Source organism: Myotis nattereri (genome assembly GCF_964212035.1).
Source record: "Myotis nattereri genome assembly, chromosome: 13".
NCBI classification, from domain to species: domain Eukaryota; kingdom Metazoa; phylum Chordata; class Mammalia; order Chiroptera; family Vespertilionidae; genus Myotis; species Myotis nattereri.
In genome coordinates, this window is record NC_138088.1 from 42,517,163 (window position 1) to 42,589,251 (window position 72,089).

A 72,089-nucleotide genomic window follows, 5' to 3' on the forward strand; every position below is an offset into this window, starting at 1 on the left:
TCTGTCTGCTCCAGCTGCTATAACAAATCACCGTAAGGTAGTTTAAACAGTGAACGCGTAATCTAAGACCAGGATGCCAGCATGGGCGGATTCTGGTGAGGACCTGCTTCCTGGCTTTTGCATGGCCTTCTTGTTGTAGCCTCACGTGGCAGAGGGAAAGGGGCAGCTGTCTTCTTCTTCTTCTAAGGACATAAATGCCATCACGGGGGCTCCTCCACTGCCATTACCTAATTGCCTCCCAAAGTCTCCACCTCCAAATATCATCACAGTAGGGCTTCAACTTATAAACTTTGGGGGCACAAAAACATTCAGTCCGTGGCATCCTCTATTAAAATTTTGTTATCAGTCTGAAATGCATTTTCTATAAAGTACAGTGTGTGAAATATACTTTATTTGGATATACAAACAAAAGTGGTAAAATTGCGATCTTTTTATTTCTTAGTTTATTTATACCTCATCTGATTCCAGAAGGGATTTAAAGAAACTCACTCGACTCCTTTGATCTAACGCCCAGGAAGCGCTCTTCATTCCAGAGGCCTCACATGGAACGATCTAAAGGGAAGTCAAGGGGGCCTTTCCTCCCTCCTCCTGGGGAGCAGACATGGATCCAAGTGATCATTTTACTTGCCTCCTCCCTGGGACTGTGCAATAGGAAGCAGTGTGGCCCCGAGGGGTTCTCCTCCACGGCTGGCATCTACCCAGGAAGGAACCACGGTCCCTGCTTCTAGGTGATGCTTCATCCCACAAGTGACAGGGCCTTCACGGGGGGCGGGTAAGGAGCACGGCGAGCATGTGGGAACTGGAGAGAGAGAAAGCAGGAGAGGGAAAGATCCTGAGGGGAAGGAGTGCAGGGAGGAACATTAAATGGTGAGGGAAGGAATTGGGAAAATAAGAGGAGGAAAAAGGCCTTTATAAATAGTGGAAACTAACTTTTTGGAGGAGGAAGAGGACTGATATTTATTTAGGCACTTGTTCAGGGGGAATGTTTACTCGTGGTTGATAAGCCAGAATGGAGTTAGGGTTAACGTGGAAATATTTCAGGCAGGAGGTGGGCATGACGACTGTCAGTGCAGGATGCGTTGGGGGCGTGTACATTGTGCAAATCATAGTACAACGTATGCGAAGATGATACTCCAGACACCTGAACTCTGAACTCTCCCATTCTGATGGCAGAGTCCAGGCTGTCCCACTTTCTCAATACTTGTATGTGAAATGGCCAGGAAGATTAGGGGCATTTTCTACGGACATGGAAAAAGTGAATCTCTTTGGCTCACTTATAACTAGACTTAATGAGGTTTGGATGTTGTCCTGTTTCTTAGACCTATCAGGAAGCTAAACACACACACACACACACACACACACACACACACACACACACACGCACACTTAAACCCAAGAGATGCTGTGGCTAGAACCAGCTGGGCTCATTCCTGCCACAGGGTACTTGAGCTTCCTACTCCTTCTGCCAGGAACTTTTTTTTTTTTTAATGAACAGATGGGTAGAGATACTTTTATAAAACCAAAACAGTCATATTTCGGATACAATTTTAAATTTAATTTTACGGAGGCCATTCTCCCAATTCTCCCAAACACACGGAGCTCCTTATGAAGTCAAGTGCCCGTCTGCATCCTGGGGTGACTGCCTTGCATCCAAATGAGCCACAGAAACAGGCCTGTGGGTATAGAGAGGACGGAGCAGGGGGCACCTGAAGAAGGAGGAGGAGGCAGGTGAGGATGGAGGAGAGGCCACGTGAAGATGAGGGGAGGTGGAAGGGATGGGGCCAGGAGCAAAGGAGCCCCAGGAGCCCCTAGAACAGCGGTTCTCAACCTATGGGTTGTGACCCCTTTGGGGGTTGAACGACCCTTTCACAGGGGTCGCCTAAGACCATCGGAAAACACATATATAATTGCATACTGTTTTTGTGATTAATCACTATACTTTAATTATGTTCAATTTGTAGCAATGAAATTGGGGGTCACCACACATGAGGAACTGTATGAAAGGGTCACGGCATTAGGAAGGTTGAGAACCACTGCTCTAGAAGCTGAGGAAGCAGGAAGGACCCTGCCCTGGAGCCCTCGGAGGGAGCACAGCCCCAGACGCCCTGATTTCAGATCCTGGTCCCAGAATGGGAAGAGCGCATGTTCCTGTTGCTTCAGGCCAGTCTGTAGTCATAGGAGCAGCAGCCTCAGGAAATAGGCCCATCCTTTTGGGGCTTTGACGGGGTTCCGGGAACAGCTGAGCCCTGTGCCCCGACAGGGGAGACCCCCCACCCCCGCCCCCTAGACCTCTCACTGCAGGGCTCACAGGGAGATCCATCCCTGTGTCTGAGCCTCGCCCTGTCTCCTCCTGCCCCCGGGGCCTCCTCCGCAGTGACAGTGCGGTGGGCACACCAGGGGGGCTGCTTGGCGGGAAGCACAGCCACTGGCTCAGGGACTCCCCACCGCCTGGCCCAGGCCCAGCTGCAGGATGAGGCAGGGCTCTTCCCAGCCTCGCCCTCATCTCCCTCCCGGGCCTCCCCTAAGGCAGCAGTTCTCAACCTTCCTAATGCCGCGACCCTTTCATACAGTTCCTCATGCTGTGGTGACCCCCAATTTCATTGTTACAAATTGAACATAATGAAAGCATGGTGATTAATCACAAAGACAATATGTAATTATATATGTGTTTTCCGATGGTCTTAGGCGACCCCTGTGAAAGGGTCGTTCGACCCCCAAAGGGGCCGCTACCCACAGGTTGAGAACCGCTGCCCTAAGGAGTCCTGGCTGGGCCGGGGCTTCCTGGAGCACCTGGGTTGACAGGAGCCCAACAGCCGGCTGCCGTGCCCACATTCTAGATGCCAAGACTGAGGCTCAGAGAGGGGAGCAGAGATCCCCACCCCCAGCCGACCTCCCCTTCATCTCAGCCCAGCTGACAGGTGGCTTCCCCAGCTGCCTCCCGGTTGCCATGGTGTCAGCGGAGGAGGTGGAGGGGCAGATTTGTGTATTCATATCCCGGGTCTTTAACAGATAAAAACCTGACAGCGTTGTGCTGGGGTCTTATGGTGGTTCAAACGGTGGGAGACTGTGTTTGGCTATAAACGCGGGTTCCTGCTCCCGGTTTTCCTTCCCCGTGTCCTGACGGCGGACAGAAGAGGGTGGGCGTTACTGTTTATTGATTTTGATCCTTTGGAAAAGAGGGAAGAGCCCTAGTCTCTGGACAAGCTTTACATGTTCTCTTGTTTTAGTATTTGTGCCCGTCGTGCTTGTCCACAGGGAAGGAAAAACAATGTAGAGAGAGGGTGAATGACCTGAGGAGAGAAAACCCTTTCCAAATGGGGAAAGATACCTTTTCCTCCGCTTTCCTTTTGACCAGAGATGGAGAGATTGGTTGAGAAACAGAAAAATAAGTCATGTGTGAATCCTCATCTTGAATGGCGTCCGGCAGGGGGTGGCGGTCTCAGCCAGAGCACCTCTGTTCTCTGATGGGCAGGGCTACTTGTTGAGAGGAGCTAACTTGCTCAATGTTAAGAAAGGGCTGGTTAGATAGAGGCTGGGGGTGGGGAGTGGGGAGGCTAAGAGGTGGGGGTGGTGAAGCAAGTGGGGGAAACGAACCAGCCCTATCTAACTGAGGCTGAGCCCTGAAATGGGGTACATGCCCAAAAAAATCCTACCAAGCTCTGGGGCCAGGGCATTGGAACTCGTCATGCCCAGTGGGGGGTTGTGAACTGGTGTGCTGTATGTTGTGTGATGGAAGACTGCACATCCCTTCACAATCTTTAGTAACATCTACTGTGCTCAGCGGCACTTTTAGAACAAATGAGTTCGTTCTGGGAAATGAGCAAGAGTGCTCTGTATCGCTGAGGCGGGGCAGGGCAGAGCTATTCCAGGAACATCTGCGTTCCAGTTGCATACCCAGAAAATGTGTAAAGGATGCACAGTTTTTCTCAGAGCATAGGCCCGGGGATTGAAGGGTGGAGGGCTCGATTCCCAGTCAAGGGCACCTACCTCAGCTGCAGGTTCCCCAGCCTCGGTAGGGATGCATGTGGGAGGCAACCAATCATTGTGTGTGTGTCTCTCTCTCATCGATGTTTTTCTCTCTCTCTCCCCCACCTCCTCCTCCTTCCCTTCTACTCTCTCAATAAATCAATGGAAAAAAAATATCCTCTGGTGAGGATTAAAAAAATATATATGCACATTGTTTAACATGTCCATGTACAAAAATGGGTAGCAGTGGGACGAGGTGTTTGTACGTGAAATCCTTTTCTTATCAAGAAACTACTGGCTATTGCTGAAAGGATACTCTGGGATTTCAGATTTGCTCACCGGGTCTTGCTATCGGAACAACATCAATGGTGGTTCATTCATCTCAGCATGTCAGCTGTTCATTCAGAAATCTTTCTTGAGTACCTATGACGTTGCAGCCTCTGTGTGAGACTATGTGACAGAGTGGCCGGCCAGCCAGAACCAGTCTCTGGATGCATATGGACTGGCACGGAGCCTCCGGGACCTACACCATCCCTCACCATCGGAAAATCTTACTGAACACCGCTGAGTTTATGTACGACTGCATCAGAGGGCTTACACCTGGAATAGACGGAGACCATCCTGAATTGTCCTGAATATGTTTATATTTAAATATGTCCCAGATGATAAAACAGAAAGAATGCTTCATGTGATCAGAGAGCAGGACCAAAGCCCTTCTGAAGTGTTCCCTGGGCCGCAGTGAATCGCTGAGATTTCCGGCAGGGACTCGGCCGCTGCCATCTCTGTGTCTTTTCGCTTGGCTACCCGGGGCTGTAGTTGCTTTGGTAAGAGTCCGCCTCCAGGTGCTGCGCCGGGGACTCAGTTACTTGAGGGATGCTTCTCTTGAGCTGGAAGTCAACCTGGAAGAAAAGAAGAGGACGCTAGGAGAGCAGAAGAGGCAGTTTTCGATTTCCTGACATTGAAATTGGGGGAAGACCTGTCTTGGGCCCTGTTTCATCACAGTCGCAGGTTCGGAATGCAGGGGACTCAGGAGAATTATCACAGCAACGTCCCAAGCAGCACTCGTGCTGTCATATAGGCTTGGCTAATATTCCCCCCAAAGTGCTACCTAAGGCGACACATAAGGTATACCTACCTGCATGAACTTAAAGTGCTACCTAAGGTGACACATAAGGTATACCTGCATGAACTTAATATTCATTCACTTTATATGTATTTGAAAAAAACTATACCTACAACTCAAACCACGATTTTGCCAATACTGTTGCCTCGGACAAGAACTAAGGTTGATGGTGTCATAATAACCCCTTTCCGCTGACGGTGAATCACGGGTGGCGTGCTCCGGCACGCACTCGCTTCAGATCCTCAGAACTAAACTTTCTGCCATCATCGCTGAGAAACACAGACTGGAGAGATGAGACAGACTGTTAACATGGATTCTTCAATTCCAAATTGCCGTGCGCATGAATGCATCCTTTCCAGTAATACCTGGGAACTTCGCTTCCGGCTGTGGCACTCAGATATCAGGCTGGTTTTGACCAACAGGCTGGGACATACCGGCTGTGCAGGAGCTGCAGAACCATCCCAGGAAGTACAGGGAGGGGGAGTGGCTCAATGTTCTAACCGCCCTTCCCCGAGGCACCCTCAGCTTCCAAGCCCCTGGGACAGTGGGGGCTGCTGAAGCCGCCGGGCGTTGAAAAGCTTGTGACGAAGAGGGCTGGCTCTCCAGGGGATGATTTCTTGCCCCTTCCACAAAAATCTACAGTCAGCTTTTCTGCTAGTTCCCCAAAGTCAGGGAAGTCAGCGCCAACGGCACTAGAGTAATAGAGGAATTCAGAAAAGAAACAAGAAGCAACGAAGTGAGAAAAGGAAGAGGGCCATGAGAGAAACATGACATCTAGAAGGCGGTGGGGAAGCAGAGGGGAACCCTGACGCTGGGAGGTGTCTGAGAGGGTCTTAATTGTAACATGAAAAGCACCCAGTCAGGGCCCACCCCCCCCCACCCCCCGAGCCAAGTGGATCTCTGCTTTAGAATGGGAAGACTCTACTGTGATCACTACGTGGACCCTTAGTTATGGTATCTGGGAATTGTATCCAAGAGACAACATATTAATGGGTTATGTTCATTTATTTAAAGGCCACATCACACAGGAGCTGAAATATTTTGAAGCAGCGCATGTCACTCAAGATTTGCAGTTGGCCGAAACCGGTTTGGCTCAGTGGATAGAGCGTCGGCCTGCGGACTGAAAGGTCCCAGGTTCGATTCCGGTCAAGGGCATGTACCTGGGTGGCAGGCACATCCCCAGTGGGAGGTGTGCAGGAGGCAGCTGATCAATGTTTCTCTCTCATCGATGTTTCTAACTCTCTATCTCTCTCCCTTCCTCTCTGTAAAAAATCAATAAAATATATTTAAAAAAAAAAAAAGATTTGCAGTTGGTTGCATTTCGCCCTGAATAGACTTGCTTTATTTTTTTATTTATTATTTTTTTAAATTTAATTTTATTGTTTAACGTATTACAAATAGTAGTACATATGTCTCCTATTTTTCCCCATTGACTCCCCCCCACCCCCCGGCCCCCGCCTCCCCTACCCTCTGGCACATGCAGCGTCTTGTGCCCATTGGTTAGCGGAGGGTGGGGGGTAAGAGATCAACCGAAGGACTTGTGTGCATGCGTATCAGCAGAGCCAATGGACTTGCTTTAATGCGAGACACGTGCATACAGCTGCCTAACTGTCATTTGATTTTAGGGTAGGTGAGGAGCAGAGGGTTTCATAAGAAAAAAAGGGAAATTGGGACCTGGAACAGGCTACAGGGGAAGAGTTCCTCGGTTTCTGCCTCTGCATGGAAGTCATTGACAATGTGCAGGGGAAGGGAGTGATCACTGAGCCTCTTTGTCTTTAAGATCCTAATCTAATATGACTAGAGCTCAGAAGGTGTAGGCTTATAGACGAACACTCTTTGCTTCTCGTGTAAAACATGCCATGGACAGTTGAATGTCAGCTGGTTCTTGCTGAGGCGAGTGGGAAGGAAGGGGCCTGGGCACATGGGGCACCAGAAGGGGGCAGAGTGCCACCTGGTGGTAGTCCTTGCTGATGGCACAGAAGAGTGCAACCCCTGGGAACCCGTGCATCTGCCAAGGTCTCCGGGACCTTGCGAACTGACATTTGCCGGGCACTTTCTAGGTGTCAGTCACTGTACCGCATGCGCTCCGTGCAGGTTCTTATTTCAGTCTCCTGTGAAGGCGCTGCCACTGCCACCAGTTAACAGGCCGAAGAAGGTGAGGATGAGAGCGACTGGCCAATGTGTCTGCAGTCTGTGGGCAAGGGAGCTGGACTGAGAAGCAGACAGTGCTTTTAACCAGTGTGCTGTTAAACCAGGGGTGGGCAAACTTTCTGACTAGAGGGCCACAATGGGTTCTTAAACTGGACCGGAGGGCCGGGACAAAAGCATGGATGGAGTGTTTGTGTGAACTAATATAAATTCAAAGTAAACATCATTACATAAAAGGGTACGGTCTTTTTTTTTTTTTTTAGTTTTATTCATTTCAAATGGGCCGGATCCGGCCCGCGGGCCGTAGTTTGCCCACGGCTGTGTTAAAGAGAGGAAAAGGAAAAGTCAAAAGGAAGTGGGGAAGGATATAACAGGAAAGTGATGGAAGAAAAATTAGCGTGTGAGAGCAATGAGACTTTTTTACGGCGAAAGAAAAAAGACTGGCAAAGAGTAGAGCTGTGCGACTGGTTGTTTGTGACGCTGTATGAGTGATCTTTCCACGCTCAGTAACAGCCAGCCTAACTCACCCGTTTGGGTTCCCCGGGACCCACGGTCACAGCCACAGTCTTTGGGTCGAACCCAGGCACCGTGGCAGTGACAGTGTAGGTGCCTGGAAGCAGCAGCCGGAAGTAGTCACCGTGATCACCTAAAGGTTACAAGGATATAACTCAGGCTGCTGATTAGAAACTGCCCCAGATATATAGTCTTTATATGAAAAAACGATCTGAGCGTTTCAGCCGACCATAAGCTTGATTTTTCTTAATAGCGTAATGAAGCCGGTTAAGATCTACAGTCACAGGCTACTTTACCTAAGAGGAGTAAGGGCCTCAGCTTCTGAGAAACAGGAGTTGCCCTGTGAATATGGCGCTTGACTCTAGACCCTGTGTTTTTAAAAACGCATGTCCAGGAAAGGGTCACTGGGAGGAAGGTTGAATACCTGTGAATGCCTTTGCTTGGTAAAGAGAATGCATGCGACCTCGGGTTCAACACCTGGAAAGCCACCGTGAAGAAATAAGCAGGGGGACTTTGGGGTTAAGTTGCTGGGAGGAACATTTTGCTAGACAGAAGCAAAGACTACTGGGACACACGGAGCTTCCACAAAGGAAATGAACTGCTTCAGGGAATTGTGAGGACGTAGGCAGAGACCGCTGAGGGCGCTGGGGAAGCAACGGGCGTGGTGGCCTGGGTTGGACAACCAGCTGTCTCCGGGTGTCGTTCGAATACAGTCTTACATTGAGTGGGAGGGCTGGACTGAACGACCACTGAAGGTCTGATTTTGAGAATCCTATTTTCAATATATCTTCCATCACCTCTAAAAGAGAAAAAATGAAATTCGAAAAGAGGCCTGTCGCTCTATGGCAGGGCTGTAGCAATTTGGTTAATGACCTCACATCTCTTTTGAACCAATTGTGACCATGCCTTTACATTTCTTTTTAAGGGTACAGCAATGGATAATTGAAATAAATGCAATTAAGAGTGAGACAGTCCATAAACAGTGAGAAAGTCTCTTTTCTGCCCCCTGTTAAATGTCTGTAATTTACTTCAAAATATTTTAGTAAAAGCAGTGTCTTATTATGCTTATGTTGGACAGTTTAAGTTATACCCCAGGGCTATCATTTTCTTAACCAAGGACTCACATCCAGGTGAGGTGGCTAGGACTATATCAGAAAGGCCCAATTCTGATAAAAACTAAACAGTATTTGCACATAAACAGTCATACACTCAAACCCAACATGGTTATTTAAAAGATAGAATAATGAATTAAAGACCCACAGATAAAGGTATCCTTCACCACAGATAATTTGATAGACTTCATCATAAGTAAGTCCATGGGCCCTACTGCTGGGAGCACCAAAATCAACCTCGTTTTCTTTCTTTCCAGTTGACCCAGAGATCCTGTTCTTTCCCTGCTTCGTACTACCATGACATCGGTCAAGAAACCCTCATTGTAACACCATCGTGCGTGAGATGTTCTGAACCATGTCGGAGGTTCTGTCAATCTTGCCCTGCACCAGGTTTATAGGATGCATCTTGCCAGCTTTGTCCTGAATGGAGGTGTCGTGACACACACACCTGGGTCAGGGACAAGACTAAGCATCCGGTTTACACTCCTTTCTCTTTCTACCCCTTTCCCACCAGTATGAGAGCTATTACTATTACTAGCTGCAAACCCAGAAAACACCCCTAACAAAGTGACATGAGGCAGTGGCTCCTGATGCTGAGAGAGATGTGACATTTGCATTTTCCTGGTTCTAGCCTCTTAACTCACTGTTCCCATTTCTGTTACCTTTCCCTCCTCCAGCCCCCCACCCCCAATGGCCTTGATGTCCCTGTGAGTCTCCCTGGCTTACAATTTGGCCTCCTGGTTATGCTGAAGAAGAGGGAGTGCTACCTACCTGAGGTGACATCATGGTTAATCCCACTGACAGAAATGACAGCCTTCGGGAGATAATTATTATTCTCATCAAGCACCATTCCCTTGATGCCTTGGTGTACCTGTTGGAAAAAACTTACGGTATAACTGTGATCATAAAACATGGTTCAGTGTTTTAGAGTCCCCACAGCCCTGTCTCATATGCTTTTGCATTTAACCTCACAAACATTAGCCTAATAACCCCTTAACTGGTCTCTCTGTCCCCTCTCCTTATACCAAATAATCCCTTTTAACTAGAGCAATCAGGATAACCCCATTAAAATTTAAGTCAAATCGTGTCATACTCAAACCCAACTCAGAGCAACAGTAAAGTTCTTGTGATGGTCTCTAAAGCCACAGCCTCAGTTAGCTAATTTCATCTCCTGCTACCTTCTTCCCTGCTCTTGTAATTATTATAACCACAATAGTGTTCTGGCTTCGTATTTTTTTTTAATTAAAAAAATTTAAATTGTGATAAAATACATGTAACATACAATTTCTTATTTTAACTATTTTTAGGTGTAGAGTTCGGTAGTGTTAAATATATTCACATTGTTGTGCAAGCAATCTCCAGAACTTTTTCATTCTTTAAAGCTGAAACTCTATACCCACTAAACAAGTCCCATCGCCTTCTCTCTCCAGACCCAGACAACTACCATTCTTCTTTCTGTCTCTGAATTTGACCACTCTTTTTAAAAAACATATATTTTTATTAATTTCAGAGCAGAAGGGAGAGGGAGAGAGAAACATCAATGATGAGAGAGAATCATTGATCGGCTGCCTCCTGCACACCCCCTACTGGGGATCGGCAGCAACCCAGACATGTGCCCTTGAGCAGAATCAAACCCAGGACCCTTCAGCCCTCAGGCCAACGCTCTATCCACTGAGCCATACCAGCAAGGGCTTGACTACTCATGATATGCCATATAAGTGAAATTATAAGGTATTTGTCTTTTTTTAAAAATATATATTTTATTGATTTTTTACAGAGAGGAAGAGAGAGGGATAGAGAGTTAGAAACATCGATGAGAGAGAAACATCAATCAGCTGCCTCTTACACACCTCCTACTGGGGATGTGCCTGTAACTGAGGTACATGCCCTTGGCCGGAATTGAACCTGGGACCTTTCAGTCCACAGGCTGATGCTCTATCCACTGAGCCAAACCAGCTAGGGCAGGTATTTGTCTTTTTGTGATTGGCTTATTTCACTTGGCATAATGTCCACAGGGTTTATTTATGTTGTAGCATGTGGCAGAATTCCCTTCTTTTTCTTTTTCTTTTTTTTTTTTCCGGTTAATCCTCACCTGACAATATTTTTCCATTGATTTTTAGAAAGAGTCAAAGGAAGGGGGAGAGACAGAGAGAAACATCAATGTGAGAGAGACACATCGATTGGTTGCCTCCTGCATGCAGCCCGACCAAGGCCAGGATGGAGCCTGCAACCAAGGTATGTGCCCTTGACCGGAATTGAACTCAGGACCCTTCACTGAGCCAAACTTGGCTAAAGCCAGAATTTCCTTCTTTCTAAGGCAGGATAATATTCCATTTAATGTGTATATCATACTTTGTTTACCCATTTATCTCTCATTGAACACTTGGATTGTTTCCACCTCTTGGCTCTCACGGATACTGCTGCTATGAACAAATATCTCTTTAAGATCTTGCTTCCAGTTTTTTTTTGTTTGTTTTTTTTTTGTTTTGTTTTTTGGGGGGTTTTTTTTGTTTTGTTTTTTTTTGGTATCTACCCCGAAGCAGATTGTTGGCTCATATGGTGGTTCTATTTTTAATTTTTTTGAGGAACCGTAGTACTGTTTTTCATAACGGCTGCACCATTTTACATCCCCACCAATAACGTACAAGGGTTCCAACTCCTCCACATCCTTGCCGCCAGTTGCCGTTTTCTGTCACTGTTTTCGAAAGCAGCCGTCCTAACGGGTGCGCGGCGGTGGCTCTCTGTGGGCTTGATGTGTATTTCCCCGGTGACTGGTGCGCTGCACCTTGTCCGGTGCTTATTGTTGGCCTTGCAGTTGCTTTTGTGTCCTCACTGAGGGACCCCCTTTTCTCCAGACATCTGCATGGTTCTCTCCCTTCCCTCCTTTAAGTCTGCTTAAATGTCACCTTGGTAAGGCCTCTTCATAGCATTTAGCATGTTATGAGATTTATTTGATTACTTTGTTTACTGTCTGTCTATCTCTTCTCACTAGAATATAAACTCCATATGGACAGGGGTATTTGTTTCTTTATATGCACAATCCCCAGCAAGAGTACAGTTTCTGATGGATAGTTTTGCTCAGTAATGTTGAATGGATACATTTCATTGGTAGAAGAAGCCCAGATATATTGATGAGTCAGAGCAAAAGTGAGACTTGAGCCACACAGAAAACCTTGCCTGCCATTGGAAAAACCTTCTCTTCCCGGAACCATAAAAGTTAAAAAGTTCAATTTTACCTGCTCCAAGAATTGGATTAGGGCTTCCCGATTACCCAGCCACTCGCGCTGTAATTCCTCTTGGCGGGGAAATTTGTCACAACTCAGTTCCAGCGTGATCTCAAAGCAGTTGGTATGGAGATAGTTAAAGTCTTGCATTCCTAGGGGAAAGAGCAGGGGCAGATTTGAACAACCAGGTTGCCACCCGACGGCAATTTTAACTCTCTTTAGTCACAATCTCTCCACACACTGGTTACCTTCTATCCTACCTCTTGACATTCACTTCCTCCCCTTACCCTTGCTGAGCGAATACCAGGAAGCCCCATTGGTGATGCCATCCGGGAAGTAATCCCCACAGTTCCAGCCATGGTGCATCCATCCATGTGCGTAGGAGTAGACCTTGGCCAGCTGTAGGGAAAGGGGGCAGAAATGACCTTGAGCGTTCCCAACTCACACTGCGATGTTCATACTCAGAAGTTGTGTAAAGCCAAGAAACCCCACTAGGTATAAACTACTGACTATTTGCTTTAGTGAAAGGAAATACCAGCCAAGATAGGGATGGCATGTGTGAGTGTGTGTGTGCAGCGGATTATAGTTAAGCAACCTGAAATCTGATTTCCCACTATCTTGGGACTACATTTCTCCAAGTGCAAAGTGAGGGGTGGCACTAGATGTATAAGTTCCCTTCCAGGTGGACACTTTCTTTTTTTTTTTTTTTTTTTTTTTTTTTTTAATATATTTTTTTTATTGATTTTTTACAGAGAGGAAGGGAGAGAGATAGAGAGTCAGAAACATCGATGAGAGAGAAACATCAATCAGCCGCCTCCTGCACATCCCCCACCGGGGATGTGCCTGCAATCCAGGTATATGCCCTTGACCGGAATCGAACCTGGGACCTTTCAGTCCGCAGGCCGACGCTCTATCCACTGAGCCAAACCGGTTTTGGCGACACTTTCTTTTTTTATAATTATTTATTTTCATATTTTAAAATTTATTTTTCAATTACAGTTGACATACAATATTATATTTCAGATGGACAACATAATGTTAGACATTAGACATTTCTATACCTTATGAAGTGATCACCCTGGGAAGTCTAGGACCCACCTGACACATCCATAGTCATTACAATATTACTGACTGTATTCCCTACGCTGTGCTTTAGATCCCTGTGACTGTTTTTATAACTGACAGTTTGTTCTCCTTAATCCATTTTTGGTGTTCCATTTTCTAGCTGAGTTTTATAAAAGAAAGAAGCAAGTAAGATAGGACTTTGTCAGGAAAAAACTATTTTGAGGGTGAATTGTGTGTTAAGAAAGGAATATATTTAGAATCTCTATTAATTCTCTTTCATTACTATTTTATATCAGTGAAAAAAATGAGATATACTTGCTTTGCAAAGCAAAAACGTATTATTCTCTATGTAATTCATTAATTGATAATTAATCATTAATGTATTAATTGTAATAATTGCAATGTAATAATTGTAATAATTAATAAATATTATTAAGTTATATAAATTGTTATTAATAATACATTAACAATAAAATAATGTTAATTTTATTCTATTGCCATTTTGAACTATGTGCATAGTCTATTTTTCATTAATATAGCCTTACTATCATAAAATTGCAAATTAGAGCCCCCAAAATTCACATTTAATGCCACTCGCTTACCACCACCTCTATTAGTCTTTGGGCATATTTCTTGCTTGTCATTAGCTTAAGTACTTTTTTTACACTGTGGTAATTGTACTATAAAGCTTTCCTAGATGCTTATTTTTTTCATGACACTTTGGCTTATCACTCAAAACAAAATGCAGTTTTCTAGACTGTGAGCGCCTAATGAGCAAGCAGGGCTGTCCGTTACTTTCTGCGGTCTGTACCTACCAGGGTCCTGTGTTACTGACTTGGCCTGAGTTACTCTCCTGAGTCCCATGTTCCCAGCTGGACAAGCCACCGCTCTGCATACCTTCTGGAAAAGCTTGTCGTCAGGCGTGGGGGTGTTGGCAGTGCGGCGGAAACCCCGGAACCGATGCTCCAGGGACTTGTCATACGGGTAATTGGCCACCACCGCCCCTCCATGGAGATTGGCTGAGAGGACAAAGTTGAGGGAGCGTATCCACTGGATGACGGCCCGAGTCTCAGGTTCCACCTGAGGAGAGATGAGAGACATCTGAATAAGTTTGTCAGTAAGTGGCCTGAGGAGACAGCATGTCCGAATAAGACAGGTCCTACCAGGTATGGAAGTGTAGGTGGGGAAATTTTGACCTTTTACATGATGGTTTTAAAAAATTAAGTGGATGGCCCTAGTCAGGTAGCTCAGCTGGTTAGAGCATTGTCTCATACACCAAGGTTGCAGGTTCAGTCTCTGATCAGGGCACACTTAAGAAGCAACCAATAAATGCAGAAGTAAGTGGACAACAAATCAATGTTTCTCTCTACCGGCCCCCCCCCCCCCCAGTAACAATAATTTTAAAAATATTATCTTTAAAAAGTAATTGATGGAGCCCTTTTTCAAAATGAAACCTTATATGGAATCCTAATATATAGAACAGATAAGAAGAGAGCATTTAGTGAAATCATTGTGTATGATACATGGCAGGATACATGTGCCCAAACCCATAGAACGTACACATGAAGAGTGAACGCTAATGTAAATGATGGACTTTGTATAATAACGATGAGTCAAGGTAGGTTCATCACTTGTAACAAATGCACCACTCTAATGCAGGATGTTCATGATGGGAAGCGGGGGGTGGGGGGGTGGGGGGGGTGGAGAAGGTATATGGGAACTCTCTGTAGTTCCTACTCAATTTTGCTGTGAACCTAAACCTGCTCTAAAAATAAAGTCTATGAGAGAGAGTGGTGGGGAGGAGAGTGAGAGCGAGAGGGGAGAGAGAGAATGAAAGAGAGAGAGAGAGAAGAGACCAAGCTTGACCCCTCTCTGGCCCCCAGGGAAGAGCCCTCCAATTCACCCACTGCTTCAGTGGCTTCGGAGGCACCTTTGCAGAAATTCGGGTTTTGGTGAATAAATGTGGAAAACGCTGGTTTGCAGTAATGGTTGCCAACCTCCTCCTTTCCCTAATACATCTGCTGTGATGGTGACATGGTCTTAACCCCAATTCCATGGATGACAACAGTGTAACATGGGCCAGGCTTGGCTAAGAAGTAAAATCCCACCCTACTGATTGCTTATTACAGGGCTAGTGAGGGATGGTATTCCAAGGAAAGCCACGAACCCCCTGGACTTGCAGTAATTTACATCCTCCCTGTCTTTCCTCCTCTCGGGGTGGATGTGCCTAGAGGTTATGTGGTGTTAATGTGTCTCAGGAGCAGGCCCACCAGCAGGATGAAAGCATTCACATTACCAGGGGTGACACGACAGGCCTCCTGGGGAGAAAGGCTTGGGACCATCGAACGGGATCCTCTGACTGGAGAGGAAGGGAAATGAGAGTACGGTAAAGTAGTCAGTGCTCATATGGAAAGGAAGGAGGAAAAACTGCATAAGAGTAAGACTCTCTCGCCCTGGCCGGTGTGGCTCAGTGGCTAGAGCTTCGGCTTGCAGACTGAAGGGTCCCGGGTTCGATTCTGGCCAAGGGCACATGCCTGGGTTGCAGGCTTGATCCCCAGTAGGGGGCATGCAGGAGGCAGCCGATCAATGATTCTCTCTCATCATTGATGTTTCTCTCTCTAATTTCTCTCTACAGCTCATTGCTGATGAGCACACAGTCCACATGCAGGAGAGCTTTCTCTATAGACAGAGTTCTGTGTCAAGTACAGGGCAGTAGAAAGAATGTTGGATGTAATTGATTCCATCAATTACAGCTGTGAGAATTGAAATTATTCTTTTCTACAAGCGTAAAATCTCTAAAACAGAGATGGTAACACTGAGGGTGATCAACTGAGATAATTTTATAAAATACTGTGCAATGTATGACACCGTTTTCACGTCCCTCACTACCATGGCCACTAACATCAAACACTTTGTGAGCAGGTGCCCCTGGGAGGTCCCTATGCTGGGCGAGGGGATCCGTACGAAGAGGCAGTTCTTGCTGCTCTGGGCACACTAACACGGAGCTGAGCTGATGCCTCGTTCTCGCCTCTGTAGTTGATGTGCAGATTTCCAGAGGAAATTCCAGGTGTGGGTGCGCCTGCTTCTGTATGTGAGTTTCTCCCGTACCTGGCTTTGCCAGTTGTCTGGAAGGGGCAAGTGGTGGTTGGGGCCTCCGTACTTCTCGTTGTAGTAGAAGTAGGTGTTGAGGTCCGGGAAGTTGCGGTTCAGGTCCACGCCGTTTGCATTGTTCCTGCCAACCAGATATCCAGAAGCGTCTGGGCCCTCGTGGGGAAATGGAGAGAGGGAAAATGAAGGTTTCAGACTGAATCCTATATTTGAAGAACCCCTACTTCAAAACAAAACAAAAAAAAAAGCTTTACTGAGATAAAACTTATGTACCGTAAAAGTCACCCATTTGAAGTAAACAATTCAATTAATTTTAGGATGTTGACAGTTTTACAACCATCACCACATCTAACCTGAGAATATTTTTATTACCCTAAAAATGACCCTCATGCCCTTTTACAGTCACTCTAACTCTTGTAGATTTGCCTTTTCTGGACATTTCACATATGTGAGATCATACATTAGGTGTTTGGCTTTTTTCACTAGACAGTGTTTTCCAGGTTCCTTCATGTTGTAGCATGTATTAGTACTTCATTCCTTCTTATTGGTGAACTAGAAGCCCAGTGCACGAAATTCTGCACTGGTAGGATCCCTAGTGGCTGCCAGCTATTGGCCAGGGCCTCCCTCCCTTCCCCCAGCCAGCCCCACCCCCTGGTCCAACTCCTGGACAAACTCCCAGTCGAGGGGACAATTTGCATACTATGCTTTTACTATATAGAATAACTCCATTATATTTAACACATTTTGTTTACCCATTCACCAACTAATAGACTGTATTAGTTGTCTGGGGCTGCCATAAGAAATTACCACAAACTAGATGACTTATAACAACAGAAATTTGTTCTCCCACAATTCTGGAGGCTAGAAGTTTGAAATCTAGCCATGCTTGCTAAAGGTTCAGGGGACGATCTTTCTTTGTCTCTTCTAGCTTCTGGTGGCTGCTAGCAACCCTTGCCGTTCCCTAGCTTGCAGATGAATCACTCCAATTCCTGCTTCCATCTTCGTATAGCCTTCTCCCCCTCTGTTTGTGTCTCTGTATAAATTTCTCCTTTTTTATTTATTTTTTTAAAAATATATTTTATTGATTTTTTACAGAGAGGAAGGGAGAGAGATAGAGAGTCAGAAACATCGATGAGAGAGAAACATCGACCAGCCGCCTCCTGCACATCCTCCACCGGGGATGTGCCTGCAACCCAGGTACATGCCCTTGACCGGAATCGAACCCGGGACCCTCCAGTCCGCAGGCCGACGCTCTATCCACTGAGCCAAACCGGTTTCGGCAAATTTCTCCTTTTTTAAAAAAAAAAAGTTTTTATTGATTTTTTTTTTTAGAGAGGGAAAGAGAGAGGAGGGGAGAGAGACAAGGAAGAGAGAGATAGAAACATTGGTGAGAGAGTGAAACATGGATTGGCCGCCTCCTGTATGCCCCCTACTGGGGATTGAGCCCAAAACAGGGCATGCACTCTGACCCGGAATCCAGGTGACCTCTTGGTGCATGGGGTGCATGGGTCGATGCTCAACCACTGAGCAATACCAGCCGGGCAAATTTCTTTCTTCTTCTAAGAACAACAGGCATATTTGATATAGGGTCCACCCTAATCCAGTATGACTTTATCTTGATTACATATGCAAGATCCTTATTTTTAAATAAGGTCACATTTACAGGTTCCAGATAGACGTGAATTTGGGGGGGGGGGTACTTTTTCAACCAGTACATGGACATTTGGGTTGTTTCCACTTTGGGGCTATCATGAATAATGCTGCTATGAACACGCATGTACAATTCTTTGCGTGAATCCATGTTTTCATTTCTCTTGGGCAGATGCCTAGTGGAACTGCTGGGTCATAAGGTAAGTCTATATTTAACTTTTGCAGAAATAGCTAAACTGTTTTTTTAAACTGCCTGTGCCATGGACACCCCACCATCACTTGCTTATCTTCTGAATAATATCAACCTCATGCTTACATTTCAGACTTTATCACTTATTTGGTCATGAATTCATTCATTCATTCATCCATCCTTCCATCTAGTTAACCAACACTTATTTAAGTCCATCTCTGATAGAGACAGGAGAAAGATAATGAGACATTATTTTAACATTCTAAGAATTCACAGTATATGTGGGGAGACAGATGTTTACATAAATAATTAAAATAAATTCCATGTAATGTTCTGGTGGCCTTGGAGAAGGGGAACAGTGTCCACTGAGCCCTGCTGCCTGAGAGAGTAGAGCCCCGTGTGGTGGCTAGTCCTAGAAGGAAGGAGAATGGTTCAGTGCTGGGCAGCTAAGAACTCACAAAGGTACTACCAGTCTCCTATCTTTCCAAGAAATCTATTTTTCACAGATTTCTTCATTTTCATGGCATCCTGCTTATATTTTATCCTTAGATCTCATTGAGAACATAATGTTTTTGAAGTTCTCTTACATTTCCTATATCAATGTTGTCCAGTGGAAAACACTTAACTGATTTTTCAGTTTGGAGTTTGATTTTTCACTTCATGAGATAATGATTTTTTCTTATGCCTCTGGGGGTTTTTCTCTACTTCGCTATTAGTACCAGCTAGCTCTTATCTGTTCATATGAACAGCTATGTTAATTACCTATCAGTATTACTGCTCACACGAGGCTGTTAGCTAAACAGGCAGGTTCCAGGGATTAGGACTTGGGCGTCTTTGAGGAAGTGGAGGGGGCATTATTCTGCCTTACCCATAGCTGGCTTTTTAAAAAATATATATATATATTTTTTTATTGATTTCAGAGAGGAAGAGAGAGATGGAAACATCAATGACAAGAATCATTGATTGGCTGCCTCCTGCACACCCCCTACTGGGGATCAAGCCCGCAACCCGGGCATGTGCCCTTGACTGGAATCGAACCCAGGACCCTTCAGTCGGCAGGCCGATGCTCTATCCACTGAGTCAAATAGGCTAGGGCCAAAGCTGCTTTAAAGTTTGGTGGCCAGGCTGGTCTTCCACGCAGACAGGTTTCCTCTGGGCATGGCAGGTAACTCTGAGAGTTTGACAACCTGAGGGGTCCTCTTTGGGTTCAGGCTCAAGCTCTGCTCCTTCTGAACAAGTGCACAGCAGGCAAGGAAAAGGGACTGGCTCCCCAAAGATACCCATAGGATTTAGAGAGCTGGCGGGGTTTCCCCACTTCCTCCCACCCCCCTTCATCCCACAAAAGATGTGGGCAGGGAAGGGTCAAGAGAAGGAGAGCAGGCAGGCTGGGGTGCCACCCCGTCCCCAACTCTTTCAAATTTTTCTGCTCTTTTGGAAACTCAGGTCTCAAGGCACCTCTCTGATTTCCAGTGAAGGGAAAAGGTTTTGCTGTTTCATTTGTTACATCACACCAGCAGGAAGTTGGGAGATTGCAAAGGTCAAATTTGTGTTGAGTTCGATATGTTGGCTCCATTCCCCATCCTGTCTCTGCTCACCCTCCAGCCCTAACCTGCTTACAATACTCTTGGTCGTGAAAGGACAGGTACTTTGTGGTTCTACCTGTGCGGGACAGCGTGGCCAGACTCATGGAATCAGAGTGGCGGGTGGCTGCCAGGGGCTGGGGGAGGGGGAGTGGGCACTACTCAACGATGGGCGTTAGGTTTTGGTTGAGCCAGAGGGATCAGTGCGGGGGTCTGCTGTACGACATTGTGCCTGTGGTTAACAATACTGTACTATACACCTAAAATGTTGTTAAGAGGGTCGATCTCATCTTGAGTGTTTTTACCACACTAAAATAAAATTAAACAAATTAAGTAAAGCAGTGAATTCTAGTTTTTAAAATGAAAAAAAAATTCAAGCCTGTCCCAAATAAACATATTTTTAAATTTAAAAAAACTTTACACCCTAACCGCCCCCCCCCTCTTTCCCCCAAAACAAATCAGGTTCAAACATCGCTTTCAAAGGAACGTGTTCATTGCGTAAGGCAGGTGTTTGGCTTTGCCCTTGAATATTCTAGTTCAGTTGCGGGAAGGGGGTGGACTCTGTATTTCAAAATATTCATTTATGACTTTAATGCACAGCCACAAAAGAATTGCCACTTTGAATTGAGGCACACTGACATTTTGAATTTATGTGCATAAAGTAAAAATCCATAGACTTTTTTTTCTTCTTTCTCCCCTGCAAATGAAACTCTAAAATAAAGAATTAAAAAGTTGAATACTATACTAGTAGAGGGGAAAAAAACCTACAGAAATAAAGTACGAAGAATCTAAAATTAACTCCTCACTTCACAGTTCTGGGAAAAGCTTGATTTCTCTGATCTGCCCCCCCCCCCAAGCCCCGCCCCGCCCCGCCCCCAAACCCCAATGCAAAAGCAGAGCAGTTAGGGCTGGAAGCTAAAAGTTCCGGGAAGGAGGACTATTTTGCAATGTCCCTTCATGCCTGCATAGTAGTCTCCAGTTTACAAAGTGTCCTCACAAATATTGCCTCATTGACCTTTCCAATAAAACCAGCAGGGCAGCTCGGTCTGCGTCTCAGCGGCTGAGCGTGGATCTATGAACCAAGAGGTCACGGTCAGGGCGCATGGCCGGTTGCAGGCTGAGTCCCCAGCGTGGGGTGTGCATGAGGCAGCCAAGCAATGATTCTCTCTCACCATTGATGTTTATCTCTCTCTCCCTCTCCCTCTTAGAAATGAATAAAAATATAAAAGAAACAAAACAAAACAAAACAAAACCGGAGGTCCACTGGAAAGGTGCTGCGGGAACTGAAATTCAGAGAGATCCCTCATTCATCGCATAGGGCTTTACGGCCCTGAGCCCAACCCTTCATACTTGATTATATTTCTTACAGTGGCACCGAGAGGACACATTTCTCCTGGCTTTTACTTCACCCCTTAAGATGGCTCTATGCCCTGCACAGCTCGGTACCTGGGCGGCCGCCACCTCGTAGCCATCCGGGTTCATGGACGGCATGATGTGAATGCGCGTGTCCTGGACCAGCCTCAGGATGCGCGGGTTCGCGCTCCGGACCTCCTCGCACAGGAACTCCGACAGCTGCAGCAGCAGCTCGCGGCCCAGCACCTCGTTGCCGTGCATGTTCCCCACGTACTTGACTTCAGGTTCCACTGCAAGCGTGAGAAAGACACGCGGGACGATCAAAGGTGGGGAACGTTTGCAAGGGCCATGGGTGCCTAACTTTGCAAAGGGACCGTTTCCCCCTTTTTCACCAGCGAATCCGAGAAAATCTCATGCTTCGGTTGGGTCTTTTCCAGTAATCCCTGAGCCCCTTTCCAACAAACTGCAATCACAAACGCTACACGAATCCATGCCCGGGAAGATAATGACTACCACTGATTGAAGCCCTACTGTGTACCAGACATTTGTGCTCACTATTACTAATCCTCACAGAAACCTTGTAAAGGGGTCACTGCTGGCCTCAGGATGAGGGTACTGGGGAGGGGGGAGGTTACCAGTAAGTAACTTGTCTGAAGTCACCTAGCTCGTAATCTGATAGAGGCCAAAGCCCAGGGAGCATTTACGCAGGCAGCTCGCTGCTTCTCAGAGACAAGTCTCTTAGGATAATGGCAGGGTTTTCCCCAGACCTGCTCACGTAAACGCTCTAGGTTATACCATTATAGTTTCTAATCATCTTGGTTGAAAACTTAATTTTCCTGGTACTTAGGAAACGAAAATCTCTCCGTAGTATCTGAGAATGTTGTGTTTTGAGGCACAGAGTGGGAAGGAATCTACCTAAGTCTCATTCCCTAATCTTCTCATTGGCTAAAGTAACTGCTCAATTAAAGCAAGAACTGAGGTCAGGAAAAGAGCCACTAGAACCCCTTAAAGAAAATAATTCCGGCCTCTTTTTAAAGGAAGGAGAAACGCTCTGGCCAAGTGATTTATCTTCCTCCCTCTATGATTTCCCTTCCACCCACTTCCTGTCTCTGTGGTTTTTCTGCTTCTGGCCCTCTTCATCTCTGTATTTCCAAATCCCCCTCAACATCCTTGTAGGCTCTGGGGGGCCATCTTGGGCTCTCTCTGCTGTGAGTGAACTCACTACTGAACTTCCCTTCTATGGTACCCACCACTTTCTACTCTGAGTTTTACCTAATTTTGCATAGGTCCTATTTTCTTTACTGGACCTGGCCTTTCCAATATATACACTTAAACAAATATTTTAGGGCACTTATCTTAGTGTACCTCCAGCAGTCTTCCCCCCCCCCCCCAAATGTCTATAACCCACAAGGATCATGTAGTAAATTTTCCCTAACGTGTAGTCTTTAATTCTTAGTGCATTTCTTTTTTCTTTTTTTTCATTCTACATAATTTATTTATTTATTTATTTTTATTGCTTAAAGTATTACAAAGGGTATTACATATGTGTCCTTCCCCCCCCCCCGCCCTTGATAGTCCCCTAGCCTCCCCTACCCCCCCCCCCCCCAGTGTCTTATGTCCATTGGTTATGCTTATATGCATGCATACAAGTCCTTTGGTTGATCTCTTACCCCCCACCCTCCTGCCCCCCAACCCTCCCCGGCCTTCCCGCTGCAGTTTGACAATCTGTTTGAGGCAGCTCTGCCTCTGTATCTATTATTGTTCAAAAGTTTATAATGGTCTCTATTATCCATGAAGTGCATTTCTTTAATCTTAGATTATGTCTTCCTTACTTTTCGTAGTGTTAAAATATCCCTTCTTTTAAGAAAGGGTGGTGATAGCAGATGGCAGGTAGTATCTTCAACATCCTTGTTCAGTAAAATAAAATTTGGAAAATATATTTTAGTCTCCTCCAATCTCTCTTATTTATTTTTAAAAATGTTTAACTTCTTTGAAATCTAAAAGTGGGCATCTACTGCCCTGTAGAAGCTAGCACAGTGCTTTGCCCTTAGTAGGTGCTCCCTGTCAAATTCGTTTGTCGCTACTTTCAATGTAGCATGCGGGATACCACCACTTATAACAAGCACTGCTATCGTTTGGGTTTAAGCCCCTCCACTCTCACACCTGGATCGTTACACTAAATCTCCTACTTGAACTCCCTGCATCTGCCCAGCCCCATTAAAGTGCATTCCCCTGAGTCAACGTTCTGCAAACTTTTATTGTAAAGAGCCAGATAGTAAATACTTTGGATTGGGAGCTATATAATCTATGTCACAGCTCCTCAACTCTTGCAGTCCTAGACAATACAAAAACAAATAGGCGAGGCTATGTTTCAAAGAAACTTTATTTACCCAAACAGATAACTGCTTTGAGTGATCTTTAAGTTTTTTTAAGTCAGATCATGTCCCTCTTCTGCTTCAAACCCTCCAGGGACTTCTGGCTTCACTAAAGGAAAAGGAAAAGCCAAAATCTTTACAAAAGCCTGTAAGGCCCTACCCACTCTCGTCCTGTTCGGCTTCCCTGACCTCGCTGCTCTGACCTGTCTCCTGCTCTCCCACTGTTCGCTCTGCTGCAGCGGCAGCGGCCTCCTGGCTGTTCTTCACACATGCCAAGCTCTTACTCTCCTCTCTGCCTGCAGTGTTTTCCTTCCCAATATCAGTTTTAGCACATACTGACATATCACCTAGACAAAGAAGCTTTTTCTAAATAGCACTGACCACTCCCCTACTCTACCCATAGTACTCTATAACCTCCTCTATCTCTCTTTCCTTGTTTATTTTTTTTCTACAGCACTTACTTTTGTCATATACATATATATATGTAATTACCCATCTATTGCCAGTCTTACCCAGATAGAATTAAAGCCCTGAGAGCAGTGTATTCGTTTTATTCTCTGTTGTATATTCAGAATTTACAAAAGTGCTTGCATATAGTCATAATCAGTAATATCCTATATAATAAAAGGGTAATATGCAAATAGACCAAACGGCAGAACAACCGAACAACTAATTAAAGCATAATATGGTAATGATATGCTAAGGCTGCTCAACTGCTCGCTATGATGTGCACTGACCACCAGGGGGCAGACAGTCAATCAGTCACTATGACATACACTGACCACCAGGGGGGCAGATGCTCTGACCAGTAGGTAAGCTTGCTACACACTGAGCGAGATGGGCCAGGCATGCCCTGGAGCCTTCCTGCCGTCCCTCCCCCACCCAATTGTGCCCTGGTGGGATCCCTCAGCCTGGCCTGCACCCTCTCGCAATCCAGGACCCCTCGGGGGATGTCAAAGAGCCGGTTTCAGCCCGCTTCCGAGGGCCACTCCCCTTTGGAGGGCGCCAGATGCAGGGCTCATGGCTGGCAAGTGCTGCTGCAGCAGCGTGAGCCTCTCCCAATTGGGACTGATTGGGCGCGAGCCCCCAGCAGGCACAGTGGGGCCGGGATGAGCAGGAGCGGCAGGTAGGAGCTGCAGGTGGCATTGGACTGCAGGTTTCGGCCTGATCCCTGCAGGCCACCCAGAGGGACCCCACCCATGCATGAATTCTTGCACCGGGCCTCTAGTTTGTGGAATGAATAACAAATAAAATGAAAGGAACAAGTGGATGAAAAGCTAAGTTACAGGCATCAGAGAAAAGAAGGACCGAAATGAAAAAGCCTGAAGGAAGGCTTGAGTGCTAGGAAGCAGAGGGCGCATCCAGAAGAGGGCATGGAGCAAGGAGGGGCTCACTCCACAATGTCCATTAGCAGCCACAGGCTTCCACAATGGACGCACGACACGAGTAAAAGCAGGTGCTTGCTGTGTAATGAGGCTTCAGAGCAAGGCCCTTATCCTCACTTAATCATTCACTCCGCCTTCCTTTAGCCACCTCCCACCACTCCCCCCCTACCCATTGGCCATGTAATATTGAAGTGGTCATGGACAGAATCCACCTGGGGTGAGGTTGTCATTGAAGGCCTTTAAGCAGGGGGTGAGACGATGGTATCAGCATTTAGGAAAATTATTCTGGCATCTCTGTGCTAAATGGAAGGCGCAGAGAGTGGTGGCAGTTCAGAGGTCTGTTAGGAGCCTAGTATAATGGCTTAGGCAGGTTGGGATGAAGTTTGGGCTAGGGGGAGGGTGTGGGAGTGAAGCAGAAGAGAGATTTGAGGTGGACAGTTTGAAGGAGGAACGGACATAACTTGAATGTCACAGTTGTTATAAGCAGTGAGAAATTAGAAAAAACTCAAATGTCCATCAATAAATGAACAGTTAGATACAACCATGCAATGGAATGTTATACAGCCAAACATGATGATGTAGATCTACATTTACAGACATGGATGCCATTCATAAGAGGCTAGGCAGTGAGAAACGCAGTTGCAGTATGATTCCAATGTTATAAAATAAACCGTGTAAGGGGGTTCTAACTAGGCGTAGAAAAGTCTGGAAGGATATACATCAGTATGTTAGCAGTGTCATCTGTGAGGGGTGGGATTACGACTGAGTTTTTTTTCCCTTGTCTAATTTCTAATTTTAATCCAAACATCACTTGCTTTTATAATAGAAACAAACTAACAACAACAACAAATAATGCAATGAGTAAAACTAATACCCCAGACCTCAGACCCTCTCCAGGATACCATACTCTATCTCACCGTCCTTCCCCAAGGAAACATCCCCAAACCCTGCTCAGTGTCCTGGCAGAATTAGAAGGGCTAATGGTGTCTGCTTATGTCTCCATAGGCATTAGGTAGACTGAGGATGACAGAGTAATAACCAGGGGGGAGGGAAGGAAGCGGGCAGGATGGGGGATGGGAGCAGGGAGGAAGGCCCTGAGCTACTAGAACCTAAACAAGAGGAACCACCTGGAGCCTGAGCTGAGCCTGCAGCTCCCAGAGGCAGAGGCCATCAGGGCTGAGCAGGAAAAGGTGCTCAGCGCAGGCTGGGGGGGGGGGGGGGGGGGGTTCGGGGGGGTGCTCTTTGGTAGGTGGAGGGTCCGGGGCCTCCCCGCCGCCACCCCCGGGACGGGATTTGTAAGGAAGGGTCCTGCCCTCCACACTCCCAGGACAGCTCGGGGCTTACGGGGCTCGTGGATCCCAGGGTAGTCGCTGAATTCCAGCACGTAGAGGTGTCTCCCCTTCACGCTGCGCCCCACGCTGTAGACACGCGTGATGTGGGGGCACTCGTTGTGCACCTTGTACAGCGTCCGCACGAGGTCGTCGTAGCGGCGGTGGCGGAAGGTCACGGGGGCCGCCAACTTGCAGAGAAGGAAGAGGTGGAGGACGACGGGGAGCAGGCCTGACATCTCGCCGTGCTTCCGAGGGAACCGCGCGAGGAGCCACACTCTCCCCCGACCTGCTTCTCCGCCAGCCCACACCCAGGCCCGCGAACCAGCTCCGGCCAGCGCCCCGCCAGCAAGCGCCCCGCGTGCGCCGGCACCTGGGGAGACGCAGCGCTGTGCGCCCGCAGCTGGAAGTCACGTCTGCAGCCCCGGGGTGATCACCTCTCCTGCCCCACCCGGGCCCCTCCGGGCGCAGGAAAACCCTTTGGAGGGTTTCGCCCGTCCCCAGGTTCGGCGGCTTCACTGATTCTGGTTTACTGATTAACTGCACTGGAAACCGGCTCCAATGACTAGCTGCTTATAACCCTTTGATCCCCAGAGAATTTGGAAAAACCTGGACGATGCTTGTTCCCTATGTTATAATTTAATGTGTTTTTAAAATGGATTTCAGAGAGGAAGGGAGAGAGAGAGAGAGAGAGAGAGAGAGAGAGAGAGAGAGAGAGAGAGAGAGAGAGAGAAACATGGATGATGAGAGAGAAGTCACTGAGGAGCTGCCTCCTGCACGCCCCTCAGGGGAGGCTGAGCCTGCAGGCTGGGCATGTGCCCCGACTGGGAATCCAACCGTAGCCTCCTGGTTCCTAGGCTGCCGCTCAGCTGCCGCCTGTGTTATAGTTTAAAGCAGAGTCATACCGTAGAGCTGTCTGTCCCTTCCCATGCATCGCACACACTGCCGCCAGGCCATCTTTCTGAAGCACAGCTCTGTCTTGTCCCTTTTCTCCCCCAAAATCTTTTAACGGACACCTGCCACTGAAAAAATGAACAGATAAGACACAGGGTGGAAGTAAACAGTCTTAAGTCATATATCTGGTAATATATTCAGAATACGTCAGGAGCTCTTACAACACAATATTAAAACAAACAACCCAAGTTAAAAACGACTAGAAGATTTGAAGAGACATTTTATTAAAGTAGAGATATGAATGCCCGAAAAGCACATGTGAAGATGTCCAACGTCACTGGTCATTAAGGAAATGCAAGTTAAAACCACTTCGTGTCCGCTAGCACGGCTGTACCAAAAAAAGGCACAATAGCAAGTGTTGGTGAGAACAGGAAGACACTAGCATCCACATATAGTCGTGAGTTCTTGTATTTTTATTTGTTAATTATCTTATTATTTGTATGTATTACGACCACAAAACCTACATTTGACTACCCTGTATATTGCCAATGGGAATGTAAATGGTGCCGCTACTTTGGAAAACAGTTTTGCAGTTTCTTAAAAGATTGAATATGTACTTACTATATAACTCAGCAATTTCACTTCTAGGTATCTACCTAAAAGAAATGGAACATATGTCTACACAAAAACTCACTCATGCATGTTCATAGCAGTATTATTCACACTAGAAGAAAGTGGAAACAATCCAAATAATCATTGATTGGTGAATGGGTAAACACAGTATGGCCTATCCATACAATGGAATATCGCTGACATGAAAAGGAGTGAAGTACTGATATATTGTGTTATATGAATGAACCTTAAAAATATTATGCTCAGTGAAAGAAGCCACACACAAAAGACCACATATTATGTGACCCAGTTTATATGAAATGCTTAGAATATAGAGACAGAAAGTAAATTAGAGGTTGCCTGGGCTGGAAGTAGAAATGTAGAGCAACTATAAATGAGCAGAAGGTTTCTTCTCAGGATGGGAGATGTGTTTTTAAATTAGATTGCGGTGATTGTACAACTCGGTCAATATATAAAGATTCATTGAATTGTATATTTAGAGCAGGTGAGTTTTATGGTATACAAATTATATCTCAAAAAAAAGCTTTAAATGATTAAGTACAGCCCCCTAAAAGTTAACTATAAATTTACTGTACAACCCAACAATTTCACTCCTGAGTACCTTATCCAAGAGAACAAAGATAGTTCATTATTTGTTACAGCTTTTCAACATGTACTTAATACACGTTATATATCAAGTATAGGAAGGACTGGGAGTCCAGAAAGAAATAAGGTATTTTCTCTGGCCTGAAGGACCTTATATTTTAATCAAGGAAGTTAAAACACACACACACACACACAACAACAACAACAACAACAACAACACAATTATAGCATAATGCCATGTTTGTAGAGAAGTATGCACAGAGTTTTTTTGAAATACAAGGAGTGACACTGAAATCAGACCAGGGGTAAGTGATAGGAAAGGGTTAGAGAAAATGATGCCTGAACTTAGTTTGGAAACACAAATAGGAGTTAGCCAAATGGAGGGAGAGGATATATATGTTCAAAACCTGTCCTCTGCTGGTATTTTACCATACTTGTTTTCAAATGGCAAAAACATTTACAGAGACTTTAGAAAGATAGCAAGTTGTTTGGTGTGGTGAGGAGAAAGGAGAGGTGTTGGGGAAGAGGGGCGACCTGACGTTGGAAAGATCATAAACCATAGGTCATGAGGGCCTTGGTGAGGGAGAGAAGTTTGGACTTAACTAAGGAGAATGGAGAACCGACAAAGAATCTGAACAGAGGAAGCAAGTTGACACGATGTGATTGGCTGTGGCTGGCGTGGAAGGAAGACCACGCTGGCTATAGTGTGACCTGTGCAGAGGGAGGGGTGAAGCCAGGCAGGAAGTCAGGTTCAGGTAAGGATGAATGAGAGTGGGGCTGAGGTTCTGGCAGTGGAGGCGAAAACAGGGGGCAGTTAGTTATGAGGATCCGCAAGAGTGGAAACGGAGCGGGCTTAGAAGCTTAGAGGTCGAGTGCATCTGGGACCTGAGTGACAAGGAAGAATTTAGAACGGGCCCCCAGGTTCTTGACTTGGGCAACAGGTGGTGCCATTTCCCAAGAAGAGCTGCTGGGGGAAGAGATGCTGCAGTCAGATTCAAACAGATGGCATTTGCGGTCCCTGAGGAATAGACAGAAGGGGAAAGCATCCTAGTCAAGGCAGTAAGAAAATAATAAATATGAGTACTATATACATCGCACTGGACAGTGTAGCCAAACTGTTACTGAAAAGCGAGGCAGGCTGAGTGAAGACAATGAGGGGGTGGGGCCCCAGGGGCGTTTGTCTGGGCCAGAGGAGCAGCCTGTTCCTGGAGGGCATTGGAAATCCAGCAGGAGAGGGTGAGCTGGTTCAGAAACTAGAGGAAACCCAGGAGGGTTTACCTTCTTGGAAACCCAAGTAATGGCCCTAATAAAGCAGCACAAAATCCATTAAGGGGTGGCAATTGGTATGCTCCGATGTTTTCAACCACAGATTTCATTTTTTTAAAAAAATATATATTTTATTGATTTTTTACAGAGAGGAAGGGAGAGGGATAGAGAGTTAGAAACATCGATGAGAGAGAAACATCGACCAGCTGCCTCCTGCACATCTCCCACTGGGAATGTGCCCGCAACCCAGGTACATGCCCTTGGCCGGAATCGAACCTGGGACCCTTCAGTCCGCAGGCCGACGCTCTATCCACTGAGCCAAACCGGTTAGGGCACAGATTTCATTCTTAAGTGGCAATTTTTCAATCCACGCTCCGTAATCTGACACTTAATTTTAGTTAAATTGATCTCTTTCCCACAGTCTGTGCAGGGATGTGTTGGCTCTGTGTTCTCACGGATTAAGTTCAAAATTCTCCTCATTTGGCAGGCATTCTGCATAGTCTTGTGTTCATAACTTCTCCCTTATTTATCGGAGGGGGAAGTTCCTTTTTTCTTTTTTGATCTTTTATTTTGCTTTCAGTTGGTTTCAAAAGTTGGAAGTCAATTCACAATGTTCCATTCCCACTATCTTCAACCGGAATACATATTCTTGAATATGCTTTTTCTAAATGCAGCCCTTCAGGGGTTTCCAAGAAGGGAAATGCTTCTGGGGTTTCCTCTACTTTTGGAGTGTGTGTGTGTGTGTGTGTGTGTGTGTGTTATCTTCCTTGGTTAAAATATAAGGTTCTTAAGACCAGAGACAATGTCGTATTTCTTTCTGGACTCCCAGTTCCTCTTATACTTGATATATAACATGCATTAAATACAGTTGAAAAGTTGTAACAAATAATGAGCTATCTCCTTTTCATTGACATTTTGTTGACTTTAGAACAGGACAGGAGATGATTAAATGGGATTTCAGCAACCCTGGCTCCTCCACATGTCCCCACTAACCCTACTTCCCACAGGGCCATCATTGGCTCAGTGCCATGCTGGTTCAGACTGCCCGCTAGCCAATGGAAAGCTGGATGGCATGGACTCTGAACCCATTCTGTGTACCAGTGTTGCCTAATTTGTAAACAGCCTGTACCTGTGTCATCTTCCCTGCTGGAAGTAAAGAGGTTCTTTCTGAGTTTGAAAAACGAATGCAATGTGTGTTCTGATATGACATCATATTGGGTATCAGGGTGTCTGGCAGAGGTTAACTGGAAGAGTCTGGCACAAAGTAATCTGGTCATTGAAAAGAAAGGACGAACATAATTTAGACTTTGAACAGCCCTGGTAAGCAGACCAAACATACTAGGTGGCAACTATATTTCATTGATTCTAAGGTGCTGTTTACTTCACATTTTATTGTCTCTGATGCTGGAAAATATTTTTAAAAAGATGGCATCTTAGATTCAGAGAAATTCAATATTATCTACACTAATAAAAGAGAAACATGCAAATTGGTGTCACTCCACTATGCCCACCAGCCAATCAGGGTGATCATGCAAATCAACCCAACAAAGATGGCGGTTAATTTGCATATGCAGGTGCAGAGTGAAGACTGAAGGCTCCAGCTAGAGTGAAGAGTGAAGATTTTTGAGGCTTGGTTTCTCCCCTGCGGCCGCAGCGGAGAAGTTAAGACTCACTGTGGCCACAGCGGAAAATCCTAGCCTCGAAGCCCCACTGCAGCCGGAGGCAAGAAGCCTAGCCTCGAGGCTTGGCTTCTCCGCTGCGGCCGGACTAAAGGCCTGGGTCCCAGGTGCTGGAGGAAAACCGGTGCCGGCAGCCAGGGGAAGGAAGGCCTATTGCACGAATCTTCTAGTAATAAGAATAAAAGAATTCAACATGTCAATATTATACCAGAGAAATATGACAAATATTAATTGATTGAATAGTGACTAAGCCTGGAATTTTCACATTAAACCGTGAAACAGACTGGAAAAAACCATGAATGGCTTAAAAGATCAAAATTTGAATTTGCACTGACTATGATAGAATTTTCAACGACTTGATAACACAAAAGCCATCATTTATGAGCCCCTGCTAATTGCCAGGGAAAATATATACATCCTCAACTCTCTAACCTAAAAGGTAGGTGTTGCTAATTTCAATTTGTTTAGATGAAGATCAGAGAAAGTCTGGACCTGCCTAAGGTCACACAGCTAGAAAATGTCAGACATAATCAGCTTTCAAACCTATTAGCTTTATTCTGTTCTATGTCCATCCTGAAGCAACTGGGTCGTCATTGAAGATCAAACATATTCTTATGTGTTAGAAACTAACAGAGAAGATACACAGGAAAGAGGAGCCTGAGCAAGCTTCTTGGACTTGGTCTATAAGAGCCCTGAGAACTGGAAATTTATGGAGGGTTTTCATCCCAAATGACCATAAATATGAAGCTGAGTGCAAGTTCACCAAAAATTCAGAGCTAGAACTGACCAAAAATTATATTATAACTTTTTGTACTGGATTATGTTAAGTAAGGTCTTTGAGACTTAATATTTGACATCACTAAAATCAAAGATATTTTGTTCTAAACCTGTCTTGCTGTGATAGCAAATTTGTAGAAATACTTACTATTTACCAGCTAGGACCTATGCATAACTTTCAGTTCATCTCACCTGTCTTTCTTTTTTTTTTTTTTTTCAAGAATCACCAGTCTGTCAATATTTATTTTAACAATTATGTATGAGGCCAAGCATCCCTGGCTGCTACAGGAGTCTAGCAGACAGGAATAGTTAAGAAACAACTTTATTTTGAGCAGGGGGAACGACAACACAGCACTTAACAGCTATATTGTAGTCTGAATCCTGCTTTTCACCTGTCTTTCTATTCCACTTCAACATCAGCCCCAATCTAGCCTGAGTTTCCCACTCCCCTAGGAAGCTCTAGATTGAATTGTTCACTCCCCATAAGTAGGCCGATTCCCTCTAGTTATGGTCATGCCTGGTGCTGGGATCTTCCCCTTTCCTTCACTGGCCTGTCCCACTTCCATACTGATGTTCCAGATGGCCTTGAGCTGGGATGCTTGAACCTGAATTTTGACTGCTATGTGCCCTGAGGCAGGGTTTCAAAGATGCCCATTAGCCATAGAGTACTTACTTGTTAATATGCTTCTACTTATCAGGACAATTGTGTTAATTACTAATGATTTTGTGCTTGTGCATATGTACTTTTTGAAAAGACAACTGTATTGAGATATGATTTACATCCTATAAAATTCACCTGTTTAAGGATACAGTTCCATAGTTTTTAGAATATGCAGAGTTGTGCAATCATCACGACAGCTTAATTTTAGAATACTTTCATCACCCCCAAGAAAATCCTGTGCTCATTTGTAGTCACTTTCTAGCCCTAAGCAACCACTAATCCACTTTCTGTCTCTGTGGATTTGCCTATTCTGAATATTTCATATAAAGGAATCATACAATATGTGGTCTTTTCTATCTGGCTTCTTCCACCGTTTATAGAATATATATTCTTCCCTGTTGAGGCTGAATAATATTCCATTGTACATATATGTATAGTCACATTTTGTTATCCATTCATCTGTCAATGGATATTTGGGTTGTTTCTACCATTCGGCTCTTGTGAATTATGCTCATAGGAACATGGGTGTCAAATGCCAGTTCAAGTCCCTGCTTTCAGTTCTTTGGGGTATTTACCCAGAAGCTCAGCTCTACTTTTAAAGCTCCTTTCCCCCCAGGGTCCCTGGAGGTGGGGCTGCCTGCTGGTTTTTGAACCATCCTTTTGTGGCAGCTGCTGCTCACAGCTGGGCCACTGCTGGGGTAGTTACAGCTGTTTTCTGGGTCACTGTTCTCTTGGGAATGCTCAGTCTTCCCTTGCAGCTCCTCTTGCTCTTCAACCCCCAAATCCACCTCTCACCTCTTTCTGAATAGGATGTGGCTGTGCAAAGTTTGACATCTTATGCAAGAAGGCTCTATGAGCCTGGCCAGTGTGGTTCAGTGGTTAAGTGTCGACCTATGAACCAAAAGATCACAGTTTGATTGCTAGTCAGGGCACATGTCTGGGCTGCAGGCTTGATCCCCAGTAGGGGGCGTGCAGGATGCAGCCAATCAATGATTCTCTCTTGTCATTGATGTTTCTATCTCTCTCTCCCTCTCCCTTCCTCTCTGAAATCAATATAAATATTTCTAAAAAAACAAAAGAAGCCTCTTTGAGCCCCATGCATATCAATAGTTGCAAATAGATGAGGGTGGGGCAGGGAGAGATTTGTGATAGGTTATTGTTTAAGTTCATCTACGTATTTATCTTATCCTAACTGTAGAGGGCCATAACTCATGAAAAGAAATGTTTGAGACTTGAAATAAAGTGAAACATACAAAGAAAATCTATTGTGGAAGTAAGGATTTATTTTGTGAATGTGGCACAAATCCTATACATGCTTTCAATTGGAAATAGAAGTCACACACATAGGCTATTAGAGTAACGTCCCTGTTTTGAAAAACAGCTGAAAATCGGCATATGTCCAAAGCCGCAGAAAGAGTGAAGGCTCTACTATATTGCTAATTATCCCCGACAAAAGCCTTGTGTGGGCCTGGTCTTGGTTCTGCACAGCGTGGTTTATAAAGAACTGTACAGGGTATGAATACAGTGTTTGTGCCCTTGGCGTTTCCAGGACCCAGCTCCTTTTTGTCAAGGCATTTGCAGATTTAAACAAATGTCCATCAAGCTTTTAGTGAGTAGTGTTTCTGTCCTACACAGTATTTAAAATGAAGAGAAAGACTATTGGGGAGTAAGAGGAAAAGCAATTACTTTGAACCAAATTGTTACAAGAGGAAAGTTCTTTCATCTAGGAAGAAGGCGCAGCTTAAAAGGCGGGGGAACGTTGAGAAGCCCAGTAACAAGGGGCTTGATCTCTAGTTCCCTGGGCTCCACCAGGGGCTTGAGGGAGAAGTTTTGCAGGATGGTGGTGAGGAAGAGGAACAGCTCCACGCGGGCCAGGCCCTCGCCAACACAGGCCCGTTTCCCTGGAAGGAGGAGACATCCCCATTAGTTCGCTCCAAATGCAAATACAATAAACAGCTCATATTCAGATACAATGTGCCAACCAAGACAACCAATACAATATGCCCCTAAGAGCCATGGAAAACACTGATCAGAAAAGGGAATTTTATCAACTGCCAGAAGCCAATTATTTGTCAGTATATATCAAAACTCTCTCAAGAAATGTTCGCTCTTTAATTGGGTTGTTCTTCTTCTGGGTATTTAGCCATAGGAAAGAGAGATGCATCTATTAGGATGTCACTTGCATTGTTATTTATGATATTGATGAGTCAGATGAAAACTGTATATCCATCTATAACGAACTAATGGAATAAATTCTACTGCATTTCACACAATGAAACCCAAATATGTTAATGTGGAAGAATATTTAACACCACAGTCTGTCTTTTATCACAACAAACTAAGTGAAAATAAATGATCAAAGATTGTACAGAATGAACCAGATTTTATTTTTAAATATACATCTATTATGTATACTTAGACAACAGTGGTTATCTCTGTAGAGTGAAATGGCAAATAATTTTTATTTCTTTCTCTTTTTTGCTTTTCTGCATTTTCCATCTTTTACGTTGAACACATATTATCACCGTAATTAGAAACAAAACATCTTAACTGTTATTTGTTAAATACTTAGCAAATGACTGAATAAGATAAAGAAGAAGAAAGTGTGCTGACCAATCCTAAGTTGTCTTTATAACCTTATGGAAAATAGTAACCGGGAGCCAACCAGCTCTTGCAAAGAGGCAAGGGTAGGCGGGGCTCAGGTTTCAGAGGGGAAGAAAAAATACGAAGTCGCCAAGTCTCTTTGATGGCCTCTGGCTCTAAGAATCAGAAAGTTAATAATCATTAGTAATTTTAAAAGAAGGAAAAAACGTGTACATTTGTTTTGGAAAAGTCAATATTACAAAGGGGAAATCAACAGATAAGAGTCTGCAAAAGCAGGTCCCTCTGTCATCTGGTAACATGTAGCATTTGAATTGGCTTGACTTCGGTTTCTTTAAAAACTGGCATTATACTCAGTTACCCAACAACAAAACAGTCCCTGGGTGACTTCTCTAATCCTACTGGTGCACAGACTGAAGTGGCTCCATACAGTTACATCAGAAACTGTAACAGTTTCACATGATCAACTTCGCTATCATCCAGGGATTACTTAGTTATGCCAAAATCTCAGTGAAGCTAAAAAGTTGTCCAAAACGTGCAGGTGTATGGTGTGGATGGATTTACTTGTATTTACCAAGGGAAAAGGGTATGAAGTAATCTGTTTTCCTGAGGCTGCCATTTTTATCCAAAAAGTGGCCTGGGTCAAACGTCTCTGGATTGGGGAACTCCTTGCAGTCCAGCAAGACTGAAGACAATAATGGCAATACTGTGGTGCCCTGAAACCAGAAAAGAGAGAGGGATTGTACTTGATCGTGCCTATCCTTGATCCATTAACAAGGCTGACACTCCTAATTAGTGGATGGAATAGGACTGAGCACTCTTAAGCTTGCCTGGGGAGTGACTGTCTTGAGTTATGGCTATTTTATACATGCTATTATCATACAATACTTATTGAGTAACGAGATAATTCTCTTTGGGAAGAGTGGTGTCATGATCAATGTGAGGTAACCAGTTATTGTTGATAAGCGGGGGTTTGCCACCCACATTGTCTAGACATGACCTTTACTGGAATTGCTGCCTCAAATCGGAAGAGTCTACTTTTCTACAATTTGTTCCTTTCTGAATTCAGGTGTGAATGGAAGAAAGTGAGATACGCAAACTTGAACCTACTGAATCAGACTCCCCTTCCCTCATTTGAAAAATGGGATGAGGTAACAAAAACACAGGCTTTCCTCCTAATTTACAGATTTCTGTGAGGCTTAAGTGACAAAACAATATTAAAAGCTACCACTGTGCTTAGCTGTTTATAAAGTGTATTTAATTCTCACTGCAACTGTATCCAGCAGGCTCTCTTCTTGTTCTAATTTATAAGTGAGGACATTGAGATTCAGAGAGGAAAAATAGCTTACTTAAGGTTACACTGTTAGCAAGTGGCATACTTAGAATTTGCCCAAGTTCTACCTGATCATAAAGCATCTAAGTGAAAGCTGCCTTTTTTCCATTTTCACTTTATTTTCTATGTCCTTAAATGTGACTTTAGAATTATTGGAGGGGCAATACATGCACATGGAATAAAATACCCCAAAATATGTAGAAAAGGGTATAAAGTAAAAATAAGTCTCTCTTCTTATACTCAAGTCCTCTGGTTTTCTTCTTGGTGTAATTACTATTAGCATTTTATGATCCATCCTTTGGGAGATATCTTACGGATTTAAAGAAAGGACACTTATAGACATATATCCTCCACTATTTTCACACAAAAGTAGTATCCAATAGTGTGCTGCAGCTTGCATAGTATTCCACTTTATAGAAATAAAGGAAGTGTTAAAGTCCTTTGTAAATGAACATTTGGGGGTTTCCCAATCTTCAAGTATCACAAATATTGCTGCAATAAATATTCTTATTTTATAGAAAGTACGCAAAGGATAAATTCCTAGTAGTGGAACTACTCTTCAAGTTGTATGTGTGTTTTGAATTTTAATAGATATTACCACATTGTCTTCCATAGAGGTTACACCAATTTATACCACTAGCAAAACTATATGCTGTTTTACACCCTGCCAACATACTATGATAAGTAAAAAAACTTTTCTTTAGAATTATTATTTTCATTATATTTCATTGTGTGAGTATATTTTTACACATTAAAAAACCATTTGTAATTATTTTTACTCAAACTTTAATTTTGTTTTTCACGTTCTGCATCTGTTGGTTTTGGGTTTGTTCAAACTGACTATAGGAGTTCATTTTATTTTTCAGTAATTAGTTCTTTCCTCTTATGAACCATGCAAAACTTCCTCTCAGTTTGTCATTTAGCTTTTGACTTTATTTTTCCAGGCAGATTTTTCTTATTTGCATATAGCCAAATTTATCGATTTTTAAATACAGGGCCCTCTTACTCCTCTCTTTTTTTGGTGTTGGGAGTCAATGTTAGAAGTCTTTTAGAACTCTGAAATTCTAGAAGAAAAAAAAAAAGTCACCGCTTTTATTCCTAGTACTTCTACAGTTTAATATTCTATGTGTGTATATTTGAGCCACCAAGAATAAAGTTTCATGTAAGATATGAGGCAGGGATCTGTTATTATTTTCCAACTCCCCCAAGAGTTTTCTCACCTCTGTTGAATATTCCATATTGTCCCTCTAAGGCAGCGGTTCCCAACCTTCCTAACGCCGCGACCCTTTCATACAGCTCCTCATGTTGTGGTGACCCCCAATTTCATTGTTACAAATTGAACATAATGAAAGCCTAGTGATTAATCCCAAAAACAATATGTAATTATATATGTGTTTTCCGAGGGTCTTAGGCGACCCCTGTGAAAGGGTCATTCGACCCCCAAAGGGGTCGTGACCCACAGGTTGAGAACCGCTGCTCTAAGTGGAAGACACCTTCATCAAGTATGAAGTTTTCATGTATAATTAAGTGTATTTCTAGACTTTATTCCTTGACCTGTCTTTTCAGGAAGGTATATTACACTGCTTTAATAACTGTGACTTTGTATTACATTCTAACATTTGGTAAGACCTACCCCTGATTATGTATTTTTTTTTTCCATATCAAATTTAGGATCTGCTAGCTTAGTTCCAAGAAAATCTGGTTGATATTTTCATTGAGATCTCATAAATGTATAGATTTTTTGATTTGGGGATAACTGCTACTTTTCTACCCAAATGCAGAATAAATCCTGTAATTTATTCAATTTATATCTCTCATTAACATTTCAGTTTTCTTTTAATAGATCTTGAATGTTTTTGTTCAGTTTATTCCTAAATATTTTATCCTTGTTTTTATTAATGAAAACGTATCTTCATTCTATTTTAAAAATCATTTTTATTTTATATAGGTGGCAATCGATTTTTTTAAATAATAAATTTGTACCTAACCACTGAATAATTCTGTTTTTGCAATTGTGCTTTGGCTAATTTTCTTTTATTTCCAGGTATAATTATATCGTTTACAAAGTTGCTTCTTTGTTTGGAATGTTTTATCTCACTATTTTTTTCTAATTCTGTTTGCATAATATTAGTACTGGTAGATAGCCTTGTTTTATTCCTACTTAGGAATGCTTTTAATCTTTCATCAATAAGCAAGATTGGGAAATTCATTTTTTTATTCTGGCTAAAGAGATGTTCGTCTATTCCTCCTTTATTAAGGGTTAAAAAATAAAAATGAAGTACAAATAGGCAGTTATAAATAGTCACAGGGATGTAAAGTACAGCATAGGGAACATAGTCAATAAAATTGTAATAATATGTATGGTACCAGGTGGGTCCTAGACTTATCAGAGGGACCACTCTGAAAGGTATATAAATGTCTAACCACTATACTAATGACTAAAACTAATATAATATTAAATGTCAATTATAATTTGAAAATAATTTTTTAATTAAAATGGCCATTGAATATTATCAAAAGTATTTTCTGTACAAATGAGATTATCATATGAGTTTTCTCCTAAATTTTATTTATTTATATGGCGAATTTTATTAAACTAGATTTCCTGGTGTTAGACCATTCCTGTGTTCTTAAGGATCTCAATTTCTTGGTGATGTGAGGTTTGTAATGTGATGCTAGACTTAATGTACTAATACACGTTTGCATTGATAGTTTTAAGTAAGATCGGTGGCTGTTTTGTAGTATTTTTTTTCTGTTTTGCAATATTTTGATCAGGTTGGCACTTTTTCTTCCTCTTCTATGCTCTGGAACTATTTAAATGTAAAACCTAAGCCCCTAATCACTACAGGAGACTGACTATATCCCTAGTGAGCACGTAAGTTTTGGTAAATGCTAAGTGCCCTACAAATGTTAACTGTCAGGAGCGGCAACATCTCCAATGGCCAATACATAAAGTTCTGGGAGGAGAACATTTGGGTTAAAGAAGATCGATACTGGCTTAATTACCTTAGAGCAGTGGTTCTCAACCGTCTGGCCCTTTAAATACAGTTCCTCATGTTGTGACCCAACCATAAAATTATTTTCGTTGCTACTTCATAACTGTAATGTTGCTACTGTTATGAATCGTAAATGTAAATATCTGATATGCAGGATGGTCTTGGGCGACCCCTGTGAAAGGGTCGTTCAACCGCCAAAGGGGTCGCGACCCACAGGTTGAGAACCGCTGCCAGAGTGACCTGAGGGTGCACTGCGCGCAGTGACAGATTTCCAACCACGGCCATCTGACTCTGACTGCTCTCCTCCTGCAATAGAACGGAGAGCCTCTCACGGCCCCACTGAGGGACCGCACCGCCCCTCCTGTCCCAGTCCGTTTTCCCAGACACATCTAACCTTGGGGATGACATATTGTCTGAATTTCGTGTCCTTGGTCATGGCATGTGGTAAATTAGACGGAAGGAGGGTGATGTATCTTTGTATCTCATTCAGCACAGCCTCTGTGTAAGGCATCTTCATCTTGTCCTTCAAGGAGGGCCTCTGGTTGTGTCCAATCACACTGTCAATTTCTTCATGAACTTTGGCTGCAGAGACAGGAATCATGAATGCCACTCACGAGATGTGTTCCCTGGGTACCTGGGAATTATCTGAAATGCTTGCCATGTGCAGCAGAACATGGCCTAGAAAAGGTTCCCAATGTCAAAGCCCTTTTGCTAAACAGCCCATTGCTCTGCTCCTGATGGAATTTCTCTTTTCTATTTTGCTGTAAATGCCAGAGACTTGCTGAAGGAAACATAAAGGCTGGATTAACTATCTTCTCAGCTTCCTGCCTTCATTGGTTTGTTCTCATGTACGGGTGAGGCAAGGACCTTTGCAGCAGGGATTATGGCTGAGCCCATGATTCCTGGCAAAGCAGCTGTAGGGGGACATGTTTGATCCTCATTCTAGCGGGAGCTGCTTCTTTGTCACCTTCATCCAGTCTCCTTCAAGTTTTATGGGGATGGTAAATACCATTTTGTTGAGCAGCATAAACACTGGCTTTATAAGGCCTGTGCTCTGAGAATGCGCTTGAGAAAATCAACCTACCCACATTTCATCTTTGACTGTTGTTATATCACAGCTAAAAATCCCCCTTGGGAAATCTGGTCCATCTTCAAGTTGGGAAAAGAGAGGCCTGAAAGATTAAATGACTTGTCTGAGGCCGCACAGCCAGGCATTGACAGGCCTAGGATGAGCACCCAGCATCGTGACTCACGGGGCTCTCATATGACAAGGGCTTACTCTGTGGCATTGAACCTCATACATAAGACTCAGGATTCAGAAGTTCCTCTGCTTCCAGTTTAAACAACAGCCTTTCAGTTCTCAAAGGTGCTTCCTCCTTATCAGCATTATTAGACAGAGTTCTAATCTACAAACGCAAACCACATACATGGCCATTTGCATGGTGCCCTGAAAGGGGCCCAGAGAAAGCAAAGCAGCCACGGTCAGCCGTGTTTCCCACCCTCGCCTCGTGCCCTGATCACTGAAATGCTTGCTGTACCTTCCACCTCTGGATGTTTCATGAGGAGCAGGAGCCCGTATCTCAGGGTGGAACTGGTGGTCTCTGTTCCTGCCACAAACAAGTTGGATCCACAGACTGCCAAGTTCTCCAAGTCAAATTCAGACATGGGGTTGTGTTTCTCCTGTAGGTGGGAGAGTTAATGGCTATAGGAGTTAAAAGGAAGGCAATGGCTTATCAGAGCTCCATAATCACACACCTTTACTAGTAATTGGCTTCATTTTGTGCACTGTTGTGTAGTGGATAGAAAAAAAAAAGTCAGTTGTGGATCAAAACTCCAAGGTTCAATCCGAGGTTAATCAATGAACAGATGTGAGCCTTTGGCAAGTTCCTTTAATCTCTACTCAGTTTCATAATCTGTGAAACGGAGATAAAAAAAAAAATAGAACATGCTCCATAGGCTTATTATAAAGATGAAAAGAGTTAATGAATGGATGGAAGCTCTTAGAACTATGCCTCAAATATACAAATACTCAGTGAACGGTATCTGCTTTTATTATATTTAATGAAAAAGACCAGATGATAAACTCTATGCAAACACAATGTAGAGAAAGCACTGATTTATAACTGGTCTGTTTCCTTCACTTAAACTGACTTAGATGCTCTCGGCCCCACCTTCTCCCACATGACATTCATTATAATGGCATTTCTAATATGAAGACTGTACTTGTAGGACATTTTCACTCATAATTTTTAAATATATATTTTATTGATTTTTTACAGAGAGGAAGGGAGAGGGAGAGGGATAGAAAGTTAGAAACATCAATGAGAGAGAAACATCAATTCAGCTGCCGCCTGCACACTCCCTACTGGGGAGGTGCCGGCAACCAAGGTACATGCCCTTGACCAGAATCGAACCTGGGACCCTTCAGTCCGCAGGCTGATGCTCTATCCACTGAGCCAAACCGGTTAGGGCTCTCATAATTTTTTACATGGGGTCTACAAAGTGTTTAGACAATAAATTGATCCAGGACTTAAAAATAGTGAGTTTCCTATTTTAAAATGATTCTAGTAAAAATAATAAGGATTAAGTCTTTGTGGATGTATCCCGCACACCTGGCATAAAAACGGGCACTAAACATTTGAATGTTTAATGCTATTACACTAGTTAATAAAATTTCTATATTCCTATATATTTAGATTATTTTTATTGCTGATTATTTTTGGTGGGCTTTTAATACCATTGGTTTTTAAATTTGAGGAAAGTACTAGAGTACTTGTTTTTAAGTTTGCTTTATTTTTAAAACTCTGAATCAAGTTTTTCTTCACACAGTTTCTTTATACTATGTCCCTTCTATTCATTTTAGAATGCAATTATTTCTGCATGTGGAAATTCAAATTTTTAGGCACATTGTCGTTTCCTACCTATAGTCTTTGCTGTCTTTATCTGGAATCAAGAATATTGAGTATCTAAAACTCCCTCACAAGAGAAAGTTCAGTTCATTTTCGTTGTTATTGTTGTTTTAAACATTTTTAATGATTTTTAAAGAGAGAGGAAGGGGGAAAGAGAGGGAAACATCAACGTGAGAGCAAAACATTGAGCCTGAAACCTGGGCATGCGCCCTGACCAGGAATCCAACCAGCAACCCTTCAGTGCATGGGACAATGTTCAACCAACTGAGCAATACCAGCCAGGACAGTTCAGTTAGTTTTTAAAAGTCTTTGCTGATGAAGAGCGTTAGGGAGAAAATGGAAATGTTAACATATATTTTATTTATGTTCTAATTATAACTTCAGTAACTAGGTTGAACTCCACTGTTTTATTTAATTCTTAGCATAAGCCAAATCTATTATGCAATAAGATTATAGAGATTTAATATTAACTTAATTTAAAACAGAGGGAAACAAACCTTATAGGAAAGCAGAAACACTTCAAAAACACTTCTATTGATAGTTATCTTATAGGAAAATAGACGTGGAGGGGAAGTTCTATAATTACTGATAATAGTGTGCCCCATTGCCATAACAATCAAGAATTCCCTCCATGGTGTGACTGTGCTCTCATGCACACCCATGGGAGGGTAGGATGCGGTGCTGGGGAGAGACGGTGCATACAGTACCTGCTCCATCTTGCTGAGGAAACAATCGATGTAGTCTCGAGGGTTATTCTGATCCAGGGACTCCTGATGCTCTTTCACTTTTTCCAGAATGAAATTTTTAACATTTGTGAGCCTTTTGGAAAATGATCTGTGCTCTCCAGGGAGATGCTTTATGAGTTTTGGCCACAGATTGTACATCTGAAAGTGAGGGGAGGGGAGATACACTGAAATTCAGTTTGTAAAGAGGAACCAGAGCTCCTGAATGGGCTGCCTAACCCTCTCTGTGGTCTGGCCAGACACAATCCCTTCCTCCAACTTCCAAGCAGAAGAGAAGGGAGGACAATCACAACATACAGGAGAGCGGCCCTGCCCGTCTCCTTGCTCGTCCCAGCTTTGGCCAACCCCCGAGTCATACAGGAGAGAATGAAAAGAAACCCAGGCAACTGAGAATGTTTTATCTGTCCTCTTTTGTGTGAGTAAAGCCATAGAGGCAAGCAGAGGGCAACCCCCCAATGGTGCTGGGATAACTGCCATTGCACTCATTCACTTGACATACGTGGAGGGAAGGTGACAGTGAATGCTGACATCAACCCTTGTTCCTGGAATAGGTGAGCTCATAGCCCTTTACTCAGCCTGGACCAATGAGATCAACCACCCTACAGATGCAGCCTCGGCCTTACCTGGTTCCATGGAGAGCTTATTTTCTTAGAATTTTCATTTAACAAACTCATCAGGTAAAGTAACTTCTCATCGTCGTACTGGAAACGCTCGTTGAAGAGGGTGGAGCAGATCACATTGCAGGGAGCAAGTGAAAGGATCAAAGTAGGGTCAAAGGGCTGAGCTGACATGAGAAACGAACAACTCTTAACATTTAGGATTTTCATCAAGAACAGCACCTTCTTCCTGCTCAGACTTATACGTAGGATGTATTTCCTCTAAACTTCCCCAGATTAGGATGTAAACACCTTCTAATAATGCTGACACTAGATAGTATTACACTATGCTACTAATAATATCGATTATGTTATTACTAGAGGCCCGGTGCACAAAAATTTGTGCACTTGGGGAGGTCCCTCAGTCCGGCCTGTGCCTTCTTGCAGTCTGGGACCCCTCGGGTTATGTCCACGTACTGGCTTAGGCCCGCTCCCCAGGGGATCAGGCCTAAACTGGCAGTCTGACATCCCTCTGGCAGCCTGGGAGCCTTCGGGGGATGTCCACTTGCCAGTGGGGAGCAGGCCTAAGCTACAGTCAGACATCCTTAGCGCTGCTGAGGAGGCAGGAGAGGCTCCCACCACCACCATTGTGCTGGCAGTCATCAGCCTGGCTTGTGGCTCAGCAGAGCTCCCCCATGTGGGAGCGCACTGACCACCAGAGGGCAGCTCCTGCATTGAGCGTCTGCCCCCTGGTGGTCAGTGTGTGTCATAGTGACCAGTCATTCTGCTGTTAGGGTCAATTTGCATATTACCCTTTTATTATATAGGATAGGAATACAGTACTTTCATAGTCATAAGAGCAACAAATGATATTATAGAGCATGTACATGCTGGATACTGTGTAATTGTCTTGCAAACTATATTATTGAACTCTCATTTGGAGGTTTGACTTTTTTAGCTCTATTTTTCAGATGTGGAAAGTGCATCTTAGAAAAGTTAAGAAACTTGTCCAAATTTCCGTGTCCAGTAAGTGCTGAGGGTGGGAAATGAGTCCAGACTAGAGGGCGTGAGAGTCCTACCTGAAAGCTCTGTGTCACTTTCTCCCACCCCTCTTCCCAGCCAGCTCCCTGTGAATAGAGCAGGTTGTGGGCCTGGGAGTGATTCCGAAAGGTGGAGCTTTGCCGGGGGTGGGGTGGGGGGTGTGGGTGGGGGGGTGCAGGAAGCCCCCTTGCCCCCAGAGGGCTGATCAGTGGGATTCACCCTCTGTCTTTCTGAGCTCCTCCACCAGGAACTGGGCTTCCTCCTGGACCCTCTCCTCGATGCTCCTCTTCCCCATCCCGAAGTTCCTCAGGGTCATGAGGGAGAAGCGCCGCATCTGCTTCCACGTCTCTCCATTGCTGAAAAGGATTCCTAGGGAGAGCAAGGAGCGGGGTTTTCCTCAAAGCTGATCTCTTCCCAGGGCCCCTTGGCAGGGATTCAGCAAATGGCAATCGAAAAGCACAACCTATTCGGGGTTTGGGTGAAATATTTATTTGTCACAAAGAAAAGAAAACCCATGCTCTGGCCAACAGGGGGCTGAGACGATGGGACGGGGCAGGGGAATCCTTGGCCAGGGGAAAACATTCCCAAACGTGGGAAGAGACCTCTCTCTGTCTGGTTTTCTTAAAAATGGTCAAAAGTGGCACGTATTCTCACACACTCCTTTCCTGGGTGTCTGTTTTTATACTTCATACGCCTCCAACGTGTGGTGTAGTTCTCGCTGTGATTTTCTCTGAGAGGATAAGCAAAGCAAAGCAATATGGGATTTAGGATCTTAATCTTCTGTGAATTCACTACAATGAATGTTAGCCTCGTCCAAAAGAGACGAAGAAAGGAGCAAAGGAACCCCGTATGTTCCATACCAATGCGTTCTAATTTCTTCCTTTGTTCAAAACCTGTTACTTAGTCTGAATTTCATATTTCTCCTGATGCACCATCAGTTTCATCAGCATGTTGTATCCTCTCAAAAGTCAATGCGCGTTGGCAGCTGCTAACTGATCTAAGCAAATGATCTAAGACTGGAACATCAAAATACACACCAACTGCCGGAGTCCATTCATTGTCTTCACGAGCTGAGTTTAGACAGAGACCCCCCCAAAAGCTAGTAGCCCTTGAAAGTCCTGGCAAAAGTCAAGGCTTGAAAGTCCTAGCAAAGGTCAGGGCTGTGCATCACCCAGTTAATTAAGACACCACCCAGTTAATCTAGCTAAAGCATCATCCCCACCTTAGTTCACTGAATTTCTTAGATACTTGTGTAGATCCTTGTTGATTATTGTTGATCAGATACCCTGCCTATTTCTGGAAATTGTCTACCGATGAGCTAATCCATGTGTCATTGAAATCTCCTTACCTAAGGCTACCCCGACCTCAATAAAAGATCGGAGCAGCCTTAGCTTAGGTGGAAGTCCCTCTCCTTGAGTTGGACTTGCCCGCCTGGTCCTCCAATATTGCAAAATTATCTCGTGTCTTTTTTCTCATTTGTGTGCGGCCCCTCTTTCAGTACTGAACCCTACTCCATGCGGGACGTGGAGGGAGTCCTACGCGACAACCAACACCTATTTAAGGACTACGAATCCAAAGATGTGACCTATGAGTGAGTATCACACGGGTTAAACAAAAACATCGTGACCTGTGCCTATCACACAGAGGATCAATAAAAGCTTCCATAACTACAGAGCAGGCGTGGAGAGTGGCACTAATGACTGACAATTTGACTTTATCTCTCGGACTGATGTTTGGTCAAAAGGAGGGAATTGTTAATAAAAGAAATACAGGCCGAAATGGAGTCACTTTTGCTAAGCCAGTCACCAAACCAAAACTTAATAACCTGATTGCAGTTTCAGCCTCTCCCAGGAGAGGAATTTTTAACCAATCAGCACAGAATTTCCTGATCTATTCCAGCAAGGTAATCTGCATGATAAAACTCCTGCCATTCCCTTTCTCCAAAACAGTAGACGACCTGGCCTACAAATAATTATTTCTTTCCTTTTGCTATTAACTCCCCTCCCACACCCATCTATTAAAACCTTCCACTTTGTACAACCTCTCAGAGGTCCTCCTCATATATGTGGGGTGTTGTCCAATATATGAACAGCTTCATAAAACCAATTAGAGCTTCAACTTCCCTCAGTTGAATTTTGCTATTTAATGGAATTAAGTTTACATTTCTCTGGGACTTCAATTTTATAATTTTAAGTGGTTTTTGAGGTATATAGTACACATATTTCTTTACATATATCAAGTATTACACAATAAAAATAAAAACAAAGATGGAGCTGGCTATGCCAGAAAGACCAACTATGGATTTAGAAGGTTGGGGTTTTGAACCGAAGGATATCAACTGATCCCTCAACTTTCAGGGAGTGGAAGGAACTAGAGATTGTAATCAATGGCTCAGTCCATCATGGCCATGGAATAGCTCTGGACACCAAAGCCCAGGTGAGCTCCTGGCTGCCGAACACATCAATGGGTAACATTCTCATTTCTAGCGAGAGGACACAGAAACAGAAGCTCTGCATTTGGGACCCTCTCAAACCGTGCCCTCACTGTCTCTTCATTTGCATCCTTCATATGATAAAACTGTAATTACAAGCTAGCACCTTCCTGAGTTCTGTGAATTATTTTACCAGTTATTAAACCGGAGGAGGTCATGGGAACCCCGGAATTTTTCACCAGTTGGTCAGAAGTATGGATGACCTGGGAATCCCTGAACTTATGGCTAGCCTCCGAAGTGAGCTCAGTGTTGTTGGGGAAAACGCCCTTAACCTATGGAGTCTGCACTAACTCAGAATTACATTGCAGTATTGTAGCATCTAATCAGTTGCTTGGTGCAGATCAGACACTTACTGTCAGTCATTTTTTTGCTAAAGAAAATGAACCCACATTTTGATTTGAAACATACCATGTCCTTTTTGGAAATCTGAAATAATTGGAATAGGTCCTCTGCCAAGGAATTCATCACCCTGATCGATCAGAGCTTCCTTCACCGCCTCATATCCATGCAAGACCACAGTGGGCTTGGATCCAACGTACAACGTGTAAACAGGGCCGTACTCTTTGGCTAACTGGAAAAAGATTCAAGCAGGTACATAAACACTATTGCAAAATCTCTCCACTGTAGACTTGGGTAGAAATTAAGTAATAATTTATATATAACTTAGACTTTGCCCCATCCATTTCATTTTAGAAATTTAACCCAGGTTATAGTCATGGGTTCACCCTTTCCTTCATTTATAGTATGCAACCATTAAGCAAATATTTACTAAGCACCTGTACTGTGTCAGACACTGTGTACAGCCCAGGAGCCCCCACTGAATTTAGAGTCTAGTGAAAGTGACAGGCAGCAAATGATATTTGCAATACAAATTGAGCATAATTCTATGAAAGGGATAGAGTGCACTATGTTGGATGTTAATGGGAAAACTTAACAAAACAGAGAGGTTAGGAATCTATGAGGAGGTAAGATTTAAGGTTCAACTAAAGATGAGAAGGAAGCAGCCAGGACATGAGCTCGCGGGAAGCTCACTAAGCAGATATGAAAAAGGAAGAAGCCTATATATTTCTGATAGCATTGTTCCAAGAAGAAAAGGAGAGTATCAAACTTCAGCGGGAAGGCAGGGGAGGTTTGCAGGGGTGGGGTGGGGTGGGGGGGGGGGTAAGTGATCAACCAAAGGACTTGTATGCATGCATATAAGCATAACCAATGGACACAGACACGGGGCGGGGGGGGGGGGCGGTAAGGGCGTATGCCAGGGGTGGGGGAGGCCCGGGGGAGGTCTATGGGGGGAAAAGGAGACATAGGTACTACTATTTGTAATACTTTAAACAATAAAAAAAGTAAAACAGCCAACAATTGGGGTATAGTTTTTAAACACCATTCTGCTCTCTACTTCTATAAGTTTGAGTATTTTAGATCCCACATGTAAGTGAGATCACGCCGTATTTGTCTTTCTGTGTTTGATATATTACTTAGGATCATGTCTTCTAGGTTCATCCATGTTTTAAATAGCAGGATTTCCTTCTTTTGAGGCAGTGGTTCTCAACCTTCTGGCCCTTTAAATACAGTTCCTCATGTTGTGACCCAACCATAAAATTATTTTCATTGCTACTTCATAACTGTAATGTTGCTACTGTTGTGAATGGTAATGTAAATATCTGATATGCAGGATGGTCTTAGGCGACCCCTGTGAAAGGGTCATTTGACCGCCAAAGGGGTAGCGACCCACAGGTTGAGAACCACTGTTTTAAGGCTAAATAATATTCCATGTGTGTGAGACAGAACAGGTGATAGATTATAGATGACAGATATCCCACATTTCCTTTATTTATCCATTGATAGACATTAGGCTGTTCTGGAGAATATATTCTTGCATGATAAACTGCTGGTGATAATATCTTTTCTCATATTTGCCAAGGAATGAATGTCAGTCAGGGTAGCAGAGCTGGGCTGTATCAGAGCGAGATGCTGGGGAGGGGAGTGAGGAACACGACACCTCCTCTAGATCATTTAGTGTAAAACAGACGCAACAACAATAATCACATAGGACACTTGACACATTCTTACATTTGCTGGGCTTGCCTTTTGGTGTTATATGCTGAAGGGATTGGAAGCCTTTATATTAAAGTAAGTTCTGATTGCAGAATGTTCTTATGCACTGAAATCCAACCTACATTTCTGGTCAACATACCTCACTCCCTGCTTGCAAGTGTCCAGTCCAGAAAGAAAGAGGATATGTTTTATAATACGAATTAGACATTCCAAAGTGCCTCGGTGGTGAGTCAAAGAAAGAAAGACTGAAGCCCTACCCGGTTTGGCTCAGTGGACGGAGCATCGGCCTGCAGACTGAAGGTTGCAGGCACATCCCCGGCGGGGTGTGCAGGAGGCAGCTGATCGTTGTTTCTCTCTCATTGATGTCTCTAGCTCTCTATCCCTCTCCCTTCCTCTCTGTATAAAACCAATAAAATATATTTTTTTAAAAAAGGAAGATTGAGGGAGGAGAGCCAGCCTGCACTGGTCTCAGGTGCAGAGCCAGAAGGTGAAGATGGCCAGCCCCAGAATGAAACCCCCTTACCTTGCTGAGAGATGCAGGGATGTCCTTCAGGTTTAGCTGCATCAGATTCCCAATGATGGGCAGGGGAGTGGGGCCCGGTGGGAGCCGTCCCCATTTACGACCTTCTTTCCACACCCAAAGGAAAACCAGGCAAATGACAAAAATAATAAAAACAGGAGTCGTGACTCCCAGCAGCTCCATCTCAGCTTCTCAACATGAGGAACTGCCCGAGTGCTTGTTAGGAGGCAAAGTCTTGTGCAGGGGTGTGACTTGGCAGTTCTTGGATCTGGGGGAAAAAAAACAAAAAGCCACCAAGCAAACAAACAGACATACAAACCCCTGGAAATTGACTTTGGCTTTATTTACTTTGCTGAAGCTTGAGATCAAGACTCATGACCCCTCCCTCTCATTAACAAAATCTGCAACTTTGGATTTTCTAAGCATCTCCATGGCATATACTTTTCTTCTTACAGCACTACTGATAATTAACTATAAAGTTGCATTTATTTTTTTATAACTTTCTGAAACTGTTAAAATAATTAAATTGATAAATTTGAAAAAAAAATAGATCATATATCCTGAGATCTGATTTGGAAAAGCACAGCTGTCAGAGTCGTCCTCCTCAAACATGATTTTTTTATCATGTTTCTCATCAGTTAAGAGTCTACTATGTCCATCAACAGATGAATGGATAAAAAGAAGATAGTATATATACATACAATAAAATATTAGTCACTTTTAAAAAGGGATGAAGACCCATAGCTGGTTTGGCTCAGTGGATAGAGCATCGGCCTGTGGACTGAAGAGTCCCAGGTTCGATTCCAGTCAAGGGCACATGCCTGGGTTGTGGGCTCAATCCCTAGTAGTAGGGGGTGTGCAGGAGACAGCAAAACAATGATTCTCTCTCATCACTGATGTTTCTATCTCTCTCTCCCTCTCCCGTCCTCTCTGAAATCAATAAAATATATTTTTTAAAAAATAAAAAGGGATGAAGTTCTAAAATTTGCTACAGCATGAATGAACCTTGAAGACATGATACTAAGTGAAATAAGCCAGACACAAAGTACAAGTATTGTATGATTACACTTACATGAGGTACTTAGAGACACTCAATTCATGGACATGGAAAGTGGACTAGAAGTTGCTAGGGCCTAGGGGAGGAAGAAATGGAGTGTCAGTGTTTAATGGGTGCAAAGTTTGTTTGGAATGTTTAAAAAATTCTGGAGCCCGGCCAGTGTGTCTCAATGGTTGAGCATCGACCTATGAACCAGAGTTCACATACCTGGGTTGTGGGCTCAATCCCCAGGAGGCACGCAGGAGGCAGCTGATCAATGATGCTCTCATCAAAAGTTGTGAATGGCCCTAGCAGGTTTGGCTCAGTGGATAGAGCATCAGCCTGTGGACTGAAGGGTCCCGGGTTTGATTCTGGTCAAGGGCACATGCCTGGGTTTCGGGCTTGATCCCCAGTGTGGCATGCAGGAGGCAGCCAATCAATTATTCTCTCTCATCATTGATGTTTCTCTCTCTCTGTCCTTCTTCCTTCCTCTCTGAAATCAATAAAAACATATTTTAAAAATTGTGAATGCTCTTAATACCACTGAAATGTACATCTTAAAACTGTTAAAATTGTAAATTTTATGTATATTTTACCACAATAAAGAAAAAGAAAACATTCACTAAGGTGATTTTTGAAAAATGTTATCTCATTTGTATTTACATTTAAGATAATTAATCTTCTTCTTTGAAGTAAGTCTTACTATTAACAATAATGTTTATACATTTTTTGGGGAATTTTTACTGTAATAAATTTTTTTCTAAAATCTAAGAAGTCTACTGTGGTTTTCTATTACTTATTATTACAAACATTAAATATGTATGAAGCACAAAAATTCATTAAATGTTTTTTTTTTACTTGTTTTCCACTTATTTCAGGGCCATCTCTCTGTATTTCTCACAACAGACTACAGAATTGCTCATTAGCCTGCATTCGTGGATCCATTAGCTTTGCGGCTTCTGAGCTTTTATGGAGCACAGTCCCTGATGGGTTTGCACAGGGAGAACTCAGGCAGAGATCATTAGTTTAAGGGCCTCTGATATGTTTCTGTATTCCTTCCAGCACCTTCTGTGGAACCTGTCCACTGATACTTTTGCTAAGTTGTTTCCAGGTATTCATTTGTAGACATTTCACAGTGAGGTAAATTATTGACCTGGAAATGTTTGAACAGTTAGGACTTTAATGTTGCTTTGGATGTTGAAAGTAGGTGAAGAAATATGGTGAGATGTTGGAAACATGTTGGGAAAGGACAGTTTTAAAACAATGTAAGCATATCATTCCCTGGCTTAAACATCTTGAAAGGACTTTTTAAAAATACTGTTTCTTTTATTAACAACACTTTATGGTTTAGAATAGTTTTGGATTCACAGCAAAACTGAGTGGAAGATACAGAGTTCCCATATACCCCCCCCCACCCCCCACCATCAAAATCCTGCACTGGAGTGGTTGTTTGTTACAACCCATGAACCAGCAGCTAAGTCCATAGCTGACATTACTGTTTAGTCTTGGAGCAGAGATGGCATCTGTCTTATTCACTATTTTGTTCTGTTGGTCCAATACTTTACACAATTTAGGTTTCCTCATACATACCAGGCACTCAAACATGGGTTGAATTATGCTTGATATTCACATTGTTTCTCGTATTGTGTCAGGAGGGTAACTGTTTCCATTGGAAAGGTTTTAAAGGTCACCTCCTCCCTGACCACTTGGGCTCCTGCCTCCCACTGGTTGAAGGTTGTTCCTGGAGACAGTTTTGTGCATATCTGAGTTGAATATATGTGCAGAATGCCTGCAGCTTCCATAGTGCGGGAGGATCCCTGCAGTGAAACACAGGTGATGTGCAGGCATGGCACTGTTGGGGCAAGGGGAGAGAGTGAATTGCATTTTAAAATACCATCTGGTGCTCCCACTGCCTGGAACACATTACACCATCACCACCTCTCTAGCTGGCTGGCTACCTCCTGTCCAACCTTAAAATTTGGCTAAAATCTGACATTGCCTCCTAGAAACCACTAGGCTGGTCTGACCCTCATTTGTGCCCCTTGCATCCAGTGACCACTCGGCAGTGTTATTTACACTGTATGTGCCTTTTATTTGCTTGCCAGACCCCCGACCCCCACCCACACAAGGGTATAAGCCTCATTGTTATCTCGGCAACTAGCACATTCTAGATGCCCAATAATTACTTATGGGAAGAAGGGAAGGAAAGAAAAAACTTGAAGATAAAAAATAGAAGTAGATGGTGCCTTAGCCTGCTCAGGCTGTTGTAACAAAATGCCATCAACTGGGTGTCCTAAACGACTTATTTCTCTTCGTTCTGGAGGCTGGGAAGCCAAGATCACGTGCCAGAGACTTGGTGTCTGGCAAGAGCCCTCTTCCTTGTTTGCAAACGGCTGCCTTCCTGCTGTGTCCTCACCTTGCCAAGAGACAGGCATCTCTCTCGTGTGTGTCTTCTCATAAGGGAACCAATTCCATTTACGAGGGCTCCACCCTCACAACCTGTTCACCTCCCCAAAGCCGCCCCTCCAAATACCATCACAGTGGGGATTAGGGCTTCAACATATATGCTTCAGGGAGGCACATTAGTTTATAGGCGATGGAAAGTAGAAAAATGAATAAATAGGGAAAAAAAGAGAACGGTACGAATTCCAGAGACATGGTACGGAAAACCAGTAAAATGTCATCTGTGCTACGGTCTATATAATAATGGACACTTGGAGTGAGCAATGAATCAACAGCATCTACAGCTGACCCCTGATAAACGTGGGTTTGAGTTGCATGGGTCCACTTGCACATGGATTTTTTTTTCAATAAATACTCTGTATTTTCCTTATGATTTTCTTTCTTAAAAAAATATTTTTTATTGAATTTAGAGTGGAAAGGAGAGGGAGACAGAAACATCAGTGATGAGAGCCATTGATCGGCTGCCTCCTGCACTTCCCCTACTAGGGATCGAGCCTGCAACCTTGGCATGTGCCCTTGACCAGAATCAAACCAGGAACCTTCAGTCCGCAGGCTGATGCTCTATCCCAGGGGTCCTCAAACTATGGCCCGCGGGCCACACGCAAATACAAATATTGTATTTGTTCCCATTTTGTATTTTTACTTCAAAAGAAGATAAGTGCAGTGTGCATAGGAATTTGTTCATAGTTTTTTTTAAACTATAGTCCGGCCCTCCAACGGTCTGAGGGACAGTGAACTGGCCCCCTGTTTAAAGTTTGAGGAGCCCTGCTCTATCCACTGAGCCAAACCAGCTAGGGCCCTTACGATGTTCTTAATAACATTTTCTTTTCTCTACCTTACCTTATTGTAGTAGTATGTAATACATATTAACATACAAATATGTTAATCAACTGTTATCCGTAAACTTTTGGGAGGAGTCAAAAATTATATGCAGGGTTTTGACTTGCAGGGTTGCTCAAGGGCCAACTGTAGAATCTAAATGCTTATTCAGCCGAAACCGGTTTGGCTCAGTGGATAGAGCGTTGGCCTGCGGACTGAAGGGTCCCGGGTTCGATTCCGGTCAAGGGCATGTACCTGGGTTGCGGGCACATCCCCGGTGGGGGGTGTGCAGGAGGCGGCTAATGATGCTTCTGTCTCATCGATATTTCTAACTCTCTGTCTCTCTCCCTTCCTCTCTGTAAAAAATCAATAAAAAATATATTAAAAAAATAAATAAATAAATGCTTATTCAAAGACCGGAGACCAGGAGAAAGCTGAGGGGCTGGGGCAGCTTGTTCAGATTTTCCTGGAGGGCTGTGGTCAAGGTTTAAAAACTAGCTAGCTTAGCTCACTGCTGCTGAAGACATAATTCAATGTCTTTTATGATGCACTCGTGTATATATCAGGCCCTGTGCTCTCTCCACTACAGAAACTTAAAGACAACTCAGAGACAGAAACATGTTGATTCCCATAGCGTGGGTGAACTAACTCACCCAATAATTGCCACTATACTAGGTGCATAAACTCGTTTTGCTGAATCCACTGAGGAGCGACCACTGCAAGGATGGGTTAACAGGTTCAGAGATGTTTGGTAACTGCTCATTGCTCACATTAAGTCCTGACATGGACACTCTAACCTAACTTCTATGTCTTTTCCCCCCACTAGTCACTTAGCCTGCATTTCACATTCATCCTTTCGTTCTTTCATGCAACACCAAGGAATAACTCATATGGGCCAGGTATTATGTTAGGTATGAGCAATACTACTACCCCAGGGAAGACCATGGTCACAGTCCTGCCCCCTGGAGAGCTGCATTATTTGTGGGAAAGACATTAAGCAGGTAATGTAAGGCGTGTGAAATGTTACGGAGGGGGACATGTGGGGTACTGACCTGGGCAAGCATGCAGGGTGACCTGTCTGAAGAAGTGGAGACACCATTAGGAGTTAGCAAAGGAAAGTTGGAGCTTTGGGGAAGAAAAAGTGAGCTGGGCAGATGGAACAATATATGCAGAGATGGAGAGAAGGTACAATCAAGGATCTGGGCAAGCAGGTCAGTGGGGGTCAAAAAAAACACCCCAAAACAAAAAGCCTTGTATACACACATCTGAGACTTAATCCTGAAGCAATTAGAAGTCAGTCAACATCTGATCACAACATTACTTCCCCACAGCAAAAAGGAAAGTCTGACTTCAATTTAATACCTACCAAACACCTAGAGGATAATTGGTTCCAATTGAACTTCCCTGGTCTGCGGTAGCAGATGTAGGATACTATGGGGTTGGATCCTACAGGAAACTGAGTAAAGTGCTGCTGTCCTCAAAACTCCCAATTACCAAGCCCTGCTGTCCCAACATTACTATGAAATTGTCCCCAGAAGGGAATGTCGAGAGCATGGGAAGAGCAGGTCCAACCTGGCTCCTGGGCTAACATCATCATTGCGAGTGATAATGTATACAACTTGTCCTTCCTCTGCTTCAAGGTGTCTCCTCCCTTCCCCCAGCTCTCAGGCAGCCTCTGCAGGGCACACCCCATCCTTCCCCTTCCCCACTCTGTAGCTGGCTGCATCCCACAATGAATCAGAACATCCTTACTAGGTGTACCGGTTAATAATGCGGATTTTTTTCAATAGATGGAGTTACACGTAGGCTGATATATATGCGATTTGATATGTATGCTATTTTGTTGTATTGACAGCAAGCTTCAAAACTTCATGTGTGAAATTTTCTGAAGGTGTTAACATCATATTTGTATGCTTAAAAATGTTGAATTTCATGCCAAAAAATAAGAGCATTTGCGGGAAGTTTTAATTCATTACTTTATTTTGAAGGAAAGTGCTGCTGAAAGTTATCATATACTTCAGGAAGCTTATGGTGACCATGCTCCATCTCAAGATACTTGTGACGCTGGTTTAAACGCTTTAAAAGTGATGATTTCAATGTGAAAGACAAAGAACGTCCAGGTCAACCGAAAAAGTTTGAAGACCAACAATTACCAGCATTATTGGGTGAAGATGCGCGTCAAACTCAAAACAACTTGCAGAAAGATTAAACGTTGCTCAGCAAACAATTTCCGATCGTTTACAAGCAATGGGAAAGATTTTAAAGGAAGAAAAGGGTTGCCACGTCAACTGAACAAAAGACAAATGGAAAACCGAACAGTCCTCAGTAAAATGTTGCTTCAACAGCAGGAAAGAGAGTCTTTTTTGCATCGAATTGTGACTGGCGATGAAAAGTGGATTTAATATGAGAATCCTACACACACAAAATCATGGGTTGATCCAGGTCCACCATCAACATCCACTGCAAGGCCAAATAGCTTCAGAAAGAAGACAATGCTCTGCGTTTGGTGAGATCAGGAAGGTGTGGTGTATTATGAGCTTTTAAAACCAGTGAAACCGTTAATACACTGGGGCCTTGACTTACGAGTTTAATTCGTTCCGTGACGGAGCTCATAACTCAAATTACTCATATGTCAAATCACTGTGACGTTCGCTGCGCCAACTAGCGGTGGGGTACCTGAAGCTGGCTTGTAACCCAATTTTTTTGACCTTGCAACTCAAAGCAAAAAATCGGCCTAGAGATGGCTCGTATCTCAAAAAAACCCGTTAGTCAGGACACTCGTAAGTCAAGGCCCCACTGTACTGATCATTACCGACAACAAATAATCAATTTGAACCATGCTGTGATCGTAAAACAACCAGAATGGGCCAGAAGACACTGCAAAGTAATTTTGCTTCATGGTAACGTACCATCACACACTTCAAAACCAGTTAAAGACATGCTAAAAGATCTTGCCTGGGAAGTTTTAACCCACATGCTGTATTCACCAGACCTTGCTCCTTCAGATTACATTCCAATCCATGGCACATGCACTTTCTGAGCAGCACTTCAAAACGTATGAAGAAGTGGAAAATTGGGTTTCTGAATGGTCCGCCTCAAAACAAGAAAAGTTCTATTGGGACGGTGTCCACAAATTACCTAAAGATGGGGGAAATGTGTAGCTAGCCGTCTTGTCCTAGGCTTTTGTTTGCTGGAAGCTTTTTGATGACTGCTTCAATTTCTTCCATGAGATTTTTAGATTCTTTTTGATTGAGTTTTGGAATGTTGTATTTTTCTAGGAATTTGTCTATTTCCTGCAGGTTGTCTAGTTTGTTGGAGTAGAGTTGTCCATAGTATTTTTTAACAATCATTTGTATTTCTGTGGGGTCTGTTGTTATTTCGCCTCTATCATTTCTGATTTTGTTTATTTGGGTCCTCTCTCTTTGCTTCTTGGTGAGCCTGGCTAGAGGTTCATCAATCTTGTTTATCCTTTCAAAGAACCAGCTCTTGGTTTCATTGATTTTGTGTATTGTTTTTTTGGTCTCTATGTCATTTCTTTCTGCTCTAAACTTTAGTATCTCCTTCCTTCTGCTCACTCTGGGCTTTTCTTGTTACTTTCTTTCTAATTCTTTGAGATGTAGAGTTAGATGATTTACTACCATTTTTTCTTGTTTTTTGAGATAGGCCTGTAGAGCTATAAACTTCCCTCTGAGGACTGCTTTCATTGTGTCCCATAGGTTTTGGATTGTTGTGTTTTCATTGTCATTAGTTTCCAGGATGTTTTTAATTTCTTCTTTGATCTCATTGGTAACCCAATCAATATTTAATAACATGCTATTCAGCTTCCAAGTGTTTGAGTATTTTGGGTTGTTTTTATTGTAGTTTATTTCTAATATTATGCCCTTGTGGTCTGAGAAGATGCTTGGTATGATTTCAATCTTCTTGAAATTGGGGAGGCTTTGTATGTGACCCAATATGTGGTCTATTTTTGAAAATGTCCCATGAGCACTTGAGAAGAATGTATATTCCGTGGCTTTGGGGTGAAATGATCTGAAGATGTCAATTAACTCCATCTGATCTAGTGAGTCATTTAGGATTGCTGTTTCTTTGCTGATTTTTTATCTAGAGGATTTATCCAGTGGTGTCAGTGGTGTATTAAAGTCCCCTACTATGATTGTATTGTTGTGGATCTCTCCTTTGATATCTTCCAGGAGTTTTTTTTATGTATTTGGGTGTTCCTGCATTGGGTGCATATATGTTTATCAGGGTTATATCTTCTTGTTGTATTGATCCCTTTAGTATTATGAAGTGGCCTTCCTTATCTCTTGTTATGGCCTTCACTTTGAGGTCTATTTTGTCAGATATAAATATTGCTACCCCAGCTTTCTTTTCATTTCCATTTGCCTGAAAGATATTTTTCCATCCCTTCACTCTCAGTCTGTGTGAGTCCCTTCTTCTGAGGTGGGTCTCTTGTAGACAGCAAATATATGAGTCATTTTTTTTATCCATTCAGCCACTCGATGTCTTTTGATTGGAGCATTTAGTCCATTTACTGCCAGAAGCCGGTCCATCCTTGCTGCTTGACACAGTCGCTACAGGAAAGAAACATCTGCACAGCATATGTTTCAAGGGACCTGGCGTATATAGCATACTGTTCTTAATATGTTTGCTCCCCTTAGCGCTGTGTGTTTTAACCAAGGTCACCTCTCCGAGAAAGGTTGTTTCCCCAGGTAGGAATTTTTCCCTGAAGTCAGGGAGGGGATGAAACTCCTTAACTAAGTGCCAGGTGGGTAGTTAATCACTTTAACTACAAACAATCATGCTTAAGCTACATAATCTTTACTCCATGGAATGGAGATAAGAAACGCCCTAACCTTTCTAATAGAAATTGACAGGATTAAAATCAACTGGTATAAATATGGATGTAACAAAACAATAAACAGCAGAACCTCTCTGGAGAGAGACCAGAACTTGGCTGGAGATCCTGGCTAGGCTGCTGATCAACTGAACGCTGTCTCCGTGTCATTCCTTCTTTGCCGACTCCGTCCACACCTTTGGGGACCCCTGGACCCGCTGGGGTTGGACCCCGGCATCTTACATTTAAAGTTATTATTGAAAGGTACTTGTTTGTAGCCATTTCTATTTTTTGTGCCTGTTTTCTTTCTTAGCTTTTTCTTTTTTCTTTTTACACCAGTCCCTTTAGCATTTCTTGTATTGCTGGTTTGGTGGTGATTAACTCCCTTAGCCTTTTTTTGTCTGTGAAGCTTCTTATTTCCCTTTCAATTCTGAATGATAGCCTTGCTGGATAGAGTATTCTTGGATTCAGTCCTTTGCTTTGCATCACCTTGTAAATTTTCATCCATTCTTTTCTGGCCTGATGTGTTTCTGTTGAGAAATCATTTGATAATCTCAAATGAAGAGATCCCTTGTATGTAACTTTCCGTCTCTCTCTTGCAGCCTTTAAGATTCTCTCTTTGTCCTGAACATTTGCCATGGTAATTATGATGTGTCTTGGTGTGGGTCTTTTTGGGTTCACCTTGTTTGGGACTCTCTGTGCTTGTGTGACTTTTTTCTTCCCCACCTCAGGGAAGTTTTCTAATATTATTTCTTCTAATAGGTTTTCTAACCCTTGCTCCTCTTTCTGTTGTTCTGGCACCTCTATTATTCGTATGTTGTTTCGTTTCATGTTGTCTCATAGCTTCCTTAGGCTCTCCTCCTGTCTTTTAATTTTTTTCTCCAATTGCAGTTCAGTTTGGGTGTGTTTTGTTTCCCTGTCTTCTAATTCACTAGTTTGGTCCTCCGCTTCTCCTAGTCTACTGTTGAAACTTTCAATGGTGTTTTTTATTGCAGCTATATCACTCTTCATTTCTTCTTGGTTCTTACCTAAGTTATTGATTTTTTCATCGTTTTCTTTTTGATTCTTACATAAGTTGTTGATTTTTTCATCTGTTTCTTCTTGATTCTTGCATAAGTTGTTGATTTTTTCCTCCATCCGGATTATGCATTCTAGGACCATAAATCTGAATTCTTTTTCTGTCATGCTGCATGCCGCTGTATCACTTAGCTGCTTTTCTGGCGAGTCCTCCTTTTCTTTCCTTTGGTGGTTTCTTTGTCTACCCATGTTTGATCTCACCAACATATCTAGATGTTGAGTTATTCAGTGGCTTCTCCCTGGGTTGCAGTGGCTACTCGGGCTGCGGTTGCTCCTCGGGCAGTTGTGGTAGCAGCTGCTCCTCAGTTGGCAGCAGCTCCTCTGGTGTGTGATGTTCACAGCTGTGGTGGCTCCTCTGGCTGGTGGGGGAAGGCTTCACACACAGCTGCTGTTCCTCAGACAGAGGGTGTGGTGATCACGAGACGGCTATTCCTTGGATGGGGGCGGGCTACACACCCAAACATACTCTTATGTGTTAGAAACTAACAGGGAAGATACATAGGAAAGAGGAGCCTGAGCAAGCTTCTTGGACTTGGTCTATAAGAGCCCTGAGAACTGGAAATTTATGGAGGGTTTTCATCCCAAATGACCATAAATATGAAGCTGACTGCAAGTTCACCGAAAATTCAGAGCTAGAACTGACCAAAAGTTATATATTATAACTTTTTGTACTGGATTATGTTAAGTAAGGTCTTTGAGACTTAATATTTGACATCACTAAAATCAAAGATATTTTGTTCTAAACCTGTCTTGCTGTGATAGCAAGTTTGTAGAAATACTTACTATTTACCAGCTAGGACCTATGCATAACTTTCAGTTCATCTCACCCATCTTTCTATTACATTTCAACTTCAGCCTCAATCTAGCCTGAGTTTCCCACTCCCCTAGGAAGCTCTAGATTGAATTGTTCACACCCCATAAGTAGGATGATTCCCTCTAGTTATGGTTATGCCTGGTGCTGGGCTCTTCCCTTTCCCTCACTGGCCTGTCCCACTTCCATACTGATGTTCCAGATGGCCTTGAGCAGGGATGCTGTCTTGAACCTGAACTTTGACTGCTGTGTGCCCTGAGGCAGGGTTCCAAAGACGCCCATTAGCCATAGAGTACTTACTCCTTATTATGCTTCTATATATCAGGACAATAGTGCTAATTATTAATGATTTTGTGCTTATGCATATGTACTTTTTGAAAAGACAACTTTATTGAGATATGATTTACATCCTATAAAATTCACCTGTTTAAGGATACAGTTCCGTAGTTTTTAGAATATGCAGAGTTGTGCAATCCTCACGACAGCTTAATTTTAGAATACTTTCATCACCCCCAAGAAAATCCTGTGCTCATTTGTAATCACTTTCTAGCCCTAAGCAACCATTAATCCACTTTCTGTCTCTGTGGATTTCCCTATTCTGAATATTTCATATAAAGGAATCATACGATATATATGTGGTCTTTTCTATCTGGTTTCTTCCACCGTTTATAGAATATATATCCTTCCCTGTTGAGGCTGAATAATATTCCATTGTACATATATGTATAGTCACATTTTGTTACCCATTCATCTGTCAATGGATATTTGGGTTGTTTCTACCATTCGGCTCTTGTGAATTATGCTCATAGGAACATGGGTGTCAAATGTCAGGTCAAGTCCCTGCTTTCAGTTCATTGGGGTATTTACCCAGAAGCTCAGCTCTACTTTTAAAGCTCCCTTTCCCCCAGGATCCCTGGAGGTGGGGCTGCCAGCTGGTTTTTGAACCATCCTTTTGTGCCAGCTGCTGCTCACATCTGGGCCACTGCTGGGGTAGTTGCAGCTGTTTTCTGGGTCACTGTTCTCTTGGGAACGCTCAGTCTTCCCTTGCAGCTCCTCTTGCTTTTCAACCCCCAAATCCACCTCTCACCTCTTTCTGAATAGGATGTGGCTGTGCAAAGTTTGACATCTTATGCAAGAAGGCTCTTTGAGCCTGGCCAGTGAGGTTCAGTGGTTAAGTGCAACCTATGAACCAAGAGATCACAGTTTGATTGCTAGTCAGGGCACAGGTCTTGGCTGCAAGCTAGATCCCCAGTAGGGGGCGTGCAGGAGGCAGCCAATCAATGATTCTCTCTTGTCATTGATGTTTCTATCTCTCTCTCCCTCTCCCTTCCTCTCTGAAATCAATATAAATATTTCCAAAAAAACAAAAGAAGCCTCTTGGAGCCCCATGCACATCAATAGTTGCAAATAGATGAGGGTGGTGTAGGGAGAGATTTGTGATAGGTTATTGTTTAATTTCATCTACGTATTTATCTTATCCTAAGTGTAGAGGGCCATAACTCATGGAAAGAAATGCTTGAGACCTGAAATAAAGTCAAACATACAAAGAAAATCTATTGTGGAAGTAAGGATTTATTTTGTGAATGTGGTACAAATACTACAATGCTTTCAATTGGAAATAGAAGTCACACACATTATAGTAACCTCCCTGTTTTGAAAAACAGCAGAAAATCGGCATATGTGCAAAGCCACAGAAAGAGTGAAGGCTCTACTAAATTGCTAATTATCCCCGACAAAAGCCTTGTGTGGGCCTGGTCTTGGTTCTGCACAGCGTGGTTTATAAAGAACTGTACAGGGTATGAATACAGTGTTTGTGCCCTTGGCGTTTCCAGGACCCAGCTTCTTTTTGTCAAGAGATTTGCAGATTTAAACAAATGTCCATCAAGCTTTTAGTGAGTAGTGTTTCTGTCCTACACAGTATTTAAAATGAAGAGAAAGACTATTGGGGAGTAAGAGGAAAAGCAATTACTTTGAACCAAATTGTTACAAGAGGAAAGTTCTTTCATCTAGGAAGAAGGCGCAGCTTAAAAGGCGGGGGAACGTTGAGAAGCCCAGTAACAAGGGGCTTGATCTCTAGTTCCCTGGGCTCCACCAGGGGCTTGAGGGAGAAGTTTTGCAGGATGGTGGTGAGGAAGAGGAACAGCTCCACGCGGGCCAGGCCCTCGCCAACACAGGCCCGTTTCCCTGGAAGGAGGAGACATCCCCATTAGTTCGCTCCAAATGCAAATACAATAAATAGCTCATATTCAGATACAATGTGCCAACTAAGACAACCAATACAATATGCCCCCAAGAGCCATGGAAAACACTGATCAGAAAAGGGGATTTTATCAACTGCCAGAAGCCAATTATTTGTCAGTATATATCAAAACTCTCTCAAGAAATGTTTGCTCTTTAATGGGTTGTTCTCCTTCTGGGTATTTAGCCATAGGAAAGAGAGATGCATCTATTAGGATGTCACTTGCATTGTTATTTATGATATTGATGAGTCAGATGAAAACTGTATATCCATCTATAACGAACTAATGGAATAAATTCTACTGCATTTCACACAATGAAACCCAAATATGTTAATGTGGAAGATTATTTAACACCACAGTCTGTCTTTTATCACAACAAACTGAGTGAAAATAAATGATGAAAGATTGTACAGAATGAACCACATTTTATTTTTAAATATACATCTATTATGTATACTTAGACAACAGTGGTTATCTCTGTAGAGTAAAATGGCAAATAATTTTTATTTTTCTCTTTTTTTTTGCTTTTCTGCATTTTCCATCTTTTACGTTGAATACATATTATCACTGTAATTAGAAACAAAGCATCTTAACTGTTATTTGTTAAATACTTAGCAAATGACTGAATAAGATAAAGAAGAAGAAAGTGTGCTGACCAATCCTAAGTTGTCTTTATAACCTTATGGGAAATAGTAACCGGAAGCCAACCAGCTCTTGCAAAGAGGCAAGGGTATGTGGGGCTCAGGTTTCAGAGGGGAAGAAAAAAATACGAAGTCGCCAAGTCTCTTTGATGGCCTCTGGCTCTAAGAATCAGAAAGTTAATAATCATTAGTAATTTTAAAAGAAGAAAAAACTTGTACATTTGTTTTGGAAAAGTCAATATTACAAAGGGGAAATCAACAGATAAGAGTCTGCAAAAGCAGGTCCCTCTGTCATCTGGTAACATGTGGCATTTGAATTGGCTTGACTTCGGTTTCTTTAAAAACTGGCATTATACTCAGTTACCCAACAACAAAACAGTCCCTGGGTGACTTCTCTAATCCTACTGGTGCACAGACTGAAGTGGCTCCATACAGTTACATCAGAAACTGTAACAGTTTCACATGATCAACTTCGCTATCATCCAGGGATTACTTAGTTATGCCAAAATCTCAGTGAAGCTAAAAAGTTGTCCAAAACGTGCAGGTGTATGGTGTGGATGGATTTACTTGTATTTACCAAGGGAAAAGGGTATGAAGTAATCTGTTTTCCTGAGGCTGCCATTTTTATCCAAAAAGTGGCCTGGGTCAAACGTCTCTGGATTGGGGAACTCCTTGCAGTCAAACAAGACTGAAGACAATAATGGCAATACTGTGGTGCCCTGGAACCAGAAAAGAGAGAGGGGTTGTACTTTATCGTGCCTATCCTTGATCCATTAACAAGGCTGACACTCCTAATTAGTGGATGGAATAGGACTGAGCACTCTTAAGCTTGCCTGGGGAGTGACTGTCTTGAGTTATGGCTATTTTATACATGCTATTATCATACAATACTTATTGAGTAACGAGATAATTCTCTTTGGGAAGAGTGGTGTCATGATCAATGTGAGGTAACCAGTTATTGTTGATAAGCGGGGGTTTGCCACCCACATTGTCTAGACATGACCTTTACTGGAATTGCTGCCTCAAATCGGAAGAGTCTACTTTTCTACAATTTGTTCCTTTCTGAATTCAGGTGTGAATGGAAGAAAGTGAGATACGCAAACTTGAACCTACTGAATCAGACTCCACTTCCCTCATTTGAAAATTGGGATGAGGTAACAAAAACACAGGCTTTCCTCCTAATTTACAGATTTCTGTGAGGCTTAAGTGACAAAACAATATTAAAAGCTACCACTGTGCTTAGCTGTTTATAAAGTGTATTTAATTCTCACTGCAACTGTATCCAGCAGGCTCTCTTCTTGTTCTAATTTATAAGTGAGGACATTGAGATTCAGAGAGGAAAACAGCTTACTTAAGGTTACACTGTTAGCAAGTGGCATACTTAGAATCTGCCCAAGTTCTACCTGATCATAAAGCACCTATTAAGTGAAAGCTGCCTTTTTTCCATTTTCACTTTATTTTCTATGTCCTTTGTCGAGTGAGACTCCCTCCACGTTCTGTGTGGAGTAGGGTTCGGTATCTGAAAGAGGATCCGCACAGCAAATGAGAGAAAAAGACACGAGATAATTTTGCAATATTGGGGGACCAGGCTGCAAGTCCCAAAGGACTTCCTCTGTGCTCAGGCTTCTCCAATCTTTTATTGATCTGGGATGCACCCATAGCATAGCCCTTAGGCAGGTGACCCCCTAGTAACAAGCAGACTAGCCCATCAGCAAGGATTTACATAATAATAAATGGGGGAATAGTTTCAGCTACCACTGTCTGGACAAACAGAGGTGGCGCCTAGCTCGGAGCTTTGCTAGGGCTTCAAAGGCACCCAATCTTTGGGGGGTTTTGGAGAGTTCTCTGTCTATGCTTATCAGATAGTGAAGGCAATAAACAGTTTCCCACCGTCCTTAAATGTAATTTTAGAATTATTGGAGAGGCAATACATGCACATGGAATAAAATACCCCAAAATATGTACAAAAGGGTATAAAGTAAAAATAAGTCTCTCTTCTTATACTCAAGTCCCCTGGTTTTCTTCTTGGTGTAATTACTATTAGCATTTTATGATCCATCTTTGGGAGATATCTTATGGATTTAAAGAAAGGACACTTATATACATATATCCTCCACTATTTTCACACAAAAGTAGTATCCAATAGTGTGCTGCAGCTTGCTTAGTATTCCACTTTATAGAAATAAAGGAAGTTTTTTTTAATTAAATCTTTATTGTTCAGATTATTACATTTGTTCCTCTTTTCTCCCCCCATAACTCCCCTCGACCCAGTTCCCACCCCACCCTCCGCCCTCACTCCCCCTCCACTGTCCTCATCCATAGGTGCACGATTTTTGTCCAGTCTCTTCCCTCATCTCCCAGAACCCTTTCCCCCGAAGAATAGTCAGTCCATTCCCTTTCTATGTCCCTGATTCTATTATAATCACCAGTTCATTCTGTTCATCAGATTATTTATTCACTTGATTCTTAGATTCACTTGTTGATAGATGTGTATTTGTTGTTCATAATTTGTATCTTTACCTTTTTCTTCTCCTTCCTCTTCTTAAAGGATACCTTTCAGCATTTCATATAATACTGGTTTGGTGGTGATGAACTCCTTTAGCATTTTCTTATCTGTGAAGCTCTTTATCTGACCTTCAATTCTGAATGATAGCTTTGCTGGATAAAGTAATCTTGGTTGTAGGTTCTTGGTATTCATCACTTTGAATACTTCTTGCCACTCCCTTCTGGCCTGCAAAGTTTCTGTTGAGAAATCAGCTGACAGTCGTATGGGTACTCCCTTGTAGGTAACTGACTGTCTTTCTCTTGCTGCTTTTAGGATACTCTCTTTGTCTTTTGCTCTTGGCATTTTAATTATGATGTGTCTTGGTGTGGTCCTCTTTGGATTCCTTTTGTTTGGGGTTCTCTGCACTTCCTGGACTTGGAAGTCTATTTCTTTCACCAGGTAGGGTAAGTTTTCTGTCATTATTTCTTCAAATAGGTTTTCAATATCTTGCTCTCTCTCATCTCCTGGCACCCCTATAATTCGGATGTTGGTATGCTTGAAGCTGTCCCAGAGGCTCCTTACACTATCTTTGTATTTTCGGATTCTTTTTTCATTTTGATTTTCCGGTTGGGTGTTTTTTGCTTCTTCGCATTTCAAATCTTTGACTTGATTCTTGCGCTCCTCTGGTCTGCTGTTGGGAGTCTGTATAATATTCTTTATTTCAGTCAGTGTATGCTTAATTTCTAGTTGGTCCTTTATCACAACATCAAGGGTCTCATTAGATTTCTTGTACAGCTCATTAAGTTTATCAGCAGTCTCTAGTAGACTCTTGAAAGACCTCAAAAGTGTGATTTTGAATTCTATATCCAGCAGCCTGCTTCCCTCCAGTTCTGTCATTTGTGTCTTGTTTCTTTGTCTCGGCATTTTTTATGCTTCGCTGTGTCGATAGAGTGGCTTTCTGTGCTAAGTGTCCCAATTACCTGAGGTAGACACTCTTGGTGCACCCCCTTGTGGTTTTGTGCGCAGTCTTGTTGTAGCTAAGCCTTGATTGTTGTAGGTAACACTGGGAGGGATTAGACCTCCTGGCCAACTGGCTGTGAGAATCAGCTGTGTCTGCAATGGGAGAACTCATGTCATGGATCTCTAGGGTGGCGCTAATCTAGCCTCTGCCTGAGGCTATCCCAAAAATGCCTCTGTGCAGGGCTTGGGTGGGGCGGGTCCCAGGGGAACAGCAGGTTGGGCCGAGGGAGCAGTTATGGCTGCTCTCAGTCCCATCCCCAGAGGCTCTGCATCTCAGTGTCCCAGCAACCACTGCAAACCTCGAAGAAAAAGCTGCCCTCGGGTTCCAACCAATGCCAGACAGTCCCGCTTCTCCCGTTTGAGTCTGGGTCCCCAGAGACTCGCCCGGAACTGGAGCTCAGAGCCTGAGACTCCCTCCTGATTGAAACAGACAACAGTGCCCTCAGCCGCCAGCCCGCTCCGCACGCACCTGCGCACCTTAGTATTTCACTTCCGCACTGCGCCTCCTCTGAGTCTCGGTATGCTTTTCTCTTTCCTTCTAGCTGTGGAATTTCCACTCAGCCAGCCTTCCTGTGGTTCTGGGTGATGTCCGTTCCGTCTTCTAGTTGTATTTTTGAAGTGGTTGTGCAAGGCAGCAGTCTCCGGTGTTTACCTATGCCGCCATCTTGGTTTCCCCCAGAAATAAAGGAAGTTTTAAAGTCCTTTGTAAATGAACATTTGGGGGTTTCCCAATCTTCAAGTATCACAAATATTGCTGCAATAAATATTCTTATTTTATAGAAAGTACACAAAGGATAAATTCCTAGTAGTGGGAATACTCTTCAAGTTGTATGTGTGTTTTGAATTTTAATAGATATTACCACATTGTCTTCTATAGAGGTTACACCAATTTATAGCATTAACAAAATTATATGCTTTTTTACACCCTGCCAACATATTATAAGTAAAAAAAAAATTTCTTTAGAATTATAATTTTTATTATATTTCATTGTGTGAGTATATTTTTACACATTAAAAAACCATTTGTAATTATTTTTACTCAAATTTTAATTTCGTTTTTCACGTTCTGCATCTGTTGGTTTTTGGGTTTGTTCAAACTGACTGTAGGAGTTCATTTTATTTTTCAGTAATTAGTCCTTTCCTCTTATGAACCATTCAAAATTTTCTCTCAGTTTGTCATTTATCTTTTCACTTTATTTTTCCAGGCAGATTTTCCTTATTTGCATATAGCCAAATTTATCAATTTTTAAATACAGGGCCCTTTTACTCCCCTCTTTTTTGGTGTTGGGAGTCAATGTTAGAAGTCTTTTAGAACTCTGAAATTCTAAAAAAAAAAGTCATCAGTTTTATTCCTAGTACTTCTAAAGTTTAATATTCTATGTGTGGATATTTGAGCCACCAAGAATAAAGTTTCATGTAAGATATGAGGCAGGGATCTGTTATTATTATTTTCCAACTCCCCCAAGAGTTTTCTCACCTCTGTTGAATATTCCATATTGTCCCTCTAAGGCAGTGGTTCCCAACCTTCCTAATGCCGCGACCCTTTCATACAGTTCCTCATGTTGTGGTGACCCCCAATTTCATTGTTACAAATTGAACATAATTAAAGCATAGTGATTAATCACAAAACAATATGTAATTATATATGCGTTTTCCGAGGGTCTTAGGCGAACCCTGTGAAAGGGTCGTTCGACCCCCAAAGGGGTCACGACCCACAGGTTGAGAACTGCTGCTCTAAGGGGAAGACACCTTCATCAAGTATGACGTTTTCATGTATAATTAAGTTTATTTCTAGACTTTATTCCTTGATCTGTCTTTTCAGGGAGGTATATTACACTGCTTTAATAACTGTGACTTTGTATTACATTCTAACATTTGGTAGGACCTATCCCTGATTATGTGGGTTTTTTTTTTTCTATATCAAACTTAGGATCTGCTAGCTTAGTTCCAAGAAAATCTGGTTGATATTTTCATTGAGATCTCATAAATGTATAGATTTTTTGATTTGGGGATAACTGCTACTTTTCTACCCAAATGCAGAATAAATCTTGTAATTTATTCAATTTATATCTGTCATTAACATTTCAGTTTTCTTTTTATAGATCTTGAATGTTTTTGTTCAGTTTATTCCTAAATATTTTATCCTTGTTTTTATTAATGAAAACATATCTTCATTATATTTTTAAAATCATTTTTATATTATATAGGTGGCAATCGATTTTTTTAAAATAATAACTTTGTACCTAACCACTGAATAATTCTGTTTTTGCAATTGTGCTTTGGCTAATTTTCTTTTAATTCCAGGTATAATTATATCATTTACAAAGTTGCTTCTTTGTTTGGAATGTTTTGTCTCACTATTTTTTTCTAATTCTACTTGCATAATATTAGTACTGGTAGATACCCTTGCTTTATTACTACTTAGGAATGCTTTTAATCTTTCAATAAGCATGATTGGGAAATACGTGTCTTTTTTTCTGGCTAAAGAGATGTTCGTCTATTCCTACTTTATTAAGGGTTAAAAAATAAAAATGAAGTACAAATAGGCAGTTATAAATAGTCACAGGGATGTAAAGTACAGCATAGGAAATATAGTCAATAAAATTGTCTTAACTATGTATGGTACCAGGTAGGTCCTGAAACTAATAAAATATTAAATGTCAATTATAATTTGAAAATAATTTTTTAATTAAAATGGCCATTGAATATTATCAAAAGTATTTTCTGTACAAATGAGATAATCATATGAGTTTTCTCCTAAATTTTATTTACTTATATGGCGAATTTTATTAAACTAGATTTCCTGGTGTTAGACCATTCCTGTGTTCTTAAGGATCTCAATTTCTTGGTGATGTGGGGTTTGTAATGTGATGCTAGACTTAATGTACTAATACACGTTTGCATTGATAGTTTTAAGTAAGTTCGGTGGCTGCTTTGTAGTATTTTTTTTCTGTTTTGCAATATTTTGATCAGGTTGGCACTTTTTCTTCCTCTTCTATGCTCTGGAACTATTTAAATGTAAAACCTAAGCCCCTAATCACTACAGGAGACTGACTATATCCCTAGGGAGCACGTAAGTTTTGGTAAATGCTAAGTGCCCTACAAATGTTAACTGTCAGGAGCAGCAACATCTCCAATGGCCAATACATAAAGTTCTGGGAGGAGAACATTTGGGTTAAAGAAGATTGACACTGGCTTAATTACCTTAGAGCTACAGACACATTTTCCACTTCCCCCCTTTTAAAATCTAACCTGAAAAATCAGATTGCAGTTCCCGTGAGATTCTCGTTAATGGAAATCACTGCTCCCAACTACATCCTATCTGAGAGCAGGAGGGGCCTGGGAGCCCCAGGTCAGCCCCCCCATTCTAGGAAGGCAGAGGCCGGCTGCAGAGCTGCAGAGTGACCTGAGGGTGCACTGCGTGCAGTGACAGGTTTCCAACCACGGCATCTGACTCTGACTGCTCTCGTCCTGCAATAGAACGGAGAGCCTCTCACGGCCCCACTGAGGGACCGCACCGCCCTCCTGTCCCAGTCCGCTTTCCCAGACACATCTAACCTTGGGGATGACATATTGTCTGAATTTCGTGTCCTTGGTCACGGCATGTGGTACATTAGATGGAACAAGGGTGATGTATCTTTGTATCTCATTCAGCACAGCCTCTGTGTAAGGCATCTTCATCTTGTCCTTCAAGGAGGGCCTCTGGTTGTATCCAATCACACTGTCAATTTCTTCATGAACTTTGGCTGCAGAGACAGGAATCATGAATGCCACTCAAGAGATGTGTTCCCTGGGTACCTGGGAATTACCTGAAATGCTTGCCATGTGCAGCAGAACATGGCCTAGAAAAGGTTCCCAATGTCAAAGACCTTTTGCTAAACAGCCCATTGCTCTGCTCCTGATGAAATTTCTCTAAAAAAAAATATATATATATATATTTTATTGATTTTTTACAGAGAGGAGGGGAGAGGGATAGAGAGTTAGAAACATTGATGAGACAGAAACATCGATCAGCTGCCTCCTGCACACTCTGTGCTCGCAACCAAGGTATGTGCCCTTGACCGGAATTGAACTGGGGACCCTTCAGTCCGCAGGCCCACGCTCTATCCACTGTGCCAAACCAGTTATGGCTGGAATTTCTCTTTTCTATTTTGCTGTAAATGCCAGAGACTTGCTGAAGGAAACATAAAGGCTGGATTAACTATCTTCTCAGCTTCCTGCCTTCATTGGTTTGTTCTCAAGTACGGGTGAGGCAAGGACCTTTGCAGCAGGGATTATGGCTGAGCCCATGATTCCTGGCAAAGCAGCTGTAGGGGGACATGTTTGATCCTCATTCTAGCGGGAGCTGTTTCTTTGTCACCTTCATCCAGTCTCCTTCTAGTTTTGTTGGGATGGTAAATGCCATTTTGTTGGGCAGCATAAACACTGGCTTTATAAGGCCTGTGCTCTGAGAATGCACTTGAGACAATCAACCAACCAACATTTCATCTTTGACTGTTGTTATATCACAGCTAAAAATCCCCCTTGGGAAATCTGGTCCATCTTCAAGTTGGGAAAAGAGAGGCCTGAAAGATTAAATGACTTGTCTGAGGCCGCACAGCCAGGCATTGACAGGCCTAGGATGAGCACCCAGCATCGGGACTCACGGGGCCCTCATCTGACGAGGGCTTACTCTTTGGCATTGAACCTCATACATAAGACTCAGGATTCCGAAGTTCCTCTGCTTCCAGTTTAAACAACAGCCTTTCAGTTCTCAAAGGTGC

At 43.0% G+C, this 72,089-nt stretch overlaps 3 protein-coding genes across 3 annotated transcripts in view; all 3 read right to left on the minus strand.

Moving 5' to 3' along the window:
- Window positions 1-4,650: 4,650 nt before the first annotated feature.
- CPN1 (carboxypeptidase N subunit 1) lies at window positions 4,651-26,359 on the minus strand (the record flags this gene model as incomplete). The annotated part of the gene is given in 10 exon segments (XM_081105224.1): window positions 4,651-4,826; window positions 4,829-4,865; window positions 7,765-7,883; window positions 9,634-9,733; window positions 12,099-12,238; window positions 12,374-12,485; window positions 14,049-14,231; window positions 16,260-16,415; window positions 21,126-21,322; window positions 26,137-26,359. Coding segments are annotated over 10 exon segments (1,443 nt in total).
- A 7,975-nt stretch (window positions 26,360-34,334) lies between these two features.
- LOC308528694 (cytochrome P450 2C44-like) lies at window positions 34,335-50,103 on the minus strand (the record flags this gene model as incomplete). The annotated part of the gene is made up of 9 exons (XM_081104444.1): window positions 49,904-50,103; window positions 47,734-47,896; window positions 45,054-45,203; window positions 43,821-43,981; window positions 43,162-43,338; window positions 41,084-41,225; window positions 39,940-40,127; window positions 35,791-35,932; window positions 34,335-34,516 (listed from the first exon to the last, which is right to left on the minus strand). The coding sequence occupies exons 1-9, from the start codon at window positions 50,081-50,083 to the stop codon at window positions 34,335-34,337; spliced, it is 1,485 nt and encodes a 494-aa protein (XP_080960570.1). The 5' UTR covers window positions 50,084-50,103.
- A 12,839-nt stretch (window positions 50,104-62,942) lies between these two features.
- Window positions 62,943-72,089, minus strand: part of LOC308528990 (cytochrome P450 2C44-like) — a gene marked incomplete at both ends in the record, with an annotated part of 19,588 nt that continues 10,441 nt past the window's right edge. Inside the window, 3 exons of the mRNA XM_081104951.1 lie at window positions 62,943-63,124; window positions 64,399-64,540; window positions 70,885-71,072. Coding sequence (XP_080961077.1) covers window positions 62,943-63,124; window positions 64,399-64,540; window positions 70,885-71,072 — 512 coding nt within the window. The remainder of the gene's footprint in view (window positions 63,125-64,398; window positions 64,541-70,884; window positions 71,073-72,089) is intronic.